Raw genomic sequence first — 67831 nt, forward strand, 5'->3', positions numbered from 1 at the left:
TAAGTAACGGCTGTTGATACTGGCATTTAGAAAAGTATATTGAAAATCAGCATCCTTTTTGTAGCATGAGCTATCAAAATTGGTCTCAAGAATATGCTAAGAAGGGTTTAGTATAATACCAGCACAATCATTAGAAGGTGAAATCAAAATACCTTGTTGCCGGATCTTGGCACACTGTTGCACAACACAGACCCCAAGATCCTGAAATGTCTTGGCGACTTCACCTTGAGGATCAGCCACCGCTTCAGGTATGCCACTATCTCCTGATGCTGATAGCTATCCAGATTAAAGAACAAATTTTGAAGTGATTAAAAAAGAAAAATCAAAATTTAGCCATAGTACACTCATAAAGGTCGTCAAGGGAACTTATCGTCAGACTTACAGTAGGTCTAATGGGAAGATCAAACAAGTGAGGAATTCCAAACTGCTGAACCACCTGCAATTTACACACTACTTAAATATAGTCGAATAAAAAGTTTCTATCTTCAAAAGAGTTCTCAGGATATGCTACGTGCCTGAGAACCTGAACCTCTGCCAAATGGGTAATAACGTTTTCCGTCAGCATCAAAATGGCACATGTTCTCAACCACGGCAACACAGGGCACCTTGAGTAAGAGTGGTATCTTAAAGTTAAGAGTATGTCTGATCATAAGAACCTTCTGTCTGTTCTTTCATGGATTCCACAATAAGAAAAATTTACACCATGACAGTCAATTAAACTTTCATAAAAAATTTCAAACCTTCAGTTTTGAAAACATGCGAACTCCTTTTGCAACATCAATGAATGCTAATTTTTGAGGCGTGGTTACAATAACAGCAGCAGATAAAGGGACCACCTGAAATTGTTTTTTATCAGGTCACCAATAATAAACAATGGAATCAACTAAGCTTCACATGTAGAATGGTCAGCAGTAATGTGCTAATTGGAAAGGCTATCAACAATAATGCATGTATACTCCAAAGAAAATAACAATGGAGAATAAAGCAACAATGTGATAGCAAGTAAGAAATTGTATTATAAAGAAGAGTGAAGAACCTAATACACCATAGAAAAGGAAAACATAATTTCAATGAGCTCTTACATGTGTATTGGAAACAAGCTTGAAATATTATATTGAGTTCCAAGGAAATTTAAAGTAAAAATACAAACAAACCTGACAAAGAGTGAGTTGAATGTCACCAGTTCCGGGGGGCATGTCAATGACTAGATAATCCAACTCCCCCCTACATTATTTACAGTTGATTATGATTAGAAAATGGTTACATGTTAACACTAATAATAGGTAGCCACTCGTTCTATTAAGTTTAGTTTAAAGCATAATACTGTTGCTGAGAAACCGTCTCTTGATTAAACTAATTCAAAAGAAGTGCAACTTCAATACTATATAAGTTTAAACATTTGCAAAATCTCTTCTTATTTTGAACTTTTAAACATACTTGTTTGGACACGAGAGAAAATATGCAGAACATTTTGCCTATGTTTTGCCTTGAAACTTCTCTTGTTTTGTTTCTTTCTTCATTAGTCTTAGGAGTAGAAATGTGATGAAATATATTAAATAATTAAATTTACTCTAGTTCAGGGATTAAGGGGTAGTTTGATACATGCGGTATAAATATATTTTATTTACTAATATTCCTGACTTCTAATTTGTTTACCAAGAGAACAAACCATTCACTAGTAGTCAGTAGCTGGTTAATGACACCAGAAACCATTGGACCTCGCATTATGGCACGACCTTGTCCTGCAAATCCAAAGGATACCAACTTGACTCCCAAGTATTCAGTTGGAATAATGGTTCTCGTCTCTGGGTTCTGTAGAAATTTTAGATATTCACAATCTACCGTCACTGACTGAGAAAATTTTGATGAAATGTCGAAAGGTTACCATTTCTAGCAGTCTGTTTTCAGGGGAAACCATAGTGGGCAAACTTGGTCCATAAACATCAGCATCAAAAATACCAACTCTAGCACCCATACCAGCCAAAGTATACGCCAGATTTACAGCTACAGTTGATTTCCCTACACCTCCCTGCATTAAATGTTAGCTATTTCCTTTAACAGGAAAGAAGAAGAGAACATAAGGAATTTTCTGATGCGGAAAAGGGCACTAAATCAGTAGCAATCTTTTTCCCCCTCAAATGAGAAGACTCTATATGACAGCGTTCAATAATGTTTATGGTAGGCACCAAATTACAAACGTGTATATACATAAGCACATAAGAGGAGAGTTTACGAGATCTATGGGGTCCATTGTATTTTGTTAATTAGAAGGAGGGCCACGGAGATAGGGGTATATAGCTGATTGTCTGTTTGGGGAGGGTATCTTTTTTTAACTATGTTTTGCTTGGACGTTCTATGTGAGAATTGGACAGGTGGAAGCTTCCAAATCTTCCCTTATTTCCTTGTTATCTTGTTATCTTGTTCATAAATAAAATAGCTGGACAAAGCCTATCAGTTAACAATTACAACATGAAATAATTTGAAGAAATTATACACCAAACTTTTTCCAGAAAAGAAGTCAATCTTGGAAATTAATGATCTGCACTTCGATAGATATTCAAATCAAATTGAGCTGAAAAAGGATGAAAACGAGTAGCCTACCTTGCAACTAGAAACTGCCACAATGTTTGAGATTCTCCGCAACCCAGGTGGAAGTTCCCCAGCATAAATAGGCTTTGCTGGTTGTGCTGACATTGTCACTTTCACATCTTTTACCCAAGGAATTGCTGCTACTACCTCATTCGCTCTCTGTTCAAACTGTCATGCAACGTATGTTATTACCTTTAATTATGACATTCAAGTAAATGCATAAACCATTAGGGCTTCAGAGAAATGTTTTTTTTAAGAGAACTATGGAAGTTTATCAGAAACGAACAAAAATAAATATCAACTAATGAAATTGCTGCAGCACATATACAAAACAAAAATCATGAAAAGAACCACGGTGGAAAACAAAAACTCAGTTCCATTTCTAAGAAACTTGTGGTCAAAAACAAAAAGTCTACCCTTCCAAACATATGTCAGTTCTTGTTCAAACAACATGATTGGGTCATTTACCATGTCCTTGACTGGACATGCTGGTGTAGTGAGCTCTAACCGGAAAGAAACCTGTGATCCAACAAATCATTTAGTTTAATTAACAACAAGAAGACATCACAGAAAAATCTTTCAATTCCACGTTCTCAATAAACCTCTCCTAAAGCCTCATCAATTTGAAGATCTTTCACGAAACCACATGAGACAATATCTGTTCCAAAATCTGGGTCGATAATTTGCGACAACGCTCTTAGTACATCAGCCTCAGCCGTCTCAGTGGACATTACAGAAGCACCAGCTACAGTTTACAGAAAACAGAATCTGTCATTTGGGTTATTACATGATTGATGAAACAGCTTTTCCAGCTGATGGTTAATATTGGATAAAATGGTAACAAGAACAAATTTGATTTTAGAGAAATGCTTTGATGCTAAAACAGCCTACCCTCACACTAACATGATTGTGTGATGAATGTGACAACTTCTTTGCTTTGCTAATATACAAATATGAGATCCTTTTACGATATAACATGGATATTGGTTGGTGCATAGCTGAAACGCTGCACCTCATGTAGTATGAAAGACAAGCTTCTTGCATTCTCAGTTTTATCCAAATCTCACATGTATATTATACTACCACGATAATAATTTGTTACTCAACAAATTTAGAGTATAGGCTTTCTTTGACACTTGATAATTCTTTACTCAGTTAAAATGCGAAGTGATGACCCTGTTTCCTTCTCTCAGCTTAAATTCGCCATTAAATATTAGGATAAATGAATCAATATTATTATTTATACACATTCTTCTATAAGTTATCTCTCCAATCTTCCATAATTACTTTTTTTTCCCTTAAAATATGTAAACCTTTTTTTTTCTTTAATTCAACGTGGGCATAATTAGAAACTAATTCTGAAGCAATGAAGGAATGAAGTTTGAATAAGAATCTATAATTAGAAGCTTCGAGTCATAATCGTTGTATAATAAACAAGTAGCAATATACTAAACAAAAAACCGTGAAGTTAAATTAGTGACGTTAACTTTTATCTTATTGCTACTAGCACGTGCCAAGTCTAATTTACAATTCTAATAAGAATCTGCTCTTCACCTATACTGCAATTTCACCGCGCAAAACAAAATTGCCAATTAATCAATTTTCTTGTCTCGGGATTCCAATACCACAACGAAATATCCAAATTCATTTAAGTAGTAATTTACGGTCTGTCGAAGGATTGGCAAAACTCGAGAAGCCTTCCTACATTAAGCAATGGAGATTTCGCCCTTCTACAACTGGATTTAACAAAAGAAAAAGAAAAAAGATGCAATAAACTGATAATTACCTTCAGTAGAAGCAGCATTTCTAGCAACTGAACTCGGAATGGAGCTTCCACGTAATACGGAAATGGACCTATCAATTCTTTGGTTATGAACCAACGACTTGAAAGCCGAGAGTAGCAGAACGTTATCTGAGAATAGAATACCGAATTCAGAGAGTAAGAAGATTATTATTGAGCATAAGGAAATGAATTTGGATAGAAAGTTACCTGGTTTTGATTGTGCTTTGATAATCTTGAATGAAAGACATGGCGATGATGGAGTATGAAGAAGCATTTTTAGAGCGAAAGGAAGCTGAGAGTGGTCGAAGTTTCAGTGTGGATGAGGCAATTCTGAGTGAACTGCCTTCTCAACTTCCTGCTCTAGCTGTTGCCATGTAATCTTCTTCCTAATCCATCCGATTCCGCTGCAACGACGCCGTTTCATCCTTTTGCAAATTATTTATTTATTATTTGCAAATTTGTGATCATGCTCTTGTTTCCGTCTTTTCATCAGACTAGAGGCTGTAATTTTTACACGTGTCGCCATGGCGAATTTTTATCAATTCAATAATCTTAATTATCGAGTTGTAATTAAAAAACAAAACAAAACAAAACAAAAAAACAGCATGTGCTTGTGGTTGGATGAGGAATTTTAGTTATTTTCCCATTTGTTCTAAAAAAAATTACCCTAATAAGAAAATTACACCCAAGCTACATTAATAATGGTACAAATTAAAATGTTCATAAGATTCAACACTTTAAATCATCCCTTTAAGATCTTGTTTGGGTATAATATTCACATATGTATATCACCAAGTAATATAATAAATACTAAAGAGAAAAATGTTGAAATTAAATGACTTTATTATTCATATTATATGAGTAGTTTTTCTCTTCTAGACCTTCTCTATTTTTCTCTTCTGAAGTAAAAATAATTATAAATTTCAATTACCTTCTTTGCATTGGAAGAAGGCAATGCCAATATGGCTATTACAAATTACCCTCACCGACACCAAGTACCAATTTGTCACATACTCTGAAAAATTGGGTAATGTCTCTGCAATCAGCATCCAATTTCTTAAACCCGGATGACATTGTCCGAGATATAAATGAATCACTTGATCATAGTGATCAAGAAAGAATGCCTGTGACCAATTACAGGAGAGAAGCAGAGATATAAGTACGAGTGAATGCTAATCTAATGCCAAAGCTTACTGCAGAACCCATTTCGTGGCTTCTTGCAAGATATGATGTCGGAGAAGGAGTCGACTAACTGTCCTGCCAAGCTACTAGGTTCGTCAATCAATGTTTGGATAAATGTATTGATTACCCTACGCTCTTGCTCTGATGATCTCAAGCTAAACCATGTTAGAAGTTTCAATCTAAAGTCTTGTTTAATGTGACCTTCACATTCCAGCCATCGAATTATCTTTACACAATACTTGAAGTTCTCGTCCAAGAAACATGAATCATTGGCTACTCGGAGTGGCGATTCATTTATCAAAGTGCTGTCACAATCATTCGTCTCTTCAATTGCGCTAGCTGCCCTTTTCCTACACAACCCCCCTGCGAGGGAATCAACAGCCGGTACCTCGCTATTTGGTCCACATGTCCAGACTTGAGAATCATCACTACCGTTTGATCTTGCCATGCCATTCTTCCCTATGTCATGGGAAGCAGCATCTCCATCTGCCTCAACAGCCTGCTGCACCGTGCAGCCATTAACTTCATCCTTAGAATATTCGAGAGGATGAGTTAGTTCTTCGTTCAGATCAGGTACAGAAACCACATTTAAATCAAGTCCACGAGAAATAGGAGGTAGCTGCTCTTCTTCCGGAGTTTCGGGCTTGACCGCGTTCTGCACTCCACGATAATTTGTCACATCAGCACTGCAAAGCCTCTCAAGACAACCTTCTCCTTGAGCCTTAGCAAGTTCCAGAATCTTTCCAAGATGTCGAACTTGAAATCCTAAAGATGAACAGATAATGGTTGTACTATCTGGACCCCTCTTGTGGATACTACTTTCTTCAATAGGACTTTCTTTCCTGGGATTTGAAGGGGCTGGAGAACGGGAGTTGTGAATTATTTCAACACTCTTTGTAAAACACTTGACCTCAGAGTTACCAACGTCACCATTCTCTGAATATGAAACAATTCTGAATGTGTATTCAGTGCATGGTTGTAGATTCGAAATCAAAATCCTTCTCTGAGTTCTAGGAAATATACATACAGGTTCTTTTGTGTATGCTTCTTCTCTACTCTTACTGTACCAAAGCTTGTAGCCTTTAGTCTCTTCAGATGATTCATTCGAAATTTCTACTAAAGTTATCACAATATAAGAAGACTCGATACCCTCAAAAAGAAACTTGCAAGCAGCGGGAAGTGAATCTTCTGTCAAAAATAAAATTAAAGCTAATGAGATTTATTTAGAATAGTTGGAGGGCTAGAAACATAATGGCCATGGACCAAACCTCTGCAATTCAGATTAGGATTGGACACTGTAGCCAGCCATTGATCTGCTTTTTCAATTGCGAGTGAGCAAAGCTTATGCACATCACCAGCAACGGTGAGCCTGCAGACAATACCACGAGCCATCTTGGCAGAAATCCCATTTACTGGACCCACTTCTGCTTCTAGCTTGGCCTTTGCATCTTGAATAATTTCGTGCAGTTCCTTAAACCTTGAAGTCCTTTCAAGGAGCCTGTAACTTAAATAAATCCTATAACAGAGAACATCAACACGACGTGCATCTCTTGCTATAGCTAGTTGTTTCTTCCAGCATCTGCCAGAATAGAATTCACAATTCAATCAGGCGGTACCTAAAATAATATCATTAACTATGCAACAACACCTCTCTGAAGCTTGAGAGCGCAAAATTATGCAAAATAAGAGGATCAAAGGAAACATTGGGTGAAAATATTACTTACTCTAGTATCCCAGAAACTTTGCCACAAGAAGCACAGCAGTAACTACCATCTAGCTGCATTAGTTGCCAAAGATCAACAACCCCCACCTTCCCATGTTGCAATGCACACTCAATATGGCAAGATAATCCACAGGAATCTCCCTGTTCAGATTCAGTAGAGCAAACCAACCAGAGACTAGGGTCCTTGTTGTCATCAAACAAGTGACAGATACAGCAAGAGCACCTCCTGCAAAATGTATCACCTACTGACAAAACAGCTCTACAGGCAGAATTTTTGCATACCCATGTACATGAGATTCCAGAATGTGGACATTGCTCAGGAGCTGTTGGCATTCGCGTCGGGTTTTCTATCTTCCTATGATGCTTCCTACTAGCAGACCGGTTATTTAAACTGGATGAAGTTTTCTTCATCTCCAGTTTGTTAACCATTCCTCTGCTCGCCTTTGGAAGCTCAAACATTTAACTTCTAGAATGATTGGTCCGACTTCTCCTTGTTAAGACATGATCAGAATGCTCAACAAATTCATCATTCCAACCATGAATTCAGAAACCTACAGAAAAGTTCTTGACCAGTTCAATATCACCTAAAAGCTTATTTTCTCTGCAGCTCTACGCATCAGGGCTATGAACGCCAAAACTCGATTGAAGAATATAAACAAGTTACAACTTGCAATACTTAAAATGACATACTACAAACCAACTATTAAGTCCTATAGAAAAACGATGTCAGTCGGGTTCCAAGAGGAACAACGACCAGAAGAGAAAAGTTTTTCCACGCACAGAAGTATTTCTTTTCCACCATTCTCTCGAAAATTACTGTTGAATTACCATGACAAACGACACATTACCTTCATCAAACAATCTCCCCCACCACTTTATATTATATGACAACAATACACAATATATACATATATATACATGTAGCCGCAAGAAGCGAAGTAAAGTTGAAAATAACACGTGTGAAATTTTGACAAACACATTGAGCAAATCTAGAAACCAATAATAGCCGAACAACGAGGATACTGATTATAGGGAATTAAACAGAAAAAGTACATGTATATCAACGTTACGTAATACTGAAACAATACGAATAAAAAATTTGAAAAAAAAAAAAAGAAAGGAAAAAATACTCAACCGAGAAGAAAGCTCGAAAAACAACGGATCTGCCACAGAAACAGCGCCAAGGAGCGAACGAAATCGTTTGAATGAAACGATGAAAGCAGAAGAGAAATATTCGGAACGACGAATGGTGACGAATCTAGGGCTTCGATGCGCCGAAGCCGAATAATTTGTTCTGAGCGAGCATGAAGCTAGGGAGAGAAAGAGGAAGAAGGAGGGGAGAGAGAGAGAGAGAGAGAGAAGGCGTTCGTTGGTTTGGAGAGAGAAGGAAGCTTGTACGAAATATATTCACGTTATGGGAGAGAGTGAAAAAAACGTAAAAAGAGAAGCGCGTGAACCTACTGGAATACACTTCTGGTTACGAGCGAGCAGATAAAGTACATATGCCCGCCCTTGCATTGAATCACAATTGAATTGAGGGAGTGAACCCATTCGCGGTTTTTGGCGCGTGATTTTCACTTCGTTATTAAAAATTCCAATTTATTTACTGTTATATTTTCGCTTTAATCAAATTTGTTGGAAACCCAACGTGGAAGACAAAATAGCAGTCTGTCTGGTCATCATCAGCATCACCCTCGACGCTGCTGCACCACCGGATCAAAATCCGACCGTCCAATCGGATGACTCGAATATTTAATCATGTTACATTAAATTAAAATAAATAAATAAATTATTTAATCCGGTTGACAAAAATTTTTTTAGCCATAAAAAGAAGACTTGGCTTTGCATTTACAGTAACCGTCGTCTTCAATTCCTTGGCTTTTTGGGTGATTTAGGTGTGAACTTAGAAAAATCAGTGGGCGGATGGTGAAGAATAAAAATCCCCTAAATCAAAAAGTATTCTCACTTTAAATCGACCAAATGAAATGAACCCATTTATGTTTTATGTTCCACCCCACTTTCATTTGGATTAGGTATGTTTTTATCATAATACTAGACAAAAAGAACGTGTAAAAGGTGTAAGGGGTTAAAAGGGTAGATAGTTTGGTGGAAAGGAGGCAGGGGCATGATTGGTTGATAAAAGTGGTGAAGAACCGACAACAAGGCAATCTGAAATGAGGACATCTTTTGGATGATATTTAGAAGATGTAATTATGGGTTTCTTCTTGGGAATCGATGCTAAACAAAATTAAAATCAAAGGGGAATTGATTGGGTAATGAGCGGAGACGACTGGGCTGTGCTTTGTCGTGTCGTGTGTGGTGGAAACTGAAAAAGAAAGGAGATACGGGTCAAGGTGGATAATATCTACTAAACTTTGGCTGATTCAAATATTAACCGAGATCGAGATAGAATATTGATCGGCTCATTATCAAGCACTGAACAAACCTTATTAATCAAAAGAGAGTATCAATCCAGAACTAGAAGAAGCAAGAGTTAACATATACAGAGTACAGGCAGATACACAGCCAGAATAATTAGTAGGTTCACATTTCAGTTTAAAGAGGCAACATAATATGATATGCATTATCCACTAAGTTCATCTATGCTTCAAGTGAATGAATACCCTGCACAAAACCAAAATACCAATTAAATTACAGATCCTATTATATATTCTGCACTTTAACAAGTCAAGCTAATTAGATATTTAAAAAGCAAATGAAACAAAGTTGAGGAATCTGCTTTTTTGCAAAGAAATCAAGAACCAGACAAACGAGAATTCACTCGTTTTGTTATGAGCACAATGAAGATAGCTAAAGATCACAGCATGGCCGGTCAAATACATTAAAGAAACACGACTCCAGCTAAAAGGTTCTTTGGTAAAAGGTATATTGGGGCTACAAGATAGCTTTTCTAGAACCTGAGAATGACAATGTGCATTCAGAAAATAATCTATGTTATATGCCTGCAATGCAAGCAAATTAAAGCTATTCACATCCTCTACTTTTCTTTCTTCTATCAAAGATCTGAGTATCAGACCATTCAACCTCGGGGATGGTTCTTCTAATGGTGTTTTTTTCTTTGTCCAACCAAATAGATCTTAGGGAACAGTAGCTTTAAAGTCTAGAATCATACAACTACTTCTACATTCAACTTCCTATTCCATCGCTCTCTCTAGCTCAACCTTTTTTCCCCCTTACCTAAGAATCATCTTTCTGTTTGTTTTATGTCTATAGGTCCTTGATTATGTCAGCTTACTAGCAACGTCATTTGAAATCCATAGGTGACAAGGTCCTATTCATAATAATAAATACTTCTATAACAGTCCGACCCCACTGCTAGTAGATATTATCCGTTTTGGTCTGTTACATATCACCATCAGCCTCACGGTTTTAAAATGCGTCTGATAGAGAGAGGTTTTTACACTGGAATGTTTCGTTCCCCTTCCCAACCGATGTGAGATCTCACAGTCCACCCCTTTGGGAGCCAGCGTCTAGCACACCCCCGATGACCAACTTTAATACCATTTGTAACAGCCAACCACACCGCTAGCAGATATTGTCCACTCTGGCCCATTACGTATAGCCATTAGCCTCACAGTTCTAAAACGCGTCTGCTAGGGAGAGGTTTCCACACCCTTATAAGGAAAGTTTCCCCCTCTCCGATGTGAGATCTCACAACTTCCTAGTCAAAAATGGATTTTGCTGGCTAGCCCTCTTGGTTGGACATATTTTTTGGCCTAATGTGCAACAAAATCGCCTACATCACCAATGCCTTAATATCTTATAATAAGACGGGTTTTGTCATTGTATGGTTGTCCTTAATGGCTTCTGTTCTTGTTAAACTCCCTCCTTTTCAGAATCCAAATTGCAACGCCATCACCTTTTCAACCACAGAACGCCAAGTTGTTAGATCCAAAAATAGATAAAGATCCTATTCATCAATGAAGCCGATTCAACAAAGGCCATCCGGTTACTTCAATGCTTAAAAATTATTGCCAAAACTAGCCAGCTGCCAATAATATATATATTTACAAGGTGATCCAGCAGATGTTACACAAGGAGAAAGTTTCCATTCCGCAACGTCTGGAAACTATGATTTTTTCTTTTTTACATCATTATAAATTCTGGGATTCTTAGCAGAAAACATTATATATTTAACCTCTCAAATTAGTCAATGTGTAATCAAGAAAACCTTGAATTAGGAACGATATGAATATGGAAGGAAAATACAGATTCTGTTCAGAATTCGTGAATATAGAAGATAACTAGAATCCAATCCAGTTAAAAAGGAAGACGTTAGAAAATTTAAACCAGTATCATCGTCCCATTTCTGCAGAATTTAATCCAGAGACAATGCTTTCAAAATTAGATAAAAAGTCTCATTCACATGCATGTATCCCTATCCAATCCAGAATTACTCCTAATTTTTTAATTCTAACAGTGGAATTGGCCGTAAAAGATGCAGAGAGCAGAATATTGAAGAAACCCGAACCTCTTACGAAGAAGACCGACGCCCTTCACACACTGGGCTCTCGTTGAAACTCTTGGACGGATACTTAGCGGTGATCACCCCAACCTCGAAGACCAAATCCTCGCCGGTGGACCTAATACCAGTAATCGACCACCACTGGAACAAAGCACGAACTCGAATCCCGTCGAGATTGTGGATCCGACCCTTTGCAATCTTACCAGTGACAACCCTAGAAAACGAAGCCACGTAGTTGTCCGGTGGAAGCGTGAACTTGCACGAGTCGCCGAGGTCCAAAGAGAAGTCACCAGAGGTTTCATTGATGGTGTAGCTGGAGACGGCGGACGGCAGAAGGCCAAACGGAAACCCGTAATTGGCGAGGCGAGCGTGGGCAGAGGAGGGTGGCGCTTTTAGGTCATTCGAATCGGTGGATTGGGTCGAAAGAGAAACGAGAGCTGAGAAGAGAAAAAGAACGAAGATGGATTTCATGGTGAACTTCTTGTAGTTCCGATCGTCCTCGGAATCAAACCAAACGTTGTTTCAGATTTTACAAATTTCTGAGATTTTTCTTTCTTTCTTCTTCTTCCGAGTTATTGACCAGTCGTGATGGATACGTCACTGTTCTCTCTTCCACAAACGATATCCCGATGGCGATGAAAAACTTTGACCTGTTAAACGACGTCGTGGCATTGACTATTTATATTCAATTATTTTCATACAAGATATTTCTCTCATTATCTAAACAAATTGCAACATTTATATTTCAAATTTTTTTTATTTTATTTTAGTTATCATTAAATTTCTTCTTAGGTATAATTTTTTTATTTTATGATATTTTAGTCCATCAACTAAACTTGATTCTTTTTACATTGACTTTAAAGTTTGGCTATGCAACCGTCTAAATCCATCGCCTACATATATTGTGCTATTTTAATTTTTCTTAAGTTTTTTAAATGGGTATGTGAGAGGTTTCCACACACCGATAGATATGTGATCTCAAAATTCACCTCATTCGAAGCTAGTGTCCTTGCTGGTATCGCTTTGTGTCCACTCCCTTCGGGGATCAGCATCCTCTCACACATTGCCTAGTGTCTCAGTGTCCTCGTTGGTATCACTATGCGTCCACTCCCTTTGGGGATCAGCATCCTCTCGCACACTGCCCAGTGTCTCAGTGTCCTCGCTGGTATCGCTATGCATCCACTCCCTTCGAGGATCAGCATTCTCTCGCACACTGACCAGTGTTTTGCTATAATACCACATCTATTGAAGATGGAAACAAATCATTATTTTGTTTTAAAATTTTAAGAGGTAGCCCGAAATAGAAAGACAATAACCATACCGGTTTTAAAACTTTGAGAAGAAACCGAAATAGAAAGACAAAAAATGACAATATCTGCTAATTTGAACGTTACAAGTTATTTTAATATTTGAGTTGACATGTATAAATACTCATATTCCTATAAACAACATATAGAATAAAGAAATTAAAGACATAAAATTATTAATTTCTTGATATGCCAATAATGATCAAGCTAGCGAGGACTGCCAAAGCTGCGAGCTTTTGACTTTAGAAACGCTCTCCACCACTTCATACGGCAAAATGTCTCCAACAACGATCACCATCTTAGTCTCCAAGTCTACAGTGAACGACCTCACTCCTGCGTTCATTTCCCAAAGCAAATCTTCAAAAAAAAAAAAAATTAAAAAAAAAATTATATGATATGATATGATACCTTCCATCTTTGAAATGTGTTTCTCCACTTTTCTTGCACAGCCTTTACAGTGCATGGACACCCTGAGAGTCACCATCTACAAAACCAAACCTAACATAGTTACGGATCTGTGGGGCTAAGGAAGAAAGGGGGAAGTGGACACAAAACCGGACCATGGGCTTGAGTTCAAAGGCTAAGCTCTGGCTTCCATTCACACCGTCCTCCAATGTCGGGAGTTGGCCCTTGTTGCTGCTGGCTATGAGTGGGTCTTTGTCAAAACGAGCGGTGGAAGTACATGACGAGGGACCGAAACAATCCAGAGCCTTGGCGATTTTCTTCAGCTTCCCCATCAGAAAGCACTAAAATCTACCACAAATCAAGTGAATATCATAATTAATAAGAGCAGGGGGAGGGAGACAGAGTATATAAAGAAGCATTTGGTGACCAAAATGAGAGTAAATTATAATGCTAAAATAATGGCTTTGGGTTGCTGTTAAGTGGTAACCAACCGCAATAAGTGAACCAAACTGTAAAATTTTGAGGCTCATAATTCAACCCAAGATTTAAAATGAAAAAATAGTTTCTACTTGTAAATTATTGTGAGCAAATTTGAAAAAGTAAACAAGTGGATACTTGTAGCAGGAAATAAAATGAATGTTGGAGGTGAAGATAACAGTTAGAGCAGGAAGGAGGGAAAAAGCTATGGCTCTGGGCACCGCACGCCTGCGTGTGACGAGACATTTTGGGTTACAATAATTTGAGGCAGATGAGACAGTTTGGGCTACAATAATTTGGTTCAATTTGAACCATGTATGAGCATTAATATTATTACTGAGTCATTCTCAATTTGTATTTATTTAAACACAATTCAAGAAATTTTTTATTAACGATAGATTGTAGTTTAGAGTGCTCTTCAAACTGTGTAAACTTCTGTATCTCTTTATTAATTTATATTAGTGGATGTGTGAGTGTGATTGATCTTACTTCAGCTTTTACAGCAACAATCACTAGATCTATCCAAAAAAAAATAAAAAAAAAACATAATAAAATTGTTTTAAAATTGGAACTAGATTGTAAATTGTGTTTAAAATAAATTTGATCGATTATATTTTAAAATTGGCCATCTTTTTTAGGTCACGTGAGAAGCATGTGAGGATGGAATAGTTTTGGAAATTTAGTTGAGAAGGAAGAGAAGAAGCACTGAAGGAGAGGAGTCACATTATGCACGTGCGACTCACGTGAGTTTTGCGAACAAATATTAAAAGGCCTTCAAAATGTTATAAATCATTATTTCTTTCTTCATCTAAATCACGAGTTTTATAAATAAATAAAAAAATAGCATTTATTAAATTTTATCGTACATTTGAAAGCAAATGCTGAAAAAATAATTGTCAGAACAAATTTTCTAAGGTTTTAATGGTATAATTAATAAATGTTCGGCTTTAATAATATTAATGAAAGGAAACTAAATTTGTGGTCCAAAAAAATGGATAATGGAGGGTTTTTTTCCTTTTTTTTTTTTTTTTTTTCACTTTCTGCCTTATTGATTAAATACTTGGTCTTGACCTAATTTTGTGTCAGCAATTATTTCCATGTCTACACTTAAACTCTACTATGATACTAAATTTAATATGCATATTTAAATGGTGTGACAATTTTAATTAATTAAGGATTAAGCTTATCCACTACCGGGTAAATAAAGGCCCATTTTCAGACTGCAATTCGTGGCAGGGCAAGGCCCAAATACAGAATGAAACTGGCCCATATACTCTATAACTTAGGCCCAAATACAGAATGAAACTGGCCCATATACTATATAACTTAGCCTAAATTCTGACGTCTACTATAGTATTAGATAATGTATGATAATGACGATATTGTTTGCTTTGAGTATAGATAACATTCTTTATGATTATCCTCTTTAACCAAGTTAGAACTCCTAGAAAACAATAATGTAGTAGTGTTAATGAAGGTGTGGATTTGGGCCAGCTGTTCTAGCAACTAAGAAATAGATACGGTTAAATAATTAGGAAAATATGGATCATCTCATTTAAATAAATTAAATGTTATTTTACAAAGAAAACAATAAAATTTCTAATAATTCATGAGTCAAACACATTAGGTTTATTTACAGATTCATTTCTTAAATTCCAACAACAATTTCATTTAGGCAAAGGATGCAGGTTAGGTGAGCATTTCAACCCTTTATTAGGTCATATTTAATGGTATCCAGTTATGACATGTTATTTGATATGTTTTTTATGAAACAGGTGACATTAATATATGATCTTGCTACATCGTTCTTTTTTATTACTGTCACTGTCGAATAATTCAATTTATTACGTATCAACATGTATATATATATTTTTTTAAAATTTTTTTTTTACATATTAATTAATTACCATGTCAACTATTTTAGTGATTTGAACCAAATGAAAATAATTATAATAATAAAATAGAAGTAGAAGGAGTTGGGTGAATTTAAGATGGGGCCATTGAGATTCAGGTCCATGTTACTGGGGATCAGTGGTCTGTCTACACTGGGTCCTACTAGATTCTGCCTTTTTTTTTTAATAAACAAAAATTTCAAAATCCTATTAAAAAAATTAATTTCCATGAAATTTGGAAGCAAAAATGAAAGATGTAACTGGAACAGAATGTATAGGAAACCCAAAAGGAATACTAAATATGATATAGATTTAGATTTAGATTAAGATGATAATACAAACTCAAAAACCAAAAGAAGAGAAGCGGAGGTTTTGTTGAATTTATACAGACTAAAACAAGATCCACGCCGATGTAAAAACCAAATATAGAGGGCAAACACTTGAGCTTCCTTTTTCTTTCTCCGTGGGCGATGAGAGTTGGGAGAAGAATTGACCAGATTGAAGCTCAAAAGGGGAAATTGCAGGTGGGATTTTTGTGACGAATTAATTAATATAAGGGTGGTGGCGGAGGAGACGCGTATGGAACTCCGTAGATTGGTGGCAGGGGACCTCCGTATACAGGGCTTGGAGGCGGTGGGGGCGATGGAGACGGCGGTGGTGGGGAATTGTAGGGAATCGAAGACGATGGTGTTGGCGGTGGTTCTGAGTATTGAGTATCTGGTGGGGGAGGTGGAGGAGGTTGTATGCAAGGAAGAGGAAGCGGCGATGGCGATGTATAAACAGGGGAAGGGGGAGAATGAACAGGTAATGGCGGCGGAGGGGAGGTGGGGTGTTGGAGAGGTGGGTTTGGGGAGTAGGATGGAGGAGATGGTGGATATGGGGAGCGGGGACAGTAGACAGGAGGTTGTGTGGATGGCGGCGAAGGGAAATCAGGGAAATGTGGCGGAGGCGGAGCGTGAACTGGGAGTGATGGTGCTGGTGGTGATGATGCTACTGGAGGAGAAAGCTTGACCGGCGGATTGTGGACTTGTGGCGGTGATGGAGGTGCAGGTCCGGATGGTGAAGGAGGAATGGCTGGAGTGTGACCTGTAGGCGGCGTTGAAGGTGACGGTTCGGACGGCGAGGGAGTTGGCGGAGAGTGATCTTGTGGCGGCGATGATGGCGGTTCGGATGAAGAAGGTGGACCCGGAGGAGTATGGCCGTGGGGTGGTGAGGATGGTAAGGGCTCAGACGGCGGAGGTAATGCCGGCGGCGGATGACCTTTTGGGGGAGATAAGGGTGAGGGTAATGACGGTGGAGCATGACCTTGAGGCGGCGTTGAAGGGGTTGTCGGTGAAGACGATGAGGAAGGCGAAGGTGGTCCCGGGGGAGTATGGCCGTGGGGTGGTGAAGATGGTAAGGGTTCAGACGGCGGAGGTAATGCCGGCGGTGGATGACCTTTTGGGGGCGAGAAGGGTGAGGGTAATGACGGCGGCGCATGATCTTGAGGCGGCGTTGAAGGGGTTGTAGGTGTAGATGGAGAGGAAGGCGAAGGTGGACCCGGCGGAGTATGGCCGTGGGGTGGTGAGGATGGTAAGGGATCAGTCGGCGGAGGTAATGCCGGCGGAAAAAGACCTTTAGGGGGCGATAAGGGTGAGGGTAATGACGGCGGAGCATGACCTTGAGGCGGCGTTGAAGGGGTTGTAGGTGTAGACGGAGAGGAAGGTGACGGCGGAGAAGAAACCAATGGCGGTGCCGACGGTGGCGAATGTGGCGACAGAGGAGGAAAATGGGGCGAGAGCGGCGGCGATGGAGGAGACACCTCCCCTGCCGGTGACGGAGGTGAAGAGGGCGAAACAACCGGCGGAGTAAATGGAGTAGAAGGCGAAACAGAAGAAGCACGGCATTTAAACGCATTACAATCAACACGCCGCAAAAAGAACGCCTTACATTGACCACTCGGCCGCTGCGCTGGCCGCCCAGTCAAGCAATTCCTCCGATCACTGAAATCCGGAACCCTCAAACACGTCTGCGGCTCACCGGAGAAGAAGTTATTCGAGAACGTAAAGTTCTGAAGCTTAGGCAAATCACAAATACTCTCCGGAATCGTCCCAGAAAGAAAATTATTCGCCACACTGAGTTGCTCCAAACTCGCAAGCCCTCCAAATGTCTCCGGCAACGGACCCACCAGCTCATTGGAACTTACATCGAACACCGTCAAGTTCTTCAACGCCCCAATTTCGGGCGGCAAGCAAGAATTAAGCCCATTGTTCATCATAATGATCTCATTCAGCCTCGTCATGTTGCCCAAGCTCGAAGGCACACACCCATGGAACTTATTGTTCCCAAGAACAATGACCGACACCGGCGAATTTCCAAAATTATCAGGCAGTTCGAATCTGAATCTGTTGTGGTTAATAAAAATGGCGTCTAAATCCTTATCGAACAGCTCTCTGGGTACATTTCCTTCGAATTCGTTAAACCTCAGATCCAAAAACTTGAGCGCCGGAAGCTTGAGAACCACGCCGGGGAACTTCCCAGCGAGCCGGTTATTACTGAGATCCAATTCGTGTAGCAACTTGAGACGATCAAATCTGTGGGGTAAAGTGCCGCAGAATCTGTTTGAATTGATATGGAACAATGCAAGATCCACAAGCAAACCGAGCTCTTCAGGGAGGTATCCGGCAATGTCGCCGTGGTTGAGATCGATTCCAGCGACGGTACGGATGTTGGGGTCGTCCAATGCGGGAGCACAGTAAACGCCGAAGTAGCTGCAGACGTCAGATCCGACCCAATTGGCGGTTTGATTGAAAGGGTCAGACAAAATGGCTAGTTTCCAAGCCTGAAGTGCAATGTAAGCATTTCTAATCCTCCCGTTTTCGAAAACCAGAGATGGGTCCACAGTGACTTCTTCGCCACGGTCACCAAACTCGTCTCTGTAGTACAGAAGCTGGCGGTGGCGGATGTAGAGAGCTTCCGCGTCAGAGAGGCTGCCATGGCTGACGGCGGGGAGGGCGGTGGGGAGGCGGAGGAATGCGGGAAGGAAGAGGAGGAGGAGGAGGGGTGAGATGTTGAAATGGGAGTTGGGATTCATGTGGAATGAGGCTCTGAAATTGAAAGTGTAGTGGAGTGTGATTTTAGTGACACCGTCCTTTGCTCTGTTCCTATTTTTCTAGTTATTATTTATTTTTCAGTCTTAAATTAGTATATTTTAAGAACAAAAATATACTTTTTAAAAAAACGTACAGTAAGCCCATCATTGGCCCAATTAAGATATTTCAATGGTCGGCCCAAAACATGCTATTTCAATGCTTGGCCCAATTATGCTATTTCAATGCTTGGCCCAAAACACAAGCCCAACTGAGAAAATACATTATATAATTATTGCAGATTCAAATTCCTGTGCATAAGCTAATGGAACTTTCACCACTTCCATCCGTTTGCTTTAATTTGGGAACCAAATCTCTGCACCTTTCCACTCCATCGTCTACCGACAAATAAATGTTCTCTTTCCCGATTGTTTCTGTGAAATCCGAAGCTATCATCTTCTCCATCACTACTATTCTTGGGTTTATAATTCCCATCTGTTCATCATCAAATATCGATTTCATTAATTTTCTAGATGCTTTGCAGAGGAAATGGATTGGTGGGGCACTGCGAAATTACCTGGATTCCGTTTGCTTGTAATGATCTGCGGATTTCAACTAGAGTTTCGATCCCTGTCATGTCGATGGAGGTAACTCCTGTACAAACAACCAAAACTCAGTAATGGGTCAAATTCATTCTGGACTGAATTATCGGTTTTTATCGCTTATTACCGCTCAACTCCAGCAGTACATGTTCGACGGATCCATCGTTGGTATCAGATATGGTCTGCTCATCACGAACCCATCTGAAAATCCTATTGAAAAACCACAAGATTCGGACTGGTTAATCAAAGGCGTCATACTTGCGCCTAAACTGTTTGATAAAATGCGCAAATGAACTTTTACATTACCTTTCTCTGATGTAGTTGGCGTTGGCGTAATAAACAGGGGAACCAAGTTGAAGAACAATAATTCCAGGGGTTCTTGTTGCATTTGGGTACTGTTCCACGTCTCTATACAAACTGGAGTTTGTTATTTTCCCGAGTTTGCAAGTGGCTGGTCTAGCCATGTAAAGCAGAGCTCTCAGCAAAGCAAGTCCCACCTGATAAAAGAAGTCATAACAAATAAGGAAAGACGAGGCTTTGAAACTTCCTTTGGTTATGTTATGAATATAATTCACTGACCGAAAGCATGATGCCAACGTCCATGCTTAAGAGGGCAACGCCCAAGAAAGCCGCCATACATATGCAGAAATCAAACTTGTCGACCTTGAGAAGATGATACATTTCTTCATACTTGATGAGACCAAACATGGCGGACATGATAATGGCGGAAAGGGTTACAAGAGGTGTGTAGCTAAAGAGAGGAGCTAGAAAGAGGAGGGTGAAAGCCATGAAGATCGCCATGACTATGTTTGACATGGCTGTCCTACACCCAGCATTGAAGTTCACTGCAGTCTTTGAGAATGGCCCTGAAAAAAGATAAGTCATTTCATTTGATCAATTATTGTTCATAATCTAACTGATATAATGAATAGTTTATATCACCAGTGGTTAGGTAGCAGGAAGTGAAAGATCCGAGGATGTTCATTAAACCAAAGGCTACCATCTCCTTGTTCCCATCGATTTGTTCATTTTTCATGATTGCAAAGCTCCGACCAATTGCTATTCCTTCCTGAGGCGATGATAATGAAGATTAGAGAAGATGAATTTTGAGAGAAAAACGAAAAAGGGAGAGATCCAAGAAGTTACAGCCAAAGCCACAAGGGCAGTGATCAAGCCAGTTTGTACGACAACTGATATATATTTGGAGTCGAAGTTGAGGAAGTGAATGGAAACAGGGTTTATTCCTTTGCTCAAGTGACCCACCTGTTCGGTGATACCAACTGGGTTATTACATCATAATCAAAAGAAGCTAAGAAAAGTCTCCAAATAGTGAAAAAGTAATGATCATACAGTTAAGATTCCATGCTGACTTCCATTGATGAAATAAGCAAACAAACACCCGACTACCACTGTTACCATGGGAGCCATCGCTGACACCCAGAATAGCTTGGGGTTTCTGTTTCTCTGTTTAACCACAAAAAAAAACCATTTTAGAGAAAGATATTTGGATGGTGGGAAGGAGTGCCACCTTGGCTAACTAAAAATAATCATGAGTTTATAAATAAGGACTACATCTCTCTATCTAAGGTTTTTTTTAGGGAAGCACAAAGCATCGTGTAGAGCCGTGATTCTTAATATGGCCATGTCAAACAAAAAAGTTGTAAGTCTCGATGGTGTAGTAAAAATTGACTCAAATGTCGAACAAATGGTGGTGCAGAAAATGAGTAAGCCTTGATTAAGGAGAGGTTGTTCGAAAGTTCCATAGGTCTGAAGGGAGAAGGTGTATAGTATATTTTGTTCGAACTAATAAATCTCGAGGATTGTGGGGCCACCTTCGGCTAATCCTCTCTTATTCCTAAGAAAAGATAGAGAAGAGAGAGAAAAGTTGCTTACCAGGAACCTTGTAAACTGAAGGAATAGAAGGAAGACGATGCCGACGACAGCACTTTGCCATTTCCACTGCAGCCAAACAAAGGATACGAAACAACAAGAAAAGTTAACGTTTTAGAGGTGAAGCTGAACTGAAAAGAAAATATAAAAGGAAGAAACAAACCAACCTCATTTGTACGGGTGAACACTGCGTGAAGTACCGAAAAAACGTCAGTTTTAGAGGTGAAATGAGTGAGTCCAAGCATGCCTTTCAGCTGTTGCAGGGAAATGATCACAGCCGTCCCTCCCATAAACCCGAGTATTGTCGAGTGCGATAAGAAATCTACCAAAATTCCCAGTCTGCTCATCGAAAAACCAACTCAAACGATCAAAAATTGGATTTTTATAAATTGAGTTCACATTTTGAATTGTGGGGTCGAGTTGGGTCGCACCGTAGAAAGCCTAAGGTGGCCTGAAAGACGCCGGTAACAAGGGTGGCGGTGAAAACCAAGTGGAGATACAATGTGGGTTCTTCTTCCGGGGACGCCACTCGTCCGATGATTTGCGAAATGAGCAAGGAACATGCGGCCACTGTCCCCACCGCCAGATGCTTGGAGCTTCCAAACACTGCATATACAAGTGGAGGAACGAAGCTGGAATCTGACAATATCATACAATTGTGGAGAGTCATTATTCAAATTACTCTAATTAGGCAACCACGTTTAAAATTAGGGAATTAGGGAAGGGGAATGGGACTCACAAAGGCCAATGATGGGAGGGAGAGTGGCGAGCTTGGCGTAACTGATGCCTTGGGGAATAGCGAGGCTGGTAATGGTAATACCAGCAAGCAAATCATACTTAAACATACTCAAGTTGTATTTAGGAAGCCATTCCAATATGGGAACGAAATACTTGAGGACCTTTTTCACTCGCTGCACAGCCCCTCCGCCATCTCCAAACTGCCTGAACGGATCATCAGGGAAAAACGTCTCTTTGAGATCCGATTTCAGCCTCTTCCCAAACGCCCTCGGAGCAGCAAAGCTCACATTTTGATCACTTTTGAAGGAACCCATTAGAACAAACCCAACAATTAGTGAATAATTGAAGTGATTGGGGTGAATTGAATGAAGAGAGTTATTATATAGAGGGGATGTTTAGTGGAGAATGATAAGAGGATGAGAGGGCGATGATGGTAAATGGATAAGACAGAACAATGGATCGGAAGTGGCAGGAACTATTCGAGTGTGTTTCTATTTAGACCCATTTGGAATTGGGAACAGGCATAATTAAGGTTTGGCTTTTGGGTGTTCCTCAAACTTGTCAAAAACGTTTGAACCACTATGCCTGTTTTGTGACAGTCTTGGTTGTTGGGATATGGAACTATTTATAGTGAAGATTTGTTGAGATAACTGTAGATATTTAGTAAATATATATCATGAGTGGTCAAAATGTTCTTTTTACCCGTCATCAATAAAACCTTTGACTAATATTCATCTTATTTATGTTCATCCTTATCCAGTGTGTGAGCATCCTATCCTTATCTATATTACTTGTCTATATTGAGTGTCTGAGTTGTTATACTATTAAACTGAGAAGATCCATGGAATGTCTTGGCTCGAAAATACTAAAATTTACAAATTTCCATGCAAATGTCAAGTTAACTTTTAGTTGTTGTGATTAATAAGCACTAACTTCGGAGGATGGGAGGAATAATAAATTTAAATGCAAAAAGGACAAAAAGGGTTTTGAAATTTGAGTGCCAAAAGGGAAGAACATAAACCTTTTGAATTTCTCTTTTATATATACTTCATTAGTTTATTTGTATTGTAACATTTATATATTATTATAAAGGAACAAAAATTGGATTTTAGTACTTAATAACCAATAAAATCTTGGAGATATTAATTAAAGACGACCCTAAAGAAAGATAAGACAAAGTAACACCAACCCACTCGATAAATTTATCTTTTTGTGCAGTAATAAAAGAAAAACAAGAACGAAAATTTATAAAAAGTTTCCATGTTTGAATTCCTTTACAAAGGGACTCAATTAGACCTCCTTTGTTTATGAACCCTAATCTTCAATTTGAATTCCCACCATCGTTGATTGAATGGACTTCCATGATCTTATTCAATCAAGTGGGGAGCATAATAATTATAAACACCCTCTCCTCATTTACACACAACTTTCTTCATCTCTCAACAACAATTAGAATCCAAATCCATATGAATTCAATTATATTGAGAAAGAATTATTCAGTAATTTCGTCCATTGGCCAAAAGGATGGAGAAATTTTGGTTGGTAAGATACTAAAACAATTAGTCAATGGGGGAAAAAGGGAAGAATGTCACCTCTTGACAAGGCTCATGCGTGGCTTCCATTACCTCCTTCAACAAAAACACCCTCATATCACTAATACATTTTTAGGGTTTCGGGTTTGAAAACAAACCGTTTCGCACGTAACAATGACGATGACGATCGAAAAGGCTTCAAAAATTTTAAATTTAGCAGTAATTAACGTATAGTATTAGCAGGGAGGGTTTCGAACGCAAAATTGTATGTCGTCGAGTAAAAGAAAGGGTTAGAAAGTATTTGAAGACGGGTTAAGAATGGGGTATAAGTAACCCTTGGGGATGGCCTTTGGTGGGTGGAAAAGACAGAATTTGGGGTGTGAAGTGGGATGAATGAAGAAGCAAAACTCCACAGAGATTTATTGGAGGAACAATTATAGTTGGGTTAAGCAGTAGTCTTCCTTTATAAGATTAAAGAGTGAATTATTGGGAAGAAATTATGAAATTTTTGCATCCATCATCACCAACTCGAAATAGATATGTATAAAATAAGAATGATTTGATAGCATAAGGCTTTGTTTTGCTGATGCATAATTACTTTCATGCATTCCATCTTAAACTCATTGGTAATACAAATTTCTCCATTTTTGTAGGAATGAAAATTAGTAATTATAATTTTATTGGTTAGTTTATGCTCAAATTGGAAAAAAAAATAGAATTAAGAAAGAAGATTAGATTTAAGTATCCATAATAGATCTTCCACTCGTGATAATGAACAATATATTATGTCTTTTAATCATATTATTCAATTATTTTGTCATTCTTTATTGATCACATCCATTAAATAACCACCATAGATTTTTTTTTTTTTTTTTTTTTTTTTGGAACTTGAAGACTTTGTACAATGATTAGGTCAGCAAATTCGAAATCATATTCTAAGGAAGATGCGAAGAAACCGTTCAAATGATCACAAGTCATGTTAAAGAAGAATGAAGCTTTTATATCTTGGATTGTTACAAATTTTGAGGCGATGTAAAGCCATGCATATTATTTTTAGAGTGAGAATTGGAAAATATAGTAAAAAGAACATTTTTGCTTTTCTTTCGTCGAGGGCTAAGTTTCGTTGCCATTATATAGGGTTTAGAATTATTCAAATTTGATATGATCGATCTTGTTTGTAGAGTGATTCAAATCTTAAACAATTATTCTTACCTTGAGATATGTAATCAATAAAGTAATTTAAATTTTACTCCTATTCGATTGATTTTTTAACATTTGGTATCGAGAGGGTAGAGTTGTTAAATTCATGAAAGTGGATAAGATTTGAAGCTTGGGATTGAGAGATTAAAAAATAAGCGATTTTAGGGTTTAGTGTATATATTATTTGAGAAAAGGATTAGAAGCCCTCGATATGAAAGAGGCCCAAAGAGGGCCCATTATTAGGCGAAAGAAGCCCAAAGAGGGCCCATTATTAGGCGAAAGAAGCCCAAAGAGGGCCCATTATTGGGGTAAGGCAATTTCAGAACAAAAATTATATATTTTAATTAGGAAGATTATAAGGAGCCCAATTCATTTATTTAGAAAACCAATGTATATATTTTATAACGTGACCACCATTCATTATGGGTTGCTTGTGGGCACTATATCTGATGTCCTGGAGGTTGTGGGTACAAGACTTGATGTCGGCGATGCTACTTGGGGCTATGGATTCGTGGTGGCTCATCTCTTTGTCCTATGTTTCTTATGGGTACTACAACGTACTACATCTGACGTTGTTCGTACTCACCGACTATGCTACAATTGACTATAGGGAGATGTGAATGATATGATATGGTCTAGCTCTCGCGCTTGTAGCTTTGCTTTTAGCTTTTCTAAAAATCCTGATTGATGATCCCTTAATTAGTCAATGTGAGACTCTCACTCAACCATCCTCAACAAATGACTCCTAGGATAGGAGAATAAGTTAGTGAGTTTGGAGTTGTTTTGAGAAGAAAAATGGGTGAAAGAGGTGATCGAACAATTCTTATTCCTAAATATTTAAAAAGAGACAATATTATAAGTTACGAAAGAATAATGAAGTAAGACATTAATAACATATAAATTGACAAGTAAACTAATTAGTATTTAATTGAGAAGACACAAATAAATTATCATAATAAATAAACAAGTAGCTAACAATAAGATAAAAAAAGGGGTCAGTATTATTCTAATAATCTTTTGCATTCATTTTATAAATAAGTTTGAGCTATACATTATTAGTAAATGCAAGCGCAAGAAGCAAAAGGTACAAGGGGAGGGGGAGTTGGTATTGAGGCGTCGTAAACTAGTATGGCGCGCGCGCGCCCACAATGCGTGTAAGAATGAATCAAAGCCAAGGAGAATTAACCAAAGGAGTGACGACGGCTTTGGTTTGAAGATACTTATGGATAGCCTGCATTCCAGAGTCTCTCCCGAACCCACTCGCCTTATACCCTCCGAACGGGCAGCTCGAGTCGAAAGCAAAGTAACAATTTAGCCAAATGGTACCCGCTCGGATGGACCTGGACACCGTGTTGGCTATGTCTATGTTGTTCGTTACTATCCCAGCTGCCAGCCCGTACTTGGTGTTGTTTGCGCTCCTTATTCCCTCTTCAATCGTCCTGTCAAAACAAAACTCGTAATAAATTCAAACTCTGATATATACTTAAACCATTCCCACAAAAAGATCGTGTTTTTACTTGAATTTTATGACGGACAGAACTGGCCCGAATATTTCATCCTGCGCAATCAGCGAGTCTTCCTGGGAATTCAATTACTATTCAGCATAATTGAAGATGATAATAACAGAGGGTGTAAAAAACAGAGGAAAATGCAGGACCTTGACGTCTGTGAAGATTGTGGGCTCTACGTAATACCCCACTTCGCCTATACGCTTGCCGCCTGTAACCAGCGTTGCTCCTTCTCTTTTACCGTGTTCTATGTACATCAGAATCTTATCCAGTTGCTTTTTGTCCACCTGCAGAATTTTCAGTCAGTGTCGTTGGTGGGAGTTACCCAAAACTCTGTTTATTAACTTGGCATCACCTGGGGTCCATAGTTAACTTTGGGATCAAAAGGGTCTCCCACCACCCAGGACTTGGCCTTTTCGCTAATCTTTTTGACGAATTCATCATAAATTCCTTCTTGAACCAGAACCCGGGAGCCGGCCACGCAGATTTCTCCCTGTACACCCATCAAAATTGAGGCATGTGGTTGACAGAGGCGCTGAAATTGTTGGCAAGGTTAAGAGTGGTTTACCTTGTTGTAAAAAATGGCGAGGAGAGCAAGATCGACGGCTTTGTTGATATCAGCATCATCGAAGATTAGAAGAGGGGATTTGCCTCCTAATTCCAATGACACTTGCTTCAGGTTACTGGCACTTGCGGCCTGCATTATCAACCTCCCCACCTTGGTTGATCCTGTGAAGCTCACCTGAAAAGCGTACCATTATTAATGAATCATCCTAACCCCATTTCTCTCGTGTTTCATGAGTTAGTGTTGAGGATTATTGAAAGGAGTAGTCTTACGTTGGCTAATTAAAAAAAATATCATGAGATATTATAAGTGGGAAACACTATTTTTCATTGGCACGAGGCATTTTGGGAAAACTAAAAGGAAAGTCATAAAAGTTTATTTTCAAAGTAGACTATTTTTCATTGGCACGAGGCATGGTTTGTTATTTTTAACATGGCATTAAAACCATGCTCTTAACTTAGCCATATCAATAGAATCTTCAAGAAGTTGCGAACTTTGAAGGTGTAGTAAAAAGTGACTCAAGTGTCGAACAAAGTACCATTTGTTCGAGGGCTCCAAAAAAGAAAAAGAGGAGGCTGCTTGAAGACTCCCTAGAACTCAGGGGAGACTCTATAATGTATTTTATTGAGGGATGATTGTTGAGAATTATTGAAAGGCTTCCTAGAACTCAGGGGAGACTCTATGATGTATTTTATTCTAGAGATGATTGTTAATAATTATTGAAAGGAGTAGTCTCACATTAACTGAATAAGAAAAAGATCATGAATTTATATTGTTACCTTGTCAATATCCATGTGTGATGCAATGCTGGACCCTGCGGTTGGTCCATATCCAGTCACAACGTTGAGTACTCCATCTGGAATGCCAGCCTAATATGCCACGTCAAAAAATCGAGATTAAAAAAAAAGGAAAAAAAAAACGTCCACATATGCTAGGTCATCCATCCACCACAATGTCAAAACCCAATTATTTTTTATAAAAGTCCAAAAAATCCTTTCCCGATATAAATCAGTCATTTTCATGCTAATTTTAATTCATTTAATTATTGCGATAAAAAAGAGAGGTAGAGAGACGCCGGACCAGTTTGGCGAGATGAGCGTAGAACAGGGCGGAGAGGGGCGTCTGTTCGGCGGGCTTGACGATCATGGTGCATCCGGCAGCCAACGCTGGGCTGACTTTCAACCAGAACATGGTCGTCGGAAAGTTCCACGGTATGATATGGCCCACCACTCCAATCGGCTCCAGTAACGTGTAGCCATGAAGCGGCCTTGACATTTTCAATATCTTGCCGTGAATTTTATCCGCTGCACCTGCGTAGTACCGCAGCGTATTTGCAGCCCCGGGTATATCCACTATTTTCCCCAGATGAAACGATTTTCCAGCGTCGATGGTATCCAACGCTGCCAGTTCCTCCACGTGTGCATCTATCAATTCCGCTAGTTTTGTCATTATCCTCCCCCTCTCCTGCACATTATTACCCAATAATCCAAAAACATTAACATGTCATTTTCTTTCAATTATTATTGGAAAATAAAAAATATAAAAGAAAATTGTCAGAGAAAATTGTAGAAGTTGTCGTCACTCAATGCTGGCCTGTAACTCTAGATCATATGCTAACCAAGACAATTTCACAAACACGTAACGCAATGCTACTGTTAAAATTAAATTAAATATTTAATCTAATTAATTATGTTTAAACTATAAATTATGACCGACATAGCAAAGTATTGGAATGGATATTAATTTGTAATTAAAAAAAAAAACTATTAATTTAAACTATAAATTTGAGGAGGATAAAGTGGGGGAAAAGGTATGAAGATGAACAAAAATAGAAATACTCACGGCGCCGGACATGCGTGGCCAAGGGCCATGATCGAAGGCCTCACGGGCGGCTTTCACGGCCAAATCCACGTCTTCTTTGTCCCCGGCGGCCACCGACGCGATAACCTCCCCTGTTCTTGGATCTATGGTCTCCAAAGTTTTTCCTGTTCATTTTTTATTTTCGAACAACACCCAAAAAAAGGAATTTAATAAAAATTCTTCGTAAAAACCCAGATAATCGGGTTGTCGGAAATTGGATTTTCCGACGGCGACAGGGAAATCTCCGACGACCCATATTTTTGAAGCAGAGAGAGACATATATATATATACCTGAAACAGAGTCAAGGAATTGTCCATTGATGAAAAGCTTTGTGAACTTGATTTTGGGTAAATTGAGCTGGGATTGAGAATTTCCATTGCAGTGATTCTCCTCCATCTTGGTATGTGTATCACTGTTGGTGTGAGTGTGGTTTGGATTGACGGAAATAGATATGAATTTGCAGAGAGGAGTGCGTGTGGTTTATAGGAGAAGCCAGAAGACAGCTTAAATAGGCAATTCTGCAGCGCAGCCAGAATGAAGGCAACAACATCTCCAGGCACTCCATGTGGGTCACTTTCATGACATTAATTTCAAACTGGACTTTCTTTTTTACTCTTTTCTTTTTTCAGGAAAAAACGCACCCACATGTGCATGTAATGTAAATGGTAATAATACTGTTCAAAATGAAGAAACTCTAATATTCAGGTTAAAAAGTTTTATCCGACATCTTTGAGTTAAAAAAATAAAGATGAAAGCTAAATGATAGTTATTATCTACAAACCAGCCGTGCACTCACCCAATTCCCAAGTGGACCCTAAAAATAGTCAATAAAATGTATCTCAAAACTATAGGATATACTCTAAACATATTGCCTATGCCACGTGTTCACAATTCTACATACGTGTCATCGCCACGTCTTCAATATGTTTGGCATGGAAAGAATCGAAAAAACGTAAGAAACTAGGACAAGACAGGGGACAGGGCTACAACTGACATTTCCAATAACCCCTGCGTTACTCTTACGTTGCTATTTACTCACATGTGTTAAATTGTATTTAAATTAGAAAGGAAGTTTTTAAATTGCTTTTATAATTTAATAAATGAATTTTAGCCACAATTAATTAATACTTTTTAAAATTTTAATTCTGTACTTAATACATCATAAAATCGAAACCTTTTCGTTTCAAATTTAATACTTCTATATATATATATATATATATAGGATGCTTTCATGTTTTAATTGAATTTGTATCATGTAGTTTGTAAGGAATATTTTTTAATTTAGTATTTCATGTTTTAATTATTTTTCAATCATATCCTTTGAATTTTGATTTTTCATGTCTACCTTAATTTTGTTCTTTAATTTTTAATTAAAAATGGTTAAAGCGCATGGAATTGTGTTGGTACTTTATAACATTACTTATTAAATTGAAAATAAAAATAAAAATAAATACATAATTAATTAGGTAGACTTAATTATGGTTGAAACCTAGTTTGCATTTAATATTTTAAGAGTAATGTCTCAACTGTTTATAATAAAGATTAGACTTTTAACTACAATTTATTATTAGTGTTTAATAACGTAGTTAACCAACAATCAATCACCTCCACTTTCGCTGCCACCCAAACTATGACAAATATCGTACTTGAGTTATTTAGCGTAAATTTAATGTATTAGGAGTTATTAATTTTAGCGTTTTTGCAATGTTTGAATTTGATATGTAATTAGGTAGGATGTAAAATGAAATGATTAATGAATTGAATTATTTCGTTATAATTAAAATGCGTATAGTTAATGGTTAAAACACTGCTTCTTTTTAGAGAGGGAAGAAATAAAGAACATATTCTCCCTCTAGCTAACATATCTACATCTCTCTTCAGCATTTTCACTAGCTACCATTTCCACCATGTCTACATCTTTCGAAAATAATTTATATTTATATTTATTTATGAGAATTTCCAATTATTAAATGAGTGGTTGAGATCGATCCAAGTTGCGACAAGGAAAGATGTTCGATGAATTTGGCTGTAAAAAAAGGAAATTGACTGTTTATATGTTTGCAAACTTTTTTTTAAAAAAATTGAAATTGTTTATTACAAGATGACAAAACTCTCCCATCAATTTGAAATTAAGAAATGAATTTCAGCGCTTTCTTGGGCACGTCGTGTAAAATAAATAACAAAACAAAAATTAATTTCAATATATCAATTTAAATTAATTTATCATAAACCAATTAAGCCACAAAAATTTGATTATGTTTCCATTTCTAACAATACGACTAAAAAACTGAGACAGTGACAACACATCCAACCACTAAAAAACATATTCCATTTACACTCTTTACCTGTCTGTCATGAGCTCCGACCTTTTTGAAAAAAAAAAAATTTTTTGTTTAATTAAAAACAAAACATACTTGATGATAATCCATTTTTTAAAAAAGAATCTTTTTTTTTCATAAAAAATAACCAAATAAAATAAAATAACAATGTACTTTATTCTTACTCACATGATTTTAGAAAATGAGTACCAGTAAAGATGCTGACTTCGAAGGGAGGTGGATTGTGAGATCTCACGTCGGTTGGAGAGGGGAATAAAACATTTTTTCATAAGGAGGTGGAAACTTTCTGTATAGCACACATGTATAGAAGAGAACAATATCGGTTAGTGGTGGGCTTGTGTTGTTATACAGCGACTTTCAATTCTTTTAAGTACTCTTGTGTTCGGTATTACGTTGGTTGATTGAATTTAAAATATTTAGAATAATTGCAAACAGGCGTTTACTTTTATGATGTTGACATTAAAATGACATACATTGTTTGAACAAAGAATAACTAAAGAATCATTTGGCGGGTTCTTCAATTTTTTTTCTTCTTTCATTTAAATTATACATAGAACATGATTATTCATCAATAATTAATGTTTAAAATAAAGGATAATAAATTAGATAACGTATGAACAAAGATAACTTAGTTTTATTCCACATATTTCTGGTGTAGCGAATAGTCAAAAGAATGGTAGCAATATATTGCAAATGTTTAATTCAAATAATTTGATATTCTTATAAATAAACCAATTGTCAAAATTAATAAATTCATAAAATATTAAATACTAGGTCAAACTTGGGTTCTTATTTTCCGTAAGAAAACTGGAATAATTAAATATAATATAGTTTTGTGGGTTTATTTCGGAGTTTGGACTATTATTTGATTATCAATAATTACAAGATTTCCAGGTCAACTTACATGTATGATGCACCAACTTGTGTATAACCAATCCTTAATCTAATAATTCATTTATTTAATTAATTAATTCTTCACTAATACTTAAGTATCTTTGTCTTCTATTACCAAATGAATTATCTTCTCCATTCTGCGTTTATCGCTTAAATTCTAGTTTAACGAACTTTATAAAGCTTTTATAATTATGTGATACAACATTTTTGTGTAAAACCTCTTAGACGTGTTTTAAAGCTGTGAGACTAACGACGATGCGTAACGAGCTAAAGTAAATAATATTTGTTAGCTGTGAACTTAGACTGTTACACTAATAAAAAATTTAGGTTAGTTTTATAAATTAAGAATAGCTTGATTCACCTGACGTGGGTCACACCGACCAAAAGATTTCATGTTATTATATATATAAAGAAAAGGGTTGGTTGGGAAACTTGGTTTTCATTTGTGTAGTTTTGTGTTTTCAAAAGTCAAGGTTTTTTTAGTTTTCACATGGTATATAGAAATTTTAAATAATGTGGAGAGAATTTGTGGATTTTTGTGAAAAGAAAAATAGTATAAATTCCATAAATATATTATTTAATGGGAAAATTATAATAAATTATTATTATTATTAAGAAATGGGTGAATAATAATAATTTTACTAAATTTCAAATTTAGTAAAAATACAAATGGTTTTTTTTCCTCTGAGGAATCATAAACAATGAAAAACATGATATTATCGTTTTTTTATTTAATTACTAGATGTTTTATTATTTTATGAGAAGGGAGATAACTTTGTCGTGAAGAAATAATATTAATTACACGTACAAAAAAAAAACAATGGAAACCAATATTTTCAACATTTATTTAAAATTTTATCGAATATCAATTGACAACGTGGTTTTTAAAAAAGAAACTGGGCCTTCAATGGGCCGACAGTCTACTTGGACCAATTCAATGGTGAAAGAACAAGGCCCACTTGGATACTAAAAAGTATCAATTTCTTGATTTAATTATTTTTACAATGTCATACTAAGCTATAGTCATAAATTATATTAAAAAAAAAAAACTATTATAAAAAATGTTATATTTTCAAAAATGAACAAAAGAAAAAAAAATATTAAAAACGTTATTACAAAAACCTATATCTGACCGACAAACGGCAAACCCGGTATACAATTTTTAAAATATTTTATTTCAGTCTTTTTTTTTAAAAAATAAATTTGTTTTACTCATTAAATTATCATTAATTTCTAATCAAATCAATCTCAATCTAATTTTGTCCTCCTAGAATATAAATTTTTCCATGCCTATTAAGATTTTCTTTTCGTCCGTGACCGCTTGATATTTAAATTTTGTAATTATTTATTCTCATCAAAATTTTGTGTTATAATTAATTTTTATAATTATATATATATATATATATATTGCAATTAATTAATTGATCGTTCTCTAATGTAATAAAATTTATTAAAACTCAATTGTTATAAAATTTAAAAGCTAAATGGTTATACGAGAAAAATTACTATAAATTAAAAATTTAAAGAATGTTGCTCAAGCAATGTAAAAATACTTAAAGTTTGTTTATTTTAAGTACGGGTGCATTGTTCCTTCTTCGACTAGGTCTAGAAGATAACATTTTTTCATTATACAAATAAAAGTTTGGATGTCTACGAACTCATATCACATTCACGTTTACACTATGTTTATGTAAAACTACTTCATTTATGTCACGTTCACGTGCAAATGGGTCGTATTATATTCATGTAATTTATTGTAGCAATATTTAAAAATGTGGTTTATATGGAAAATAAATGATATTAACATTTTAAAACTTTATTTGCAGTCAACGAAATTATTAAAAAGAATAAAATAGAGTTAAAAGGATTTATATATCAAAGACTTCTAACTTCTAATTTCAGTTGGGGGAAGACCTGTGGAGAGGTATAGGCCAAGGTTGCCGATAATGTGGCTGAACCAAGTTGTGTAGAGGTGTAGGTTAAGGTGGTAGGTCATATGGCTAGTTGGCTTGTCTGAGGTCGAAGTGTCCTACAACGCATAAACTCTCACCTGCACCCGAATCTGATTTTTCTCATTCTTAAATCAATATTGAATTAGAGTAATGAATCAAACATCGTTTTAATCTATGGTGAAGATTACATCGTTTTAATCTATGGTGAAAATTACAAAGATGACGTAGAAACGAAATGAGAAGCTTCATGGAATTGGGGGAAGCGGTTAGCAATAGCATGGTTTAAGCAACCAAAATGTGATGTCCAAATTTTTGGAAGTCTTACTAATTTTATGTTTCAATGAAGATGTTTGATAAACGAAAGTGATGAATGGAAGCGAAGAAAGGTCTATAAAACTGGGAGTTCATCTTAAAATCATGTCGTCCGGTCCCTTTTCCTTTCCCAATCAATCAAAGATTCAGACACACATCACATATGCAACGAAACCAAACCAAACAAACAAACAAAGAAAAAAAATGAAGAAAACTTTCCTCAAAGAATATGAGTAGGAAACGAGTCAACAATGGCTTTCAAAATTGGGGAAAACCCCACTCTACAATCCCATGAATAGTTGGTACATGTTAAATCATTCGTGTGAAATCTAACCTTGATTTTTTAGGGGATAGAAATATTTTTTAAGAGTGTGGATACTTCTCTCTAATAAATGCGTTTTAAAATTGTGAAGCTGTTTAAGAGGGAGGACAAATATTTTCCGACCCCAATTTAGTTTCTTTAATATAGGTGTAATAAACCTTAAATTTAACCATATTTACTTTTCTAATAAAATTGAAGAACTTAATCTCAATAAAATTTTAAAAAAATTTATTTTCAATTTTTTTATTCAAATTGATGTGGTAAAGAAAAAAACCTCCTTTAAAACTCAATTAAAAAAAAAAAAAAAACTAATTTGTTTGTAATATATATTAATTTATTAATATTGTAATTTGTTTGGATGAAGAGACGCAACCCAGCTGGTATCTGGCATCTGCCTTTCTTGTAGCCTAATGCTATGTCTGTTAGGCTCTTGAAGAGACAAAACCCAATAAAGACTGAAAGAAAAGGTATCCACGTTATTATCGTTGTTCTCTTAGAATCTCCAATAGAATTCAGCACTTTAATCCTAATTTGGTCATCAAAATTACATCGGCTTCGATACCTAAACAGATAATATGGAACAATTCCTTAATTCCTTTTACCCAACAAATTAAAACGCCAAGACGAAGAAAGAAGAAGAAGAATTAGATTCTTTTTTGATCGACACTTTCTGCAACAAATTAAAAGACATTATTCCCATAAGGGCCGTGAATAAATCTGATCTGTGTAGCTTAGACTCTTTGGAATGATATGATATTATTCGCTACAAACATAAGCTACTTTAGACTTCTCTATAAAGTTTCAATCGCTATGTTTTGAACTTCTCGATAAACTCCCTCCTTCGGCCTACCAACCAAGATAGAACTTTTTGTTCGGCCTACCAACCAACGAAAAGGAAACAACTTTTATGATGGGAATCAATCAAAAATCCTTTTTTGTATCGTCGATCAACGCCTTTGCTTCATGCCTTGACTCACCTCTCTTTTTTTCTCTATATAACCTCCAATTCTACACATTCCTTTCTTTTCATGCCACGCAACACAACCCGTAATAATATATTACAATTCCCAGAACAAAGATTACAAGGGAGTGAGTGAAGAAAAACAAGATGTGTTACCCACATGATGTGCCGCCTCGGAGGGAGTTTTTGAATGTTCAATGCAATTGGGTCCTCTTGCAGACGGCGGCGACGGCGGTTGAGAGTGGCGGTGGCGAGTCGGTGAAAAAGCGGTGCTTGTGCTCGCCGACGAGGCACCCTGGGTCGTTTCGTTGCAGGCTGCACCGAAGTGAGTACGTTTGGGTTGGGAGGCCGCGGATGGTGAAAAGTGGACCAGCGGCGAGTAAAAAGGTCGCTCTGTTTAACGATAAGTAATTGGTGTTTGAAAATGTAATTGCAGAAGAAAATGAATAGCAGTGGCTTTTAATTTGCTTGAATGTTTTCAAAACTTCATTTCTTCGACTAATTTCCCATATGATGTGATTCCACATAGATTTATCTTTATTTCAGAATGTTTAATTCCCAAATGGGTAAGAAACTCTTCACACGAATGAACACAAAAGCATGAGTAAAGCACAGAATTTACTCTCATTATTGCAATGGCAACAACAGCCTACTACTACACATAACAAATGAACTTTAACTTGTGTAACAATCTGACTACATTATAAAAGCATAGTTTATAAGTAATAATCCACAAAGATATTCGGAACTTACTTTTTCTTTTAAATCTCTAGCATATGAACAATGGAGCTTAACTTTCTGCGAGTAGTATTAACACTCAGATTCAACAATATCAGGGGAGTTCCCACTTCCCAGTTTCAGCTTCACGTCACAAGAGTCATAATCAAACTGAATTCCCATCTTTCGTTCACTGCAAATCAAAAAGGTTGTGAGGTTGTCATTTTGGCAGAAATATCAACAGAAAAGTATGCAAAGTGATGAATTCTCACCTCAGGGTAGCAATCTTGATGCTCAATTGTTTGGCTATTTGTATCCACAAATACCTCACATGATACTGTAGCCTGATGAGCATTAAGAATCAACATCAATACAACAGGCATTGAATACATTAAAACTATTTATGCTGAATGTTCAGTTGGTGAAAGGGGCCACAGAATGACAGTGGAGGTGGGGTGAGGAAGAGAAAAGAACGACTTCTTTGAACTCAAATGACATATTTCACTATTTGACATTTATACAGGAACGCCAGCAGTCTAGTATAACATTATAATTACAGGGATTACAGGGATTCTTTTAACTCGGATGACATATTCCACTAGAAAAACATTCGAGGTCTATAAAAGAACACCAACAGCCTAAGATAACATTGTTATAATTGAGTTAAATGTAGGAATAGGCAGGTCAAAATCAAATCAACGGCACGGTTCAAGTATAAAATCCAGAAGAAGATAAATGTTCTTCAAGCATTTTCCAAATCAACAGCATAGCACAAAAATAACCAGTGTGATAATGATTTGGTTTTTGGTTACTGAAAATTAAGCTTCCTAGAGTCTTTCTTTTGTTATGTTTTGAAAACCCATGTCAAGTTTTGAAAACTAGCTAATTTATAAAAGCTTGTTTTTGTTTCTCAAATTTATCTAAGAAGTCAAATGCAGGGATGAAGTTCATTGTAAAGAAATTGTGAGAAAACAAACAAATTTCAAAATCGAATGGTTATCAATTGGGCCTATGCTTTTGGGAATGATTTAGGAGCTGCAACTTGCAGGACTAGAAATGGGTTCTAAAAGTCCAAATAGTCAATCACAGAGTTGAGTGTTCTTTTCCAATTATCTGAACTTCCACACTAAGAAACATGTAATCGCCGTCAAAACAGAATGAGCATTAATTAAAACGTGGTGATTTCAAACAAATGGAGTGTTCTTGCGGTGTATCCATTCAATGATTGCAAACCAATCAAACAAACAAAAGCTCAAATGTATAATGATGCTACCGCAATTTCGATCATTGAAAATGCGAGGCTTTAAAACGAATCAACATCGAACGAACTTACAATTCCGAGTAAAGATTTGACCTATTGTTGGAAACAGAACAAGATGAGCATTACCTTAATTGGGAATTTGATAAAGAAAAGCCCCATGGATCCTTCCACTTCTGTCTCCGTATCGAAAGGAATTATACCCTTCCTCAGATCCTCGAGCAAGAAAAAGACGTCGTGAATGATCTGTAACCCATTCAAATCGAGAGTGGCGTTCACGTAAGAGGAGCCTCGAGCAGAGACACGACCGCCATCAGAGCTCACAAATCCAAGTCGTCTTCCCCGGTAGCCGACCGAAACGCCAAGGTAATTGTAATCGAGAGAAAAAAAGTTGTTATTCCGAACCCTAACAGAAGCAGAGAAAGAAAGGTCAAGGACGACAGCAGGCAACAAACGGACGTTCACCCCATTGAGTTTCAATCGAACGAGTTGGAGCGAGGGATCGGACGGAAAAAGTAGAAAAACAACGGCGGAGAGGAGGAGGAAAGCGGCGGAGTAGAGGACACAGAGGCGAAGAAGCCGCCGCTGCCGGTAGAGAGGGGGACGATAGAGAGATAAAACGACAAGGTTTTGCGGTGCAGCAGCATTTGGGGGAATAGGAGAGTAAGGAACAGGGATCGAACCGTCCTTAGAGCAGCTCATGCTTTGTTAGAGAGAATTGAAATGGGAACTGATCTTTATGAGTAACGTGGCAAAAACTCTCGCCCCTCCCTAAGCTACCCGCCTCAGCCTATCAAGAATTTACACGTCCCAATAAAGCCTATGCCACAACTTTCAAATTACTTACTTGTTTCCAAACAATAATTGCTTTGAAATTTGTTATAATTTCTAAAGTTTTGAAAACTAAAATATAAATTACAATATTCATTAGAACCAAACACCAAATTGTGTATCAACCATGGTATTGGACCCTTTAACTTTTAAAGGATCTTTATTAGTCGGCTAAACTTAAAAGGGTGTCCTTATCCCATATTGATTAGAAAATGGCATGGCTAAACTTAAAAGGGTGTCCTTATCCCATATTGATTAGAAAATGGCATAAAATAGACCTATAACCGCTCAGCCCAATCACAAGCTATATATAACATTTTAAAATATATATACAAGAAATTTATGGAAATAATTAAAGCAAAATCCACCACTGTAAGTCACGGTCCAATCACAAGATGCCATCTTACTCTCATTATCGGCCGCTAGGGCTAATGCTAATTGCTTTATATTAAAGCATTCTTTCTTCACTCTCGTTCGAAGTATTAATACCATTTTTATTTTGGTTGATAATCACGGAAAGCAGTTGTTAAATCATTACCAAAAAGAAAAGAAGGTTTTGGATAAATCTAAATCCCAAATTTACATAAACCCTAAAATTGCTGTTCCATCATCAAAATCCAGTACAGTGAAGAGATACAAACGAAAAAGGAAACAGGAAAATTAAGCAGAAACCGGACTGAATAACTGAAATTAAAATCAAAGCATCGCCGTCAAAACAAACAGACAAACAAGAAACTAATAGGCATCTGGAGAAGCAGAAATCGACTCTGATATTTAATAATACGAGTCGAGTGAGATCGCAATACATAAATATTTACAGAGGATTTTCATTACTTCTTTTTTTCAAGCGAAATTTCGGATAGGTCGAGAATCAAGTAGATTCAACTGACTTGGGAGAAAGATCTGAGGTGTGAGAGGCGTCGGCCGAAGACGACGCAGTGGCCTTGGAGTGCCTGGTCCAGGGCAACGAATTGGAACGGTGAAGACGACAACGGAAGGATCCAGGATGAGTGGTGGGCGAGCAGAGGCATTGGCCTTTGGATGAACATGTGTGAGCCGCCACGCCGTCACCGTCGCCAACGCTTTTGGCGGAGGAAGGGATGCTGATCCTGATTTTTCCGTGGGCTGACATTTTTGCAAAGCAATTTGGGAACAAGAGATGGGGATTTATATAAACGGGCGTGGTTTTGTGAGATTCCTGTATTTCCAGATCTGAAGCACTATGATGATGCCACGTGTAAATGCTACTTTCTCTATCACAATTATTTGAATAAATCTTTGTAACCAAAATTAAGTTTTTTTTTTCTTTTTTCTTTTTAGTCATATTTTAAACAACATTGAAAACGCCATGGTTGTCCTAACTTAACGTGAGTATTAATTGGGGAAAGAAAAAATAAACCTAATGATTAAAAATGGAAAACAGGATGGAAAAATGGTTACTATGGACCATTCCTTGTGGAATTGGCAACCCACATTGATACTCACCATCTATGGCACGACCTTAATTTAGGCTCTAAATGGTTTAAACTCACAATTAGTAGATACTGTCAATTTTGACCCATTATGTATTGATGTCAATCTCACGATTTTAAAATGTGTCGATTAGGGAGAGATTTTAGATCTCACAATGGTTGGAGTAGCGAAGGAAACCTCTCTCTAGTAGACATGTTTAAAATTGTGAAGCTAATGGTGATAAGCAACAGAATAAAACGAACAATATCTATTAGTGATGAGCTCGAACCATAACAAATTGTATTAGAGTCAGGTTTCGAGGCGCCCAAAGGGGTAGATTGTGAAATCATACATTAAACGGCCATTTATAAAACACATTTAATAACTGTAAAGCTAACAACGATAAATAATGAACTAAAACAAACAATATTCGCCTAACTTTAAGATCAAAAGTCAAAACTGACCATATTTGCAAGCATAAAACCTTGATTTAATTTGGTGGGTGCAGAAACTGAAGCTTCTCGTGTCTCGTGTGCCAGTCCAACAGGTAGGTTGTCCTTGTCGAAATGGCCGAAACCGCCTCATTGCAGTGCAGGTCAAGAGAAACAGTTCTTTTTGTTTGTTTTTTATTCATACATCAGCGCATCCAAACCTGCGTTGGAGGTCCCTCAAAAACAGAGATTCTTTTCTTTCTCTGTCTTCTGGGTTCTTATCTTCATGACTCTTTACAGATCACGAGAGTTCTAGCAGAATCACAAACCCACAAGAAACACAAGTGGATAGCCTCAGGTGAAAATGAAATGGAATGGCTCATGATTTATTTAAATGTTCTTAGAAGATAGAAGATAACACTTTATGGGCTGGGACAGAGGCGTGGCTTAGATGGCCGTGCAATACCCAGCCCAATGCATCGAGAAACTTGCTACTTTCTTTTTCTGATACGACACTAAATATAAAGCTGCCATTGAATTACATCACCATGATGGCGAGGTACAGGGAGAAGCAGAGGAGGACGATGACAGAGCATTGTTAGTGTTAGAATCACTCCCAGAATTCCCCACAGACCTGGCGTTTCTCAATGTGACCGAACAAGCCTCAGCTGGGAGCTTCTTCATCGGCGTTAAAGGAGGCGTATTGGGGAGAGAATGGAGGGTTGTCGAAGGACATGCTGCAATCTCGTCTTCCTCAGAAGAACCACATCTTTCTAATCTTGAGGGAGAGGAATTTGGTGTTTCAAATGGGGTGTCTTCTGCATCATTGGCATAAATGGGGTTTGAAATGTATATTAAATGGTCGCTGTCACTGGAAGAACTGTCATTACAGGCAATGGCAGGGCTTAGTTTACTCTGAGCACAAGCTTTCAAAATGGGAAGATCAGGTGGGGATGGGGTGGAAATGAGCCCGATTCGACGAGGGCTAAGAGATGATTCATGGGTATCAATAATGTCGAGAACCCGATGAAGTTTAGAGCTTTGGCTCTTTGCATCAGCTACATCTACATTGTTGTCTTTAACAACACAAGGGGGAAAAAGAAAGTTTCTTGGAGCACTAAGAACACCATGAGCATACAAGCTACTAAGAGAAATGACAGACCGGTTGTTGTCCCTGCATGGGGCTGAAGGCAAAGACTGGGAGACGTTCCTGGCGGTTACGAGGGAGTCAGCAGGGGAGTTGGAGGTGGTGGTGGGCGGTGCAACTCGAAGGCTACGGCGGCGTAGTAACAGAGAGCAGTAGAGTTCAGCAAGCAACACAAGAATGAGGCCCAATACAATGGCAAGGCTCACGACCAATATCAGTGTAGCTCCTAATATCACCTTGGACGTTCCCTGCATCTTTCTCTCTCTCTCTGAATCTCTAATGAAGTAGCTGAAACTTGAAGGGAAGGCGGTAAATATGAGGGTGTACTGAAGGAGAAAGGGAGGATTTTTTTTAGGCGGGAACTAGTAACACTGAGAGAGAGAGAGGTCAAAAAGGTCTTTTAACTAACACAGTTTTCAACCAAGAAAAAAATTGGCTGAAGAATGGTCAAATGTTAAATGATATTAGATCCTTAAAAGAAGACCAAAACGTCTGCAAGAATACAGAGTTTGGTCCCATAATGTTTTAAGACTTGAAAGAAGCTGTAGGAGTAAAAGGGGATGAAGAACTCGGGAGCAAGATGCATTTTTTAAACAAAAAGGAAAAGAAAAGTTGTTCCTTTGTGGATGATGGGGCAAGCTGGGTAACACTAGCGACACAGCTCGGATGGGGTTGGGTTGGTCTTACATTTAGCTATCAACATCTGTATCATTTCAAATTTTGAAGTCGTACACTCGCTATTATAGGTCAACAATATAAATCTTCAAAAAGCAATGATGACTATGGGACTATGGAGGGGAGATATGAGGAGATGCAGCTCACATACACGCAAAGCTATACAATGTGAAATGGGTAAAGGTTCGTGGGAGAGGCAACCAAAAGAGGACAAAGATTTACCTTCCTCTCAAGGCTGCAAATCGGGCAGCCAAATCATCGTAGTCAGGTAATTTAGGATGAACATGTTTAGCTGCACTTGATCGGTCTGGTTGAAAGGAAATAGCTCGAGTATATACTTTGGTTGTTTCTGATGGACCCAGATGATGTTCAGGAGGTAGGGAAGCTGATCGAGCTGGTGGATGAACTGTGTCTGCCTGCTTATCAGCTTCATCTCTGCTTCTTAGATTCAAAGGGGATTTGGCAGAATCAGTACCATTTCCAAGAGAAAGATAATTTTTAGGCTTCCTTCTTATCTTTCCTGGTTCAAAGGTTGATGGTTTCTTACTATAATGTATCAAAAGCTTGTCTATTATCCTTTCTTCTTCATCCCTTTCATTCTCCTGTTCGTCTATTAACAGCTGCAAGCCTCGTTTATCATCCCTTCTCCTACTACTACTTCTCGACTTCTTTCTCACCGTTCGAATGTCCTCAGCATTGTCATCAACTGAATGACTTGAACGTGGCTTGTGGTGCCTTCTCCGAACTGATCTTGGTTTCGGCAGCACGTCGGGAGGTATCCGACCACCAAAGAAACGATCCATCTCACCACCATGACTACTTGCCTTCACAGGACTTGTAACCTGCTTCTCATGGTCAGAATGGCGGGGTTCTAATTCAACACCGGTGGTCATTTCTGACTTGACACAATTGTTGTCATGGCTCCTATCCTTGTTATCCTTTCTTCTAGAGTTGGCCTTTACATATGGAGGAGGGAGGATACTGTTGAAGCTTGGCTTTGTATTTTGATGTTTATCCTCCTCAGCCTTCCCTTGATGAACTGCATATCCATGCCCAGTATGAGTATTGCCAGATGATGGCTCTTTAATGTCACTAGGAGCAAGACCTGGATTACTGTAAGGTGGAGATTTCAAGTAATTTGGAACTGTCCTCTCTCGGCCATTATGCACAACTCTTCCATCATCTACATCGCCCAATACTTCACTGGAAGAAGAACTGCCCATTCTACGAGGTCCAAAGGCAGAGCTCATCATCCCATTTCCAGCTTCATGCTTACTGGTTGGAGCAAGACCTGGATTGTTGTAAGGTGAAGACTTCAAGTAATCTGGAACTCTCCGTTCTCTGCCATTCTGCACAACTAGTTCATTATCTGCATCTTTCAGTACTTCACTCGAAGAACTGCCCATTCTACCAATTCCAGCTTCATGACCTTTTTTCTCTCCATAAAGATTTATACGACCATCGGATTTCAAGATCGTCTCTTCTTCGTCGTGTACTCTATTCTCATGTCTGTGTCGGGGAAATTCTTGTTTCGGCTGAAACTTGAGTTCTTTTCCTCCTGAAATGGTACTATCCCTAGGATTGAGGAATCTGTGCCTGGCATTTGGTTGCTCAAAATTTTCTTTGTATGACACACCACCATCCTTCACTCTTGGATCAATTGCCTTAGCATGGGAAGGACTTTTTTCTATTGCAGCATTGTGAGCCCCAAAATCTTTGGGTAAGCCCTGCAGACAAAGGACATGGGAAGTTCAGATGTTGGGAAAGTTGAAAAGTTGATACTTTAAAGGATTCAACTCGTTTCTTGCTCGTTGGAAAGTAGTAAAATAAGGGAACGAGGTGCACCTGAGCATAGGCTGGGGGAGTGGACATTCTCTTCTCAAAGCCCACAGAATCCCATTTAATTGAAAATTCCAAAGCTATGTCTTGCAATAACTGAACTTTCTTCTCCAGTGTGGAAGGCTTGGAAGCTAAATTCTCAACAAACTACAGAAATAGATTAGTGATTAGTCTCTCATTAAGAAAGATCCAGGAAACCTGAAGCTAGTTACTTGGATGTTACCTTCCGGTTCTCCAAATGTTCCACAGAAGTCCCAAACCTCTCCTGAAAGATTTGCCTGAGATCGCGCAATTCTGGCAAATCCGAAAATCTAGCAGCAGCAAACATTAGAGATGCAATAGCCTCACAACATTCCTCTGGACATTCCCTGTAAACATGGCAGCTAGAGGGAATCAGACGAACATAAATTATCAAGTATAAAGTCACAAACAAAATTTGTGTAAAATGATATAATCGTTCTTAGCCAGCAACTATATAATCGACCAGTGTAAGACGACATGAAGTTATCAACATGCTCTTAAGCCAGAAACTATATAATCGACAAGTGTAAGACGACATGAAGTTATCTACGTGCTTTTGAATGATATAAAGATATCCTCCCAGCTAATAAGCTATAAGATCTCACGTCAATTAGAGAAGGGAACGAGTAGAAACCTCTCCGACACGTTTAAAACTTTGAGGGGAAGTCTAAAAGGGAAAACCCAAAAAGGACAATATCTAGCGGTGGACTTGGGTTGTTACATGAGCTTATCCGTGTGGAAATCTAATAAGTAACCAGAACACAAGCATGATTCAATACCTCTGCTTTTGCATGATTGGAAGATGCTTCAACACAGTATCACATGATTGCTCCACGAAATCATAACAGGATGAAATTGTTAATTCAACTAGAAGCCCCTCAGCCTGTTTCACACCATACAAGCAAAAGCAGCAGTTTGTTTGAGCCAATTACTAGACAGATACCATAGAAGTCAGCATAATAATCAGAGAATCAACAACAAAGTTTCTGAATCAAACACCACATAGATATGGTTTTCAGGCAAGAACAAACACCGACGCCAAATAAACAGAATATTAATCCAAAAAAGAAATCATGGCCGTCATAAACTGCTTATTTGAGCTTACACCCTAGGAGAATTAAAACATTTAACAATTCAAACGAAGGAAACAATTGTGTGACAAGAAAAAAAGAATACCCTTCCATAAGCATTAATATCCAGCCCATTTGCGAGTAGATCAGCAATATCTTTCTTCAGAAATTTCAGTGTTGCTTTCTTCTTCCTCCGAATCACATCGATCCGACTTTTGGTCAATTTAATCTGGGATTTGCTACAAATATCAAGAAAACAAAAACATCCCTTGTTTAAGCTCTCAAGAAACTCAAAAATGAAAAGGAAACAAAATAGATCGGAATTAATACCACTTGGATGTAAAGCCTCGGCCGAGAATCCCATCCAACATCTTTGGATCTTGAACTACCTACCACTCTTCAAGCTAAATACCTCAGCCCCCAAATACATCAGCAAAGCTGGAAGGAAGAGAGAGAAAGGGGGAAGGGATAGAGAGAGAAAGGGAGGGAGTGGAGTAAAAATGAAATAACAGAGCTGGGGAAAGAAGAGGAAGACGACGAAGCTACAAACACTCCACGGTGCCAGAAAAGGTATATCTTCCCCAAGCCCCACTCAAGAGTGCCGTTCACTTTTTCAAAAAAAAAAAACTCTCCCAAATACAAATTCTCCAATTACAAAACTACCCTCGCCTTATCTCAAAAGACACAAGCCCTCCCTCTAACCTGAATTTTAACGTTGGATGGGTATTTTCGGAATTCAAATCCTCGTCTCGGACCTACCCTAAAAATCGGCGAGTAAAGATGAAAGAGGGAGAGATGGCGGCCGTTGGATGAGGTGACTTCGTCGTGGGGTATTGATGCTTAAGAAATGGGTTAATAAAACGGCGGCGTTTGGTCGAGCCGTGCTGCTGAGCTGGACCGCAGGCGCTTCACGCTTTTGGTGTAATTTTGATGATTTGGATTTCTGGCCTTTGTTTTAAATGTTAGGTCTTTTAACGACCGTTATAACGACATGTTGTGTTCTTTTTGACGTCGTTTGAATCAAACGACGCAACAAAACAGCTGTCGAAAGAATCTATTTATGTTTTTTTTTGTTAATTATTTAAATAATCTATTTATGCAATTTAAAGCTCATTTTTATCCCTTTTTACACGTTTGCATCAAATTAATGGCTTTTGATGCATAAGTATTACCATTCCCAATTGAAAGTATTAATTATTCCACTTTTTTTAATTAAAAAAATTAGAATTATTTGTATTTAGAGATAAAAGTTTAAAGTGACAATAATCAAATAATCAAATGCTTATTCAAAAAAGAAAAAAAATATATATATGGTCCCTTACCCAAAAGTGAAGTAACCCAATTTTGTATCTTATTTTTGCCTAATTCTAGCCTATGTAATATATCTTACAATATAAATATAATTTTCAAATTATATATAATTAAGGGTCTAAAACAAGTTTTTTTTATACGTGAGAATTCTCAATTTTTTGTACCGACAAACGTATTTATGAGAAAATAAATATCTTGATAGGTAATCAATGCGTTAGTACCAAATACCAAAAAATTAAGATAAAGATTACAACACTAATCAAAGTTTAAGATTGTACTACAAAAAAGATCTAATTTGATGCAATTGGAAGCGGGATAATTTAAATCTAAGACGAGTATTTCAAACCGAGCAAACGGAGCAGTGGAATTGTCCCATGAAACACCCAATAAGAAATGGAAAATAATGGTTGTATACTTCCGATTTACACATTCTTAATGAATGCAACTTAATATTTGTTTAAACGACAAACAGATTAGTTTAAAGCAAGATAAATGGCTTTATTCATAGGTGCATGAGGCAAAGGTCATAAAATATGGAAAGAAATTTGATATTAAATTGTGTAATGGTTGGGTTTGTGTCTGAAATAAAACAAAGAGTGGAAGACAGAAATGGTGGGAGCATGCGTGTCGGCGTCAGCAATAAGAACAGCCGACCACCGCTAAAATTGTCCAATAAATGATTGGAAATTGTTCTCCTTCCAAACAAATACTATTCTATTAATGTCAGTGTCATAAAGTATAACAATGAAGCAGGTCGTCGGCCGTAGCACCAACCTAAAACATCATGTGGTTCTAACATTTTTCAGAGATTCTATGATTCATTTCACAAACAAATGAGAAAAAAGAAAAGAAAAGAAAAAGAGATAACTTGGTCTGGTGGAAATGGATTCAACACAAGTCAGCAGAAGCTATGATTTTGCATCTTAACATTTCTCTCATTAATAAAGACATAGGACAGAGCCTAGACATGCGAGTGACATAATAAAGGTGAGTGAGGAAGAAGAAACCTAAGCATCATCAAAAGATTTAGAGAAAAATGAGAAATATTGATGTGAAATGACTCCCACGAACTTGAAAAGCCATTCAAAACAGAGTTTTGAAGTCCAAATTAAAGTGGGAATATGGTCTAAGACGTGAGATTGAAGAAGGGGAAGTGGGAGAGTGGACGCAGCACTAAGAAATTACGAACGAGAGAGACGCATTTGCCTAATGACAACAGAGAAAACAACAACCACAATATCGTTTTATTGTAAGGTTTAGTCACAATCAAAGTAGTTTTCGAAGTATAACCCTTCAAAATAGTGCTCCCAATGGCATCAGAAAAGCCATCTAAACTCGAAGGGAAAAAATCGAGATGGGTCTCTGAAAAAGATGTACCTTTTTCTTCAGCGTCGTCTTCTTCCTTCTTTCTTCTTTTTTTCACCAAAAGCACTTCAAAAAGTTGACAAGGAAATGGAATAGGTAGTTTTCTCGGTCAAGCAATTCATGCCGAATCAGTCTCTCCGAAACCATATGCTGAGGAAGAATGTCACTGTAAAAAAGCAAGGTTGAGACAGAGGCTGCAGGCTGGACAATTAGAGATAGTAGCAGCCTTACCAGTGACCTGAACAGAGTGGGAGTAAGATTCTGCGACCAAGAAGGGAAAAAGAGAAGGTTCATTGTTCAAAACCTGACAGCCGAGGATATATGGAAACTAACCCAAGTATTGAATATCAGATACCTACGTGTTGTTATCAAACAAAGAAAAGAAAAGAAACTGAAGAATCAAGAAAGATGAAAAAACTGGCTAATTGAAGTTGATAGTACATACCATGAGTTTGAATAAGAGAGGAAGCCAAAGCAGATGCCCTGTGGATGGATGATTCTTCAAAGGAGAGAAAAGCTGCAAATCATCAACTGCTGCCACTGGGACCTGCGCACTTTCAATATTTCTGGCAAAGAATGCAAGTTTGACTTGTATCCAAGAAGTTAGTTTGCAGCCAACGAATTTTTAAAGATGGGAATTTTCAAGTACTTCTATTATGAATCCTGCAAAGTGAGAGCCACTATATACTAAATAGAAAGTGGGTATCTATAAAGTCAAAGGCTACATAAATCCAACCACAAGCATGCACCAGACAAATTTATACTTACTCTGAATTACACAATCATCTGTCATTTAGCCATAGCTAATAAGGACGGGCTCGTAAGAAGGGGAAAGGCTTTTCACTAATAATTAATAATTGCATTCAGTCACGTTCTTGGAAAAACAACAAGGAGTCGCATTCAATATTAGTAATAATATATAAATAGAAAAGAAAAGAAACCAATTACAACAAATCGTTCTGGGATTTGTCATATAATAATGTGAAGCGCCCTGTGCTGACCTGCGACAGCTTCTAGAAATTTTCTCTGAAACAAAACTCAAATATAACAGTTGAAACATACTAACATTGTGACAGGAAACGGGTGAGAAGGCATATCATTCATCATAATTAGTCGTAAAGTGAACTGCCTAAAGTAGGGGTTGAAACTCCAGAGAATGGGAAGTCCTAAAAAGATTTTTAATTTAATATAGAATTGCAATATCAGTAGTAGCAGTCAAACATGTTTGGTTCAGTTGACTATCTCAGCTCATCGTCCCCTGGGGATATCTATTGCTTTCAGCCTATCAAAAAACAAAGTGAAGATGGAAAAGGGGAAAAAAAACTCAAGGAGTTCTTCAAAATCATCTACTGCTTCTCGGGCTCATCTGGATTTTCCTTGTCAGGATTTTCCTCTTCTTCCTCTTTTTTCTCTTCCTCCTCCTCATCCTCTTCAGGGGGATCACAAGGCAATGGTGGTGGCAATGGTGTTTTCATGGGGCTAAACTGAGGAAAGATGTCTGGCCTACGCCCTGGCTTTGGCCTCTCCCACTCCTGCAACCAAATAGTCAAGAAGCATTCAATGTAAAGAACACCAGCTATAGCCTACTCAAGCACTTCATAGACTTTTCTAACTAGTTACTAACCAAACTTCGTTTGTCAGGTAAGAACATCAGCAATTTCAAATTAGAAAACGAATTGACCACCAAAAAATGCGCCCTTACAAAAATGATTCAAGATAAATTTATGAACAACCTGATGATGTCAGTTGATTTTCCAAAATCATCAAGTAGAAACCCGGCAGAAGAACAGAAAACAAATTGAACAAACAAAACACCCCCAAAACTGAAATGGCAAAGTATCAATATAACTATTAAATTGCGCGACAAACAATCGTGAGGACTGCCAATATCTTCTTTCAATCTCAGTTCAACAACTACAGTGCAATAAGCATTTACCCAGTGCAATACAATCTACAAGAACTATCACAAATATGAGGTCAAAATATCCAGGCAACAAATTATGGCCCATTCTCATGAAATCTGACAATGCAAATAAGTAAACATTATAATGGTTGGTGCCCCTCGTCCAAAGATAGAAATCGCCCATTTTCAATTGAGCTCAAGGGATGGATACTTTCCATGGAAAATGCAGACATAGCCGAAACAAGCAGAGAGGTACAGTTGCAGGAAAAACCTGGCAAGATAACTCATGAACAAGCATTTTAAACAACCTTCAGAGACAAAATTTAACAACAATTATATAAAATCCTAGGAAATGCTCCAATTATCCACCCAACTTAATCTAGCAAATATACTAGCTAAGCTACATAAAAACGGAAAGCATAATCTCCATGAACGGGAAGCAAAAACATTAAAATCCTACAAAAAAGAACTCCATTACAAACCGAATACATCAAACACGCAAGGAAAATAAACGAGTGCAAGGGTGAGAAAGATACAATTGGGAAATCGAGTGGATTGCGACGAGTGATCTTCTCTTCCTCCGGGGCCATTCGAACCACATGCCTCCCCGTTCTCCTTCTAACAACAATCAAATTAGAAGTCGAAATGGGCTTGCTTGGGAAAGAGAATCTGCAGCCGCCAAAACAGCAACTATGGGTAGTAGAAGATGAAGAGGATATTGGTAGATAAGCCGCCGACGGTAAGACTAGGGTTTTAGAGCTGAGCAGGCATATCGACGCCATGATCTTCCTCTCCCCCAGAGGTAACGGGTAGGGTCTAACTGAATCTCCTGGTGGCCGATTCCACCGAAATCAAATAGCCGCCACAAGTGATGTCCGACTCCGGACCGCCTCTTATTTTCTTCTCCACAGCGCAGCGCGGCGTTTGTTCCACTAAATTATCCTTTGAATTTTATGAAATAATCGAATTCCGAAATTTCTCAGAATTATCGACTAAAATAAAATTGCATCCTTTTTATTTTTTTTACCGCTTCTCTTACCATTTTGTTAATTGTAAAATATGAAATAAATAATTATATCATTTAAACTTGTGTACTTTATAAATGTCTCCGATCTAGATTTCTCCTGGTTGTCTATCGCCTTAAGGGTATGACAGTGGTCGACACCAATCAAATCCCACAACAATAATAGACAGAGTGGTAAGGAGATAATCGACTATTAAGTGCCAACCGGCTCTCTAAATATCTTTGATATCTTTGACGGTTAGAGTCCAAAGCTTTGAATGAGGCGATCTCCCCTGGGAGGGACTAATTCCGGAATTATCGAAAATAAAACATGTGCCCCAAAAGATGCCTACCAATTTACCGAACACGAACCACGCCACTCTGTTCAATTCAATTCCAATTAATTGAATGCGTTCATTCGAGGCTACGTGGAAGAAGGGGATGACAAGGATGATCCAAGAATGAGGAATCCAATGGCTGAGATTTGGCTGTGACTTGGAGATGGTCACCGCGCATGGAAGTGGGCCACCACTACCACATACAACGTGACAGCCATCACCAATGTCCCACCCTTTACCCAAAAGACAAAACTTATACTTATTCTCTATATAATAATATATATTAATTTCTCTCACGAGATAGGAAACTCAAGTGGCACGTGATTCACTTGCCCTACACGCGCGAGTGGTGGAGCACAATATTTTTACGCCCAATAAATATACCAAAACTCCAATTATTAAATATTTTTCACGCATTTGTTATTAAATATTTGATATTGTTGGGAAAAATAAATGAATTAGCTACTTGGGATCGGCTACGTTCAATAATTTTATGGAATATTATTCGGGTAGAAAGTTTAAAACAGCCGGACCCCGCCACTCCCCGGTCTCCCTCATTCAAAATCGCGTGAAATACACTCGCGCTCTCGTAAAGTCTTCTCCCTCTCTGTACGTGACTGAGCGACTATTATTGTACTCTTTTTTTATTCTCTCCACTGTCCAGCGCCCACATACCTTCAAACACGCCCCCTTCCAACTTTGAATTCCGTTCTCATCGCCTTCCCACTTCTCTGTTTCTTCACCTCTCGGATTCCCCCGACACCCACTCCGATTGCCAAGATTCTACTCTCCCTTTCATTCCAGCCCCCTTTTACTCTGTTTTCACTCTCCAGATTGGTGTATTGAGTACTGGGTCTGGCTGAAGATAGGATGAACGCGACCGGGAGACAGATTTCAAGATCTAATCCCACGGTGCACCACAAGCGTCAGCATTCCGATAATGCTATTGACGCCTTTTACTCTTACGGGAGATCTAATCTTTCTCATGTACACGAGCGATTGTTTTGTTATTTGATTTCTGTGCCCTTTGTTGTAGGAACTGTGTTTCTCATTTTTTGTTCTTTGGGGTTTTAGGATTTTGGGTCGAGGGCAAGCAGGGGAATGCAGAGGAGTTTCAATGATCTTGGCTCTGCTGATGCTTTGACGCCACAGGCTCGGTCCCGGTCGTCGAGCATGAGGAAGAATGCGGATGAGATGTTGCTTCCAACCCATTACAGCCCTGGTCTCCTCGATCTTCATGCTTTTGATACTGAATTGTTACCTGAGGTTGGATTTGTTTCATTATTTTTACTTTTTTCTCTTTCAAATGCACATTGGTTTGAATTCCCGTAGTATGCGGATGCCGCTTTGCTATTTGTTAACGTGGGTCTGTTTGATGCCTTCTGTGTCTTTTGGATTAAGGGGTCTATCTCATTTCTCACGTTTTCTTGTTCTCTTTTGCGGAAGTACAAAACTAAGAAATTTAAGTTAGGGAGCATGCTTTGGTCAGTGTTTGATCCATTTTTCCAATTTAAATTGCTTGTAGTCCTGTAATTACTGAATCCTTAAAATTTGATTCCAGTTTGAGTCAATTGAATCATATAATTTATGGATCGGAATTGAGCCTTGTGATTCCAAGTTGGTTTCTCTTCATTCTAATAAAGTTTTTATGAAATTAAACATTGATGAACTTGAAGCGAATATAGTGAAATGGATGCTTTTAATTGAACCAAATTTGATCACATGGTATGTATGATTCCTATATCTAATAAAATAATACCTCTTTGTTAAGTTAATTATTGCTACACCCTCAACTCTTGAGGTTGTCCTTTGGGATTATTCCAATTGTTCTTGTATTGTTATTATCAATATTTGCATCAGTATTGTTCTAGATTCAGAATCCTGGATTGGAATGGCATCCAGAGGGGGAGCACTATCCTTTAAATTTTCACATGCTCCGAATGAACAAATTATGAATCTTGTTTATGGCTTCATTTTTACTGCGTCATTTACTTCATTTTGTCAGGCAGCTTACATTGACTCGGAGCCACTTTTTGCTGCCAGCAAGTTACCTAATAGGCCTGGAGGTGCATCTGACAATAATCTTCTCAAAAGCATCTCAGTTGACAAGGAAAGAACCAATAATGTTGCTAAGATCAAAGTTGTGGTATGTCTCTTCGATACCATCTTAATGCAGCTGTACTTGAGATAATAGTGCCTTCTCCTTTTATTGTACCTGTTTTTCCTCAAAGTGATATGAAAATGAAAAGGGTTGAAGAATAATTTTTTCTTTTTTGTTGTCTTTTGGTGAAAATGTCAATAGGCCGTGGGAGAGTTGTGATGGTCTACCTTTCCTCATAGAGCAGAGGGAGACTCTTTGAATTGAATCCATTATATAGTATAATTTTGTTCATTACAGGTTCGTAAGAGACCGTTGAATAAAAAGGAAATGTCAAAGAAAGAAGAAGATATAATCACGATAGAGCGAATGCCGAATTCCCTGACAGTTCATGAAACAAAATTTAAAGTAAGTGTCTGATCATTAATCACGATCATCTAGTTTCAATGTAGCAACATGTTATGTTTGAATTGCTTGTATGAGTAAGCCACGAGAGGTTTTTTTCTCTCCTAAAAAATATTGCATCTGCAGGTAGACTTGACAGAGTATATTGAGAAACATGAATTTGTTTTTGATGCGGTATTGCATGAAGGCGTTTCAAATGATGAAGTAAGTACAAGTCATGGATGACTACCATTTTGAAATGGAAAATCTATTTGATTTCTAAACATTCCCTTTTGTTGTGCAGGTATATTCCGAAACTGTGGAGCCGATAGTGCCCCTTATTTTTAACCGAACAAAAGCAACTTGCTTTGCTTATGGGCAAACAGGCAAGGTTTTAAATTTCATGCAATTTTGTAAGGGTGTTAGAAACCTAAGATTTCTCGTGGTAAAAGTATTTGTTCGTGCTGTTGTTTATCTTGTTTCTTCTCTGCTTCGTTCATTTCAATATACTTAACTCGAAATATATTGATATGCTCGTTCAGGTAGTGGAAAAACATATACTATGCAACCACTGCCTTTAAAGGCGTCTGAGGACATTTTAAGATTAGTGCACCACACACACCGGAATCAGGGCTTCCAATTATTTGTCAGCTTCTTTGAGATATATGGAGGGAAACTTTATGATCTCCTCAACGAAAGGAAGTAAGTTTGATGAGATTTAGCAGAAAATGTATGAATTCAGTTCATTTTCTTGAATGTATCATCATCGTGCAGAAAGCTTTTCATGAGGGAAGATGGAAAGCAACAAGTATGCATTGTGGGGTTGCAAGAATACAAAGTTTCTAATGTCGAGACAATCAAGGAATTGATCGAACGGGGAAATGCCTCAAGAAGCACTGGTACAACCGGTGCAAATGAAGAATCCTCCAGATCACATGCTATACTTCAGCTTTGCATTAAGAGATCAGTCGATAGTTCGGAAACAAAGCCTGCTCGACTTGTAGGAAAGCTGTCTTTTATCGACCTTGCTGGAAGTGAACGTGGTGCAGATACTACAGATAATGATAAACAGACAAGGTCTGAATTTTCTTTTCAGAAAACTAGTTGCAATTATGTAATGGACCTTAGAGTACTTTAAAATCAGTCTGATTTAAGAAGCAAAAGTTAATAGATTTTTCTCTTACTCTCTCCCTCCCTCGTGTTGTGTGATTGACTTGGAAATATTTGTGTTGCAGAATCGAAGGTGCTGAAATTAACAAAAGTTTGCTTGCTCTCAAGGAATGCATTAGAGCTCTTGACAACGATCAGGGTCACATTCCTTTCAGAGGCAGTAAATTAACTGAAGTTCTTAGAGATTCGTTTGTCGGTGACTCACGCACTGTTATGATATCATGTATATCACCGAGCTCGGGGTCATGTGAACATACTCTCAACACACTTAGATATGCTGACAGGTGCGTTCTTTTCTGAGATATTACAGTGGTATTTTCAAATATCTGTTAAATATGTTTTATATTTATCCCTTCAGGGTAAAGAGTCTATCTAAAGGGAGCAGCACAAGGCGGGATCCTCTATATTCATCTTCAAATGTTCGAGAATCAACGACCTCTCTGTTCTCGTCCTCATTACCCACCGAGCCATCCTATGAGAATAACAAAACTAATTTACCAAATGACAAGAACAGATTTGGTTGGTCCAAACAGAATGAAAGGGAAGCTACTCCACCGTTGAACGTTGAATGTGTTCCTAGCAACAGGGCAGACATAGCTTTGCCTCATCACAAAAGGCAGCCAAGCTTTCAAAATGACTTCACTGAAGATGATATTGGTTACCCTGAGCAACTATATGAACAGGAGAAATCATCATGGACGAACACCAAAATAACCGAAACTCGTCAAGTGCCAGGCTTTATCAACCAGAAGAAATTAATTAATGAAGCAAACCGAAGGGATATACCTTATGTCGAGACTGACTCTCATTCGGATGATGACCTCGATGCCCTTTTGAAGGTAATAATGTTGTGAATATTGAGCATCAAACTTTCACAGCAATCATCCAACTCTAAATGACATCCTACAACTGTGTCTTCACATTAGGAAGAAGAAGACCTTGTTACTGCTCATAGGAGACAGGTGGAGCAGACAATCGACATTGTCCGAGAGGTTTGCAATCCTTTTCTTTCTTATTTCAAACGTTATACGCTGCCACCATTGGCAGCCAGTTTAAACCATGTGTAATCTTGCTTGCATAAGCAGGAGATGAACTTGCTTGTTGAAGCTGACCAACCCGGAAGCCATCTAGATGACTACATCCATAAATTAAACGTCATTCTATCACAGAAGGCCGCAAGCATTTTTCAGCTGCAGGCTCAGTTGGCTCAATTTCAGAAACGTTTAGATGAGTACAATGTTTTGGTGGCACCCTCCAGCAACTGAAACAAATCTAGAGCCAGCAGACACTACCCATTTTTTCCCTCCAAAAAAAATCTTCTTTTACACAGGCCCGAGGGAGTCGGTCGATCGAGGGCAGTTAATATCGATATGAAATGGTTCATGCATGGCGTGGGATCGACAAACGGCCAATCTTTTCCCTCAGAGGTGGTTTCAGCTTTCTTTGATTGTACAGAAGATTTATTTCCTGTCTATAGTGTTTGTTTTATATTCATGGATGTTTTCTCTCCCTCTGAGCTCTACTGCTGCTGCTGCTGCTATTATATGACTGAGCAAGAACATTCAAGAAACTAATACACATTCCTGTGTTGAGTTATACTTGAGTTAATACTTGAGCTGACAAGTTGATTTGTGAGCTCCCAGCCTTGCTAGAAGGTTACACATGATTCTGCTGAGTGGGTTTAATGGATTTAATAAAGGAAAGTAGGTAAAGTAGGTGGAAAATCAGTCACATGAACAGTCAAACTACGACGATATTGACCATGTAGATCTGATCTGTGTGCTAATTATGTATGCTTTTTGGAGTTGTTTATCAAACTTGGACCTTAAGCTAAACATAGATAAGCTCTTTAATCTGTTGTTTTGTTTTTAATCACCAAATCAACCAATCTGCTACACTCATTTGGATTAGCTCAATCTTTAACTAAAATGACAGCGAAGTGTCTCGATTTCATGCATCTCCTAGAATTTGCAAGAACCAAGTTAGAAGTAATAATTCACCCACTTTCTCCTCAAATCAAACTCCTTTATTATTGTTTCTCTTGTATTTCATCATGGGATTTGATTGAATTTGTTGATTAAGATTTTCATGTAATTCAAATTTTGTTTTTGTCCCGGTCATGTCAATAATTAAATTTATCCCATTACAAGATTTGAAGTATGGTGAGTGCGGAAAGATAGTTTTGTTATAAGATCAAACCGTTATATTAACAACTATAAACTAGTATTTAATCAACATTTTCGAAAGCTGAAGTGTTCAATATTTAATCTTTTCTAAATGTCAAATAAATATAAAAAAATAAAATAAAATATAAATACCAATTACATCAATCTATGACCGACGAGAAGTGGGGCTACTACTCAAAGTTTTAAAATACGTTTGTCAGGGAGAGGTTTCTACACGCTTACCGAGGATGTTTCGTCCCCTTCTCCGACTGAACGTAAATGTTTGTTTATATAGTTTTTAATAAAAATTATTTTTATAAAGTAGCAAATAAAATAAACCAACGGATCTTAAGATTTATGATTTGAAAATTGGCGTATTGGTGGTGATATTTTGTCAATTAATATATGTGAAGACCTTTTGCACTTTGCCTAGCATGCAGGTCAGATTTAAATATATATATACACACACATAAATAAATTAGCTTGTGAATTAGGTAATCAAAATGGATCTTATCTTGCTATAAATAGCAAGAAAACCATTACTTCTTCTATTATTTAATTTTCATTAAAAAAATCAATCTCATCTCTGATTGGTTTAAAATTAATGTCGAAATTCGAAAAAGTAAAAGAAATGAATAAATAAATAAATTCAAAACCCACTTCCAAACTATATAGATCTTGTCATCTCAAGAACTAGAAAATGTTTATGGGCGATGGAGTACAACATTGACCAATAGTATGCATGACTTAGAGTCAACAAATTCATAAATTTCTTGTTAGAGCTCTGCGACCGAAGTGATAGCAGAAAAGACAAGTGTTCCTGAATTCAGAACAAATAGAAACAATCTTTCTTCTCAAATCTAATTTTAATGTTGGCTATCAACTTTAAAACGCAAACTCTTTTTCTATTTAAGTTTTTTTCCTACCAACTTAAGCAATTCCCGTAACTATTTCTTTTAACTTCATACTCAATAATCACCATCAAAATTTGAAATTATGACGACCAAGTCCTTCATTGATCGATCATTATAATTAATAACCATATTTTTATAGTTGAGAATAATTTTTGCAAATTTCTAAAAAAATAAAAAGAAAATAGTGTGAAGGAAAATGATGGAGGAAAAGTTAAAAAGATTTATTTAAAAAAGAAAAAAGAAAAAAAAAAAGAAGGGGAATGTGAAAAGGTAGAAGGAAGGCGACATCCGACATCCACCACGCGTTCATAAATCCACTCAGCGCCAACGCACGTGTAGCTTTGCCCTAAAAATTCAATCTTTGCCCTAAAAATTCAATCTTTGCCCTAAAACTCACTCACTCACTCCAACTCTCTCATTTTATTTCGGAACTCCCTCTTCTCACGCGCCATTCCGCCGTCTGTCATCAAACCATTCAATTCATTATTATTAAACTATTAAAATTCAATTTTAATAAATAATATTGTGTTGGCAACGAACTATTTTCTTTTATAGTTTTTCTGATTTAAACGTTAAAAATATGGATATGATATAACATGGTCCGTGCGCGTGGGACTGGTGGAGGCTCTTACGTGGCAAAATATCTAATTGGTAAGCGCCTCACATCAGGGCGTTGGCCAATAGAAGAGCAGAGCCTCACTGAATGGGTCCCACCTCTTTGTTACCTTAGTAAGAAAGGGTGCAAAAATATCATATACTGCCACGTTACCCTTCCTGCTACAGTACGCGCGTCCATTATTTATTTACGATGCTGCCTCATCTTTCCCAAAAGAGAAATTTCTTGGTTTTGTTTTTTTAAAAGAAAAAATAAAAACTTAAATCCCCCCTCCCCTCCGCCATTTTCAACTGTCTTCTTCTTCTTCTTCTTCTTCTTCAGAGAACAGGAAGAGAGCTTATGGGATGGAGGTTAATTGCGGAAACGACATTGTTGCACCTTTTATTTTGAAGACTTATCAGATGGTCAACGATCCCCTTACCGACACTTCCATTACTTGGGGCTCTGCTAATAACAGCTTCGTCGTTCTCGACCCTCTCCATTTCTCTCATACCCTCTTGCCTGCTTTTTTCAAGCATAATAACTTCTCTAGCTTCATCCGACAGCTCAATACTTACGTATGTAATTCCCAATTCTAATTCTAATTCCCAATTTCCTCTGTTTTTTATTTTTTGTTTTAATTTGATTTGATTTTTCGGAGAGAACAGGGGTTTCGGAAGGTAGATCCGGATCGATGGGAATTCGCGAACGAGTGGTTTCTACGGGGCCAATACCACTTACTCAGAAACATAGTGAGGAGAAAACACTGTAGTAATTCCGCCGTCAAATTGGTTGGAGTTGGGGGGGATATGTCGGATGAGGATTTGGTGTCGGAGATTGGGAGGTTGAGGAAAGAACAGAGGGCTCTGGAACACCAGCTCCAAGCGATGAAGAAACGCCTGGAAACCACCGAGAAACGCCCCCACCAAATGATGGCGTTTCTTCATAAAGTCGTGGAGGACCCTGAAATTCTGCCCCGGATCATGCTCCACCGGGATCCCACCCACCGCTTCCAAATCCCCGATAAGAAGAGGCGTTTCATGACTTCCCCTTCTTCCTCCTCCCCCTCCACCGCTTCCTTCGACACCGACGAAATCGAAGACGACCCCACCCGCCCCGAGGTGTCGGGGCCGTGGTTTCTGGAAGACCCGGCTGCGTTTGGAGTTCCGGCAGTGGCGCCGATGGATATTGGTATAAGCAGTAGCGGCGGAGAGATGAAATACTTGACGGAAATGACAGTGGGGGCAGTGGAGGAGAGTCGCCCACCACCGCCTTATCCATTTTCTCTTTTCGGGTGTGGATTTTAGTTAATTACTTCATTTAATTTCACATCATTTTCTTCCTTCTCGCATTTTATCTTTATTAATAATTTCTTCCACTTCTCTTTCTTTTCTTTTTCTTTTACCCAATACATTTGTATATGCATATGTAACTGTCTCATTTAATTCTGCAAAAAATAAAAATAAAAAATAAAAAATAACCCAAAACTTTAATATTAAAATGTATATTTTTCACTCTACATATCTTCTAATTTTCGTTTTTTTTTTTTTTTTATAAATCTGATTATTTAGTGTATAGTTTTAAGATGGATTTAGATAATTTATCCACATTAAATAATATGTTAAAATAAAATGGCGTCTCTTACATCCGGGACATATCTTATTATGGAAATAATTATTTTATTAAAAAATATAAAATTGAAAGAATTATAATTTATAAAAAGAAATCAATGTGGCGCTTCAATAGATAAAGACAATAAAGGGACCATTTTGCTAATGTTTTCAACTCTTGCTTCGTTTTTTGTCTTCTTGCTCTTTGGTTTTTTTAGATGTAAAAATCAATATGTTTATTTTTGTCTGATATCTAAATAAATATGTTTTTTTTTTTGTAATTATTATTTTTTAATAAAAAAATAATCACGTACTTGTGTTTGGGTTTTTGTTGTATCTAAAAGTTTAAATAAAAAAAATGTATATTTATCGTATGAATTTTTCATTTAATTTGTTGATATATAAATAAATTTTTATAAATTAGGAAGAAGAGACTAAATTTATAATCTTAAAAAGAGAAATAGTGGGGACAGTTGACCATTTACATTTATTTTGTAGGATACGAATATGAATATGATAGGGTGAGAAATACATTAACTTCCATGTCGGTAAATGTTACGGGCCACCCATTGCCCTAACTGAGATGTCACGTTTTATATTTTCACCCTCTAAAATGTTTCTTATAAATAACATTAAACAGTAAATTTTAACTATGGTGAAATATTATATTACTCCACTCCTTTGAGAAAATTTGTAGAACATAATTTATGTTTACAATCTTGATGAAAATTTTAATAATGAGAATTAAATTATTAAACTTAGAAATTAAAGTGTTACCAATAAAATATTTATGAGTAAAACCGTTACATTCGTAGAAATTAGAGTAGGTGAGTGTTTTTTAATATATAATTTAATTATGTTATTTTGTTTTTATGTTGCAAGTAGTTGAAACATTGAGTTGTAATTTTTCAAAAAAAAAAAGAGAAAAAGTCCTAAATAATTGATACTAAAAGATGTAATTTCAATGTCATCAAATACATAAAAGAACAACACGTCATCCCACTGTGTTAATGAAATCTTTTTTCAAATCAATGAAGATTTTACGTCTACGTCAAACACAGTAAATTATATTTGATTTTTTTTTTCATAAACACAAATATTTAAAAATATATACTCTAAAATATCATTTAAAAAAATGAGAGAGTTTAGCTGATTAGGTTATTTTTGACAAGTTAATATTCTTTTAACATATTTAATACATTAAATATATATTTTTTATATATAAAAGATGAAGTAGGAAATTGATCGGCTTAAGAGCGGCAAAAGTAATGTTTTTAAATTACGTGGAGGGGATAGAGACGATATATCTGACGTGGCAAAGACATTTAAAATACTATTGAATTAAGTTTTGAAAAAGAAATTAAAACATTTAGTGTGGGAAGGTGACGAGGGATTAACGAGAGGTAGCGATCATCCAAAAGCAAAGCAAGTTTCGTTGTTTGCGGTGTGAATGACACGTTTCAAACACACATACAAGGATACTAGTGAGAAGTGGGGCCCACAGTAAGAACACTAATCTAATGGGTCAACAACTCGACGAGAGGGGTAAAAAATAGTTATAAAAAAGGAAAAAAGGGCCCCACGGAACTCGTGTCCGGGACAGGAGGACAGGAGTATGGATTTAAGTATTCGAAAGTGGTGACCAAGGAGTCGGACATGTGACCACGTGGAACCCTAGACCACGTGTTGGGATATGAATGGGCAGATATGATCCTTTGCCAATGGGCAGCTTGAGGTGGTGTGGTGGGCAGCAATATGGTGCTGCTCTGTCACACATTAACTCATCATGGTAATGGTGAAACCTCCATGTCACCAATACGACCCCACCACGTGTCTTTTCTGATCATCCAATACACCATCCCAAATAATGCGGTTCGAACTACGAAGGCCCCAACTTGCCATTTTTAATTCACCAAAACTTGTGCTCGCTAAGCTGTACCCAGTTTTCCATCCCCGCCACGCGGCTCCCTTCACTGGTGCCACGTGTCAGATTTGTTCTTTTTTTACTAATTCTTATTTTTATTCCTTAAGTTAATTAATATTATATGAAAAACAATAATTTTTTCTTTGGAATCTAGAGTATCAAATGATATTCCTTAAAAAATATATAAAAAAAAACCTTATATAAACATTTCATACCATTATTTTAAAATCCTAATTTTTGTCTAAAACTTAAAAAAAAAATATATATATATATTCCTTAAATAAAAGATAAATTTGAAGAATTTTTATATATAATTTAAGCTATAAGGGTGTGAATTCCAATGTGTACGTAGGATATAATTTATTTATTTTCATTAATTTGATTATTCTATAATTTTTTTTGAAACACATGGTTCATATAATGTCATGCTCTCTATTAATAAAATCAATTCTCATTTTCGAGATATGGTACTACTATTATTCTCTTTGAAACATTTTTTTTTTGTTCGATCATGTCTATTTTTGAAATTAGCAAATTTATTTGTTTTTTATAAGATATTTCGAATTAAAATTGAATTCTAAAAATAATTTCACAATCAATTAGTAATTTTACCTAAGCGATTTTTGTTTTATCATTTATTCAAAAATATTTCCAAGACTTTATATTAATTAAAAAAAAAAAAAAGGGAAGACCAACCACGTTCTTATAATAGTTGAAGCCACTGAAAAAAGGGGGAAAAAAGAAAAAAAAAAGAAAAAAAAAAGGGGTAGAGAATAATAAAATATTTGGAGGAGGAAAAGGAGGGACAGGTGTGGCGTACGAATTGGGAGGGACAGTGGGGGCGTCACGGAATGGGAAAGGTGAAGTATTTTTTTACGCATATTATATAATTAAATAATATTATGAAACTTAATTTAAGTTATGGTTTAGAATGAACCACGCTAATTTCTTCCCTTTTCTCCCAACTATTAAACAATTCTAACTTTATTACTTTATTCAACCAATATCCCAATTATCCGGATCTTATAATAATATTCAATCCCTCAATAATCTAACTATTTTCTTTCTTCTTAAAATTTATGCTTTTTTCTTACTATTTTATCTATTTTAAAAATGTATATAAATTAAAAAAAAAAAAAAAAAACACCATCTTAATCTTATTATTTTTATTTTAAAAGTTGATTTCATTATTAAAATTATATTTAAAAATTAAGTATTAAAAGTAGGACCCTGTATAAGGATTGGACATTCTTTTGGAACATAATCACGTTACTTACTCCTCATTTCTTAAAAAATGAACACAAATCCTTTCATCATATTTGTCTTTACTCACATATATTCCAAAAAATTTAACAAAAGATCATCTAACATGGAATTGTTAACTATGAAGTTCCTATGATTGAGTCAGGAATAAAAGAAAGTGAATTTTATTAATATAGATAGTACATATGATATGACTCTCATTCTAATATAATTTGAGTACATTTATATATTCTTAATTTACTCCAACGTCACACACCTATTCCAAATAAAATTTGAGATTAAGCGGTGAGTGGATCTTTTTTTATTTTATTTTATTTTATTACGTTACAGTTTGAATATTTAAAAAACCTTTTTCACTAATGGATTGACACGTTAACATAAAATGATATAGGATTCCACAGACATTTTAAAAATATTTACTAAAAAATTTATTTATTTATTTTTCCTCAAACCCCACCATTACTATTTATAGTGCATACTTTTTCCCTTTTATTTATTTTATTAATTGATTATGTTTGCGATCTCTTGTGATGAGGTTCATTAATAGAAAATAGTAATGATTTTTCTAATCTTCTTCAAAACCCACAATCTCCAATATTTTGGCAACATTGCACGACTTGTGTGGAGTGTTTTTTTACCCCAAAAAGTTATAAAATTATTAGAACATAGCAACATTATATTATATTTGATTTAATCATTTAATTTGATTCATTGAATTAGTGTAACGGAGCTTTTGCATCATCAAATATTTTAAGTTATATTTTGTATGACTCATGATTTTTTGAAATTATTTTATACAATACTTTGTATTACTCATCTATTGTTTATATTTTTGTGATGAAAGAATGTACATATAATATGTACTATTAAGATATATTATAGTATTTAGAACCATTTATATCGGTACTAAAAAACAAGGCCCAACTATTTTGAAACAGAATAGTCCAAGTAAACGTAAAATGGGCCCATATCTAAAAGAAGGCCCAACTATTTTGCAACGGGCTTTGTCGGCCCAATCTTTTTTCTCCTATTTCGGGAATAACTTTAAAACATGGACGCAATTTTATTCTTCAATTTTTTTTAATATTGTTAATTGGTTATAAAATAATTTAAAGAATCTAAAAAATTTGATTCCATAACCCATAAATATTTAATTTATTGATACCTTAGCTTTTAATCATACTTGGGATTGTCACTTTTTTTTTTTTTTAATTATTATTACTAATTGATTATATATATATATATATATATATATATATATATATATATATAGTTTAACGGTGACACGAGTTAAAAAAGGGTACATGAATGAATTAAGACCACGACAAGGTACCTAAGGTTTAAAAGAAATGAAAATTATTATCTACACCAACAAGATGCACCTTACTTTTCAATGACTCAATCATAAGAACTACATGATTAAACGTACTTTAGTTGAAGCAGTTATATGTTGGATGATATTCTAGAAATTTTTCTGAGATGCATATTAACAAGGACAAAACATGTCGGAAGGACTCAAGTAACGTAACCATATCGCATGAGAATGTTAAAGATATCATATACTGAATTCAAAATTGAGTCGTGGACATGGATTATAAAATTCATGGGGCGAAATTCAAAAATCATTTAATCCATCCAATTAAGTCATCTTTATGTATGAAAATCTTGAATTATATGATTTGGGTAATGTATTACACAACACGTTTATGGAAAAAGAAAAAGTGTCCCAAATTAATTAATAAAAAGGAAGCATGGAGAAGAATCATATATTATATAATTGGGCTATGCTTTTCCACATTCATTAAAAAAACGATCATACCTAATTTGCATGGCTATTAGTCAACTGCTCTTTCATGTACTTCATAAACTTCACAGGCCAGTTCAATCACTATATAATCGAGGCACATCGATACAACTAAATCAAAAGTATATTAAATGCTTCGTTCATCACTTTTATATATCTACGATCTTTCCGTTTCTTAGTCATTTATCTGTGTTTACATTGGAACAATGAGACGAACTTTATTGGCTTTACATGCCACTTCGAACAGGCAATTGGAATGGTGAAAGAGAGGAAGCCAATGACAACATATGTTAGTAGAATATGGCATGTTATAGTTCCACTTAGAGGGCTTCTTATTTAGTTACGTTAAATCACTCACAATTCTTATAGGCTAGAAGACAAATGAGGGCTTTTGAGTATCCAATTAATTGCCCACTAAATTATCCATTTACTTCATTTTTTTATTCAATTAATTAATCACCTTTTTTTATTTTTCTATTAGTTAACAATTTTTTTAGGAAAAAAAAAAGCAATAACACTACAAAGTTGCATGCACTACTTTCTTTCTTCTCGTATCTTAGAAGTTCTATATAATCAAAATATTATAATAAACATAAAAGGAATATCTAAAGTGAATGTGATTCACCATTGACTTTAAAAATACCAATTAAAAAATATTAATATTTTTCAACTTTTTTTAAAGTTGAAAAATATCAAATCATTATCGCGAGTACTATGTTTTAAAAAAATACTCATTTTACAAGTAGCAAGGATAAAAGTTACACATCGGCTAATTTAGAGAATGATCATGAGTTTATAATCAAAGAATACTTTCTCTATTGGTATGAGGCCTTTTGGGGAAGTCAAAGCAAATTATGAAAGTTTATGTTCAAAGTAGACAATATCATACCCGTGGAGAGTCGTGTTTGTCTAATAACATTAACACCTTTTTACCTTCATAAAAAAAGTTTTAATTTTTTTTATCCTCAACGTATAGACAAAAACGGTTTATCGACCCATCACAAATTATCTCTAAACTTTTTAATATTATTTTTGAAACCTATTATTAAGATTAATGACACTTTTGAATAAAGAAATTAACTCATGTATTTTTTAAATATTTTGAAAATTTAAGGATATTTTTTAAACAAAACATTAACTAATATTTAAAAAAAAACTTCTGATTGGAGGTGCATTCCAAGACGTAGGGGGATTATGTCAAAAAAGATCTTGAAAAAACCCATCAAATGATTAGGGGAACGTTGAGAATTGTTGGAAGAGAAGTCTCACATTGACTAATCAAGAGTTTATAAGTAAAGAATACATAATGAGAAAGAAATTAAAAACAAAACCACGATAACTTATACTCAAAGGGGACAATATCGTATTATTATAAAGATTCGTGATTCCTAACAAACAAAGCATAATCAAGCCGGGTGTGAGTTGAATTTTTCAAAGTCGATAGAGAATCTGCAAGGCATGGGTCCCTTCTAAGACCTAACCAAACACTTAGTCGGACATTGGTTGACTAATATTTGGTTGTCAACCCCACCATAAGGATATTGGGAGGATTCTTGAATTTCCAATTCCAACCTATTTACGTATTATTCTCCACTTTGTTTGATAAAAAAACGAATCCCCACACATCAAAATCCAACCTTTGTTTCTACAATCTATATATTTCTCCCAATTATAAAGTGGGCACACACACACCCCGCCAATTTAACTTCATTTCCAATATGGATTCCTATTGGAAAGAGGTAGAAGGCAAAAGGCTCCACGACCCTCTAACCCAAAAACAAAAGCATGGCGACCCAGTTCCACAAATTTGGGTTCAAGGCCCTCTCATAGTCGGCGTCGGACCATCAGGGCTAGCCACCGCTGCATGCCTAAAGCACAAGGGCATCCAAAGTTTGATCCTTGAGAGAGCCGAATGCATAGCTTCCCTGTGGCAGTTCAAGACCTATGACCGTCTCCGCTTGCATCTCCCAAAGCAATTTTGCGAGCTTCCACTCATGCCTTTCCCCTCTGATTTCCCCACTTACCCAACAAAGCAACAATTTTTAGCCTATTTGAAAGCCTATGCTGACTATTTTAAGTTGAAGCCAGTGTTCAACAGCACGGTGACGAAGGCAGAGTGGGATGAGCGATGTGGGTTTTGGAGGGTGAAGGCTGTTGTTGTGGGGAAGTGTGTTGAGTATCTTTGCAAATGGTTGATTGTGGCTACTGGTGAAAATGCTGAAGAGTTTGTCCCTCAAATTGATGGGTTGGAGGAATTTGAAGGCCCCGTTGTTCATACTAGTTCTTACAAGACGGGAGGAGAGTTTGGTGGGAAGAAAGTTTTGGTCATTGGATGTGGCAATTCCGGAATGGAAGTTTGTCTAGATCTATGTAACTTCAATGCCTTCCCCCATCTCGTCGTTCGCAATTCGGTAAGCAAACGAAAAACGACCCTGTTGTTCTTTATCATTTTAAACAGTTGAACTATGTTTGTATTGATTAATACAGAGTCAAATTTGCATACACGGTTCAGTTGAACTATATTTAAATTGATTAATACAGAGTCGAGTCGAGTTTGCATGCACAATTCAACCCTCCATGTCAAATTATAAAATGGGGTTCATGTTTTTTTTTGTTTGTAGGTGCACATTCTACCTCATAAGATGTTGGGAAGATCAACTTTTGGGTTGTCCATGTGCTTGCTAAGATGGCTCCCCATGCGTATAGTGGATCAATTTCTTCTTCTTCTTTCACGTTTGATATTGGGAGATACATCTAGATTGGGGCTTAACCGCCCAAAACTTGGCCCTTTACAGCTCAAGAATCTGTCTGGAAAAACGCCTGTTTTAGATGTTGGGACTTTTGCAAAAATCAAAAGTGGCAAAATTAAGGTTCGCTAATTTTGTTCATTAATTCTCATTCATGCTTCTCTACATTATGTATTCATGAGGTTTTTATTTGGGCATTAGGTTCGTC

General features: G+C 36.9%; 14 protein-coding genes across 16 annotated transcripts in view; 3 read left to right on the forward strand and 11 right to left on the reverse strand.

The window, feature by feature from the left end:
- LOC111461624 (fe-S cluster assembly factor HCF101, chloroplastic-like) overlaps positions 1-4770 on the reverse strand; it is an 8121-nt gene extending 3351 nt beyond the window's left edge. The window contains exons 1-13 of the mRNA XM_023105222.1: positions 4580-4770; positions 4376-4501; positions 3192-3334; positions 3058-3108; positions 2602-2757; positions 1886-2029; positions 1670-1812; positions 1155-1224; positions 741-836; positions 516-605; positions 383-436; positions 153-276; positions 1-19 (exon numbers count right to left, since the gene is read on the reverse strand). The exon at positions 1-19 is cut by the window's left edge and continues 106 nt beyond it. Of these exons, the coding sequence (XP_022960990.1) occupies positions 1-19; positions 153-276; positions 383-436; positions 516-605; positions 741-836; positions 1155-1224; positions 1670-1812; positions 1886-2029; positions 2602-2757; positions 3058-3108; positions 3192-3334; positions 4376-4501; positions 4580-4646 (1283 nt within the window). The 5' untranslated portion in view covers positions 4647-4770. The remainder of the gene's footprint in view (positions 20-152; positions 277-382; positions 437-515; positions 606-740; positions 837-1154; positions 1225-1669; positions 1813-1885; positions 2030-2601; positions 2758-3057; positions 3109-3191; positions 3335-4375; positions 4502-4579) is intronic.
- A 498-nt stretch (positions 4771-5268) lies between these two features.
- LOC111461623 (VIN3-like protein 1) lies at positions 5269-8640 on the reverse strand. The gene is made up of 4 exons (XM_023105221.1): positions 8413-8640; positions 7279-7828; positions 6823-7133; positions 5269-6742 (listed from the first exon to the last, which is right to left on the reverse strand). Exons 2-4 carry the CDS (start codon positions 7734-7736, stop codon positions 5550-5552), a joined length of 1962 nt encoding a protein of 653 aa, XP_022960989.1. The 5' UTR covers positions 7737-7828; positions 8413-8640; the 3' UTR covers positions 5269-5549.
- A 1040-nt stretch (positions 8641-9680) lies between these two features.
- Positions 9681-12387, reverse strand: LOC111461806. The gene is made up of 2 exons (XM_023105468.1): positions 11770-12387; positions 9681-9902 (listed from the first exon to the last, which is right to left on the reverse strand). Exon 1 carries the CDS (start codon positions 12232-12234, stop codon positions 11773-11775), a length of 462 nt encoding a protein of 153 aa, XP_022961236.1. The 5' UTR covers positions 12235-12387; the 3' UTR covers positions 9681-9902; positions 11770-11772.
- Positions 12388-13173: 786 nt separating this feature from the next.
- LOC111461779 (protein SODIUM POTASSIUM ROOT DEFECTIVE 2-like) lies at positions 13174-13903 on the reverse strand. 2 transcript variants are annotated; one of them, XM_023105425.1, is made up of 3 exons: positions 13671-13903; positions 13479-13555; positions 13174-13403 (listed from the first exon to the last, which is right to left on the reverse strand). In XM_023105425.1, the coding sequence occupies exons 1-3, from the start codon at positions 13805-13807 to the stop codon at positions 13273-13275; spliced, it is 345 nt and encodes a 114-aa protein (XP_022961193.1). In that variant the 5' UTR covers positions 13808-13903; the 3' UTR covers positions 13174-13272. The 2 variants fall into 2 exon arrangements, with proteins under 2 accessions (XP_022961193.1, XP_022961192.1); XM_023105424.1 differs by having other exon boundaries at positions 13479-13554; positions 13631-13903.
- A 2297-nt stretch (positions 13904-16200) lies between these two features.
- On the reverse strand, positions 16201-19007 carry LOC111461571 (leucine-rich repeat extensin-like protein 4). Its single transcript, XM_023105142.1, has one exon. It carries the CDS (start codon positions 18915-18917, stop codon positions 16392-16394), a length of 2526 nt encoding a protein of 841 aa, XP_022960910.1. The 5' UTR covers positions 18918-19007; the 3' UTR covers positions 16201-16391.
- A 90-nt stretch (positions 19008-19097) lies between these two features.
- Positions 19098-22467, reverse strand: LOC111461572 (probable sulfate transporter 3.5). The gene is made up of 12 exons (XM_023105143.1): positions 22144-22467; positions 21836-22043; positions 21572-21743; positions 21408-21473; positions 20865-20978; positions 20661-20777; positions 20457-20583; positions 20094-20380; positions 19821-20011; positions 19642-19724; positions 19490-19566; positions 19098-19407 (listed from the first exon to the last, which is right to left on the reverse strand). The coding sequence occupies exons 1-12, from the start codon at positions 22454-22456 to the stop codon at positions 19216-19218; spliced, it is 1947 nt and encodes a 648-aa protein (XP_022960911.1). The 5' UTR covers positions 22457-22467; the 3' UTR covers positions 19098-19215.
- Positions 22468-25858: 3391 nt separating this feature from the next.
- Positions 25859-29267, reverse strand: LOC111461573 (aldehyde dehydrogenase family 2 member C4-like). Its single transcript, XM_023105144.1, has 9 exons — positions 29099-29267; positions 28790-28932; positions 28028-28411; positions 27727-27816; positions 26951-27124; positions 26738-26875; positions 26532-26669; positions 26392-26453; positions 25859-26313 (listed from the first exon to the last, which is right to left on the reverse strand). The coding sequence occupies exons 1-9, from the start codon at positions 29202-29204 to the stop codon at positions 26040-26042; spliced, it is 1509 nt and encodes a 502-aa protein (XP_022960912.1). The 5' UTR covers positions 29205-29267; the 3' UTR covers positions 25859-26039.
- A 6908-nt stretch (positions 29268-36175) lies between these two features.
- Positions 36176-38345, reverse strand: LOC111461574. The gene is made up of 3 exons (XM_023105145.1): positions 37693-38345; positions 36578-36649; positions 36176-36498 (listed from the first exon to the last, which is right to left on the reverse strand). Exons 1-3 carry the CDS (start codon positions 38263-38265, stop codon positions 36496-36498), a joined length of 648 nt encoding a protein of 215 aa, XP_022960913.1. The 5' UTR covers positions 38266-38345; the 3' UTR covers positions 36176-36495.
- Positions 38346-40636: 2291 nt separating this feature from the next.
- LOC111461605 lies at positions 40637-41853 on the reverse strand. Its single transcript, XM_023105193.1, has one exon. It carries the CDS (start codon positions 41676-41678, stop codon positions 40821-40823), a length of 858 nt encoding a protein of 285 aa, XP_022960961.1. The 5' UTR covers positions 41679-41853; the 3' UTR covers positions 40637-40820.
- Positions 41854-41985: 132 nt separating this feature from the next.
- LOC111461604 lies at positions 41986-45633 on the reverse strand. The gene is made up of 6 exons (XM_023105192.1): positions 45360-45633; positions 45136-45268; positions 44739-44842; positions 44162-44306; positions 43945-44085; positions 41986-43826 (listed from the first exon to the last, which is right to left on the reverse strand). The coding sequence occupies exons 1-6, from the start codon at positions 45398-45400 to the stop codon at positions 42318-42320; spliced, it is 2073 nt and encodes a 690-aa protein (XP_022960960.1). The 5' UTR covers positions 45401-45633; the 3' UTR covers positions 41986-42317.
- Positions 45634-48860: 3227 nt separating this feature from the next.
- LOC111461515 lies at positions 48861-50598 on the reverse strand. 2 transcript variants are annotated; one of them, XM_023105056.1, is made up of 3 exons: positions 50145-50569; positions 49824-49879; positions 49154-49237 (listed from the first exon to the last, which is right to left on the reverse strand). In XM_023105056.1, the coding sequence occupies exons 1-3, from the start codon at positions 50388-50390 to the stop codon at positions 49177-49179; spliced, it is 363 nt and encodes a 120-aa protein (XP_022960824.1). In that variant the 5' UTR covers positions 50391-50569; the 3' UTR covers positions 49154-49176. The 2 variants fall into 2 exon arrangements, with proteins under 2 accessions (XP_022960823.1, XP_022960824.1); XM_023105055.1 differs by lacking the exon at positions 49824-49879 and having other exon boundaries at positions 48861-49237; positions 50145-50598.
- Positions 50599-51575: 977 nt separating this feature from the next.
- On the forward strand, positions 51576-56236 carry LOC111461513 (kinesin-like protein KIN-13B). The gene is made up of 12 exons (XM_023105053.1): positions 51576-51936; positions 52024-52215; positions 52955-53095; positions 53348-53455; positions 53579-53656; positions 53736-53817; positions 53974-54133; positions 54206-54508; positions 54667-54885; positions 54960-55440; positions 55528-55593; positions 55687-56236. Exons 1-12 carry the CDS (start codon positions 51820-51822, stop codon positions 55864-55866), a joined length of 2127 nt encoding a protein of 708 aa, XP_022960821.1. The 5' UTR covers positions 51576-51819; the 3' UTR covers positions 55867-56236.
- Positions 56237-58527: 2291 nt separating this feature from the next.
- LOC111461514 (heat stress transcription factor C-1-like) lies at positions 58528-59725 on the forward strand. The gene is made up of 2 exons (XM_023105054.1): positions 58528-58853; positions 58944-59725. The coding sequence occupies exons 1-2, from the start codon at positions 58641-58643 to the stop codon at positions 59580-59582; spliced, it is 852 nt and encodes a 283-aa protein (XP_022960822.1). The 5' UTR covers positions 58528-58640; the 3' UTR covers positions 59583-59725.
- Positions 59726-66594: 6869 nt separating this feature from the next.
- The window catches only part of LOC111461668 (indole-3-pyruvate monooxygenase YUCCA6-like), a 1867-nt gene continuing 630 nt past the window's right edge, over positions 66595-67831 (forward strand). The window contains exons 1-3 of the mRNA XM_023105275.1: positions 66595-67287; positions 67498-67746; positions 67825-67831. The exon at positions 67825-67831 is cut by the window's right edge and continues 116 nt beyond it. Coding sequence (XP_022961043.1) covers positions 66595-67287; positions 67498-67746; positions 67825-67831 — 949 coding nt within the window. The remainder of the gene's footprint in view (positions 67288-67497; positions 67747-67824) is intronic.

The sequence above is a fragment of the Cucurbita moschata genome, unplaced genomic scaffold (assembly GCF_002738365.1).
Source record: "Cucurbita moschata cultivar Rifu unplaced genomic scaffold, Cmos_1.0 Cmo_Scf00025, whole genome shotgun sequence".
NCBI classification, from domain to species: domain Eukaryota; kingdom Viridiplantae; phylum Streptophyta; class Magnoliopsida; order Cucurbitales; family Cucurbitaceae; genus Cucurbita; species Cucurbita moschata.

Coding starts and splice junctions, on each gene's coding strand:
- LOC111461623 (XM_023105221.1), bottom strand. CDS start 7,736: ATGTTTGAGCTTCCAAAGGCGAGCAGAGGAATGGTTAACAAACTGGAG. Junction 7,134..7,278: donor AAAGTTTCTGGGATACTAGA/GTAAGTAATATT, acceptor CTATTCTGGCAG/ATGCTGGAAGAAACAACTAG. Junction 6,743..6,822: donor TCCTAATCTGAATTGCAGAG/GTTTGGTCCATG, acceptor TATTTTTGACAG/AAGATTCACTTCCCGCTGCT.
- LOC111461806 (XM_023105468.1), bottom strand. CDS start 12,234: ATGAAATCCATCTTCGTTCTTTTTCTCTTCTCAGCTCTCGTTTCTCTT.
- LOC111461779 (XM_023105424.1), bottom strand. CDS start 13,807: ATGGGGAAGCTGAAGAAAATCGCCAAGGCTCTGGATTGTTTCGGTCCC. Junction 13,555..13,630: donor CCTTTGAACTCAAGCCCATG/GTCCGGTTTTGT, acceptor TTGGTTTTGTAG/ATGGTGACTCTCAGGGTGTC. Junction 13,404..13,478: donor ACACATTTCAAAGATGGAAG/GTATCATATCAT, acceptor AAATGAACGCAG/GAGTGAGGTCGTTCACTGTA.
- LOC111461571 (XM_023105142.1), bottom strand. CDS start 18,917: ATGAATCCCAACTCCCATTTCAACATCTCACCCCTCCTCCTCCTCCTC.
- LOC111461572 (XM_023105143.1), bottom strand. CDS start 22,456: ATGGGTTCCTTCAAAAGTGATCAAAATGTGAGCTTTGCTGCTCCGAGG. Junction 21,474..21,571: donor TGTTCACCCGTACAAATGAG/GTTGGTTTGTTT, acceptor GTTTGGCTGCAG/TGGAAATGGCAAAGTGCTGT. Junction 19,725..19,820: donor GCCAACTACATCAGAGAAAG/GTAATGTAAAAG, acceptor GTTTTTCAATAG/GATTTTCAGATGGGTTCGTG.
- LOC111461573 (XM_023105144.1), bottom strand. CDS start 29,204: ATGGAGGAGAATCACTGCAATGGAAATTCTCAATCCCAGCTCAATTTA. Junction 28,933..29,098: donor ATTCCTTGACTCTGTTTCAG/GTATATATATAT, acceptor AAAAATGAACAG/GAAAAACTTTGGAGACCATA. Junction 26,314..26,391: donor CTGTCCGTCATAAAATTCAA/GTAAAAACACGA, acceptor TTGTTTTGACAG/GACGATTGAAGAGGGAATAA.
- LOC111461574 (XM_023105145.1), bottom strand. CDS start 38,265: ATGAGCTGCTCTAAGGACGGTTCGATCCCTGTTCCTTACTCTCCTATT. Junction 36,650..37,692: donor TTATCAAATTCCCAATTAAG/GTAATGCTCATC, acceptor AATGCTCATCAG/GCTACAGTATCATGTGAGGT.
- LOC111461605 (XM_023105193.1), bottom strand. CDS start 41,678: ATGCAGGGAACGTCCAAGGTGATATTAGGAGCTACACTGATATTGGTC.
- LOC111461604 (XM_023105192.1), bottom strand. CDS start 45,400: ATGTTGGATGGGATTCTCGGCCGAGGCTTTACATCCAAGTG. Junction 44,086..44,161: donor AACATTTGGAGAACCGGAAG/GTAACATCCAAG, acceptor CTATTTCTGTAG/TTTGTTGAGAATTTAGCTTC. Junction 43,827..43,944: donor CTCCCCCAGCCTATGCTCAG/GTGCACCTCGTT, acceptor CTTTGTCTGCAG/GGCTTACCCAAAGATTTTGG.
- LOC111461515 (XM_023105055.1), bottom strand. CDS start 50,390: ATGGCGTCGATATGCCTGCTCAGCTCTAAAACCCTAGTCTTACCGTCG. Junction 49,238..50,144: donor ATCCACTCGATTTCCCAATT/GTATCTTTCTCA, acceptor ATTTGGTTGCAG/GAGTGGGAGAGGCCAAAGCC.
- LOC111461513 (XM_023105053.1), top strand. CDS start 51,820: ATGAACGCGACCGGGAGACAGATTTCAAGATCTAATCCCACGGTGCAC. Junction 53,096..53,347: donor TTGCTAAGATCAAAGTTGTG/GTATGTCTCTTC, acceptor TGTTCATTACAG/GTTCGTAAGAGACCGTTGAA. Junction 55,441..55,527: donor ACCTCGATGCCCTTTTGAAG/GTAATAATGTTG, acceptor TCTTCACATTAG/GAAGAAGAAGACCTTGTTAC.
- LOC111461514 (XM_023105054.1), top strand. CDS start 58,641: ATGGAGGTTAATTGCGGAAACGACATTGTTGCACCTTTTATTTTGAAG. Junction 58,854..58,943: donor TCCGACAGCTCAATACTTAC/GTATGTAATTCC, acceptor CGGAGAGAACAG/GGGTTTCGGAAGGTAGATCC.